This window comes from Equus caballus, chromosome 27 (assembly GCF_041296265.1).
Source record: "Equus caballus isolate H_3958 breed thoroughbred chromosome 27, TB-T2T, whole genome shotgun sequence".
Taxonomy (NCBI): domain Eukaryota; kingdom Metazoa; phylum Chordata; class Mammalia; order Perissodactyla; family Equidae; genus Equus; species Equus caballus.
In genome coordinates this window covers 34,056,519-34,117,466 of record NC_091710.1, presented here as the reverse complement: position 1 = coordinate 34,117,466, position 60,948 = coordinate 34,056,519, and the positions used below count along the sequence as shown (strand labels likewise).

The following is a 60,948-nucleotide window of genomic DNA, read 5'->3' as shown; positions in this document are numbered from 1 at the left end:
TTTCTCCACTGGGCCATAGGATTTTATCACTTTCCATGTGTGCCAGTATGTGAACAGTTTGGGGGTACTGATTTATAGGGGTGTAGAAAACCACAGTTCTCTTGATCTAGCTTAGTTATTGGAACAACAAACAGACTCTGAACCGTTTAATAGCACTGGAATTTGTTTAATTTTTTCAGAAATCACAACAAAGAACTTTCTGTAATGGCTCACTAAGAATAGCCATTCTAAGGTTATGTTCCTAAAATAGGGCCTTCTATTAATGTAATTAGAAAAATCTAGTGATATATTACAACAATCATGACAAGTTGTTCAACTTTGGAGAATTTTAATCTTCAAAATGGCATACAACATATGAATACATGAAATTCCAAAATGCAGAGCACTGTGTATTTGTTTTACATCATGATTTATGGGAAATAGATATTTTAGATAAAATCCCAATTCTAGGCAGTGTGAGGATCATCCATCTAAGGTTGACATTAGGCACGCTTAATGCCGAATATTTCAATAGCTCAGCTTGTCAGTTATTTCACATAATTGGTGCTTAATTAATAGAGATGTAGATGAGACAGCTATAGCTGAGGCCCAGAGATGAGGATACCTGCCCACAGGGGCGGGTCAGTAGATTGGGCAATATCTGATAATGAGGAAATCCAAAGAAGTACCAGAAGACAGGCAACTGCCATCAGGGAGGACCAGTAGAAAACAAAAAAACATCAGTTTTTGAAATAGACTCAAGATGCCAGGAAAAAATTCAAAGTAAAAATTTGGGACATCGATCAGTGAACCAAGGAGAGACCAATGAAGAGGAGAGGTATGGTTAAATTTGGGTAGAAGGTGGAAGCCTTGCTGAAACTGAGCAAGTGCAGTGTCTTAGTCATCTCGAGCTTTTATAACAAACTATCACAGACTGGGTGGCTTAAACACAGACATTTGTTTCTCATAGTTCTGGAGGCTGGGAAGTCCAAGATCAAGGTGCCAGCAGATCCAGTGTCTGGTGAGAACTCACTTCCTGATTTGCAGACAGCAATCCTCTCATTGTATTCTCACATGTGGAGAGCGTGGAGAGAGGTCTCGTGTCTCCTCTTCTTCTTATAAGGTCACTAATCCCATCATGAGGGCCCTTCGTGACTGAATCTCACCCTGATTACCTCCCAAATACCATCCCACTGGGGGTTAGGATTTCAACATACGAATTTTGGGGGTACACAAACATTCAGTCCATAACAGGCAGTGACTCATTATCCCTGGTTATAAGGTAACCGTGGATAAACTGAAATGCTGGGTTGATGCTGAGCCAATAAGTTATTGTCTTTAAATGGAATTGGGAATCATAACTCAAATGAGCTCACAACATAATAACCTATTTGGAGTTATGTAGAAGAGCATTTAGTGCATTTCGAAGCCCTTCTGAAGCACTGGGCAGTAAGTGAAAGATGTGATACTGGATGGTGTTGGTGATGGAGAAAGCATTGAGACAGGCCACTCCAAGTCAGGGTCTCCAGCTTAATCCACTCCTGGAGGGCAAAGAGAAAAAGTTGATAAGTGTTAGATTGTGTGGGTCCATAGAAATATCATCTGAAACAAGATTCAGACCCTCAGCCTGAAGGGTCATGTTGACCAAGTCAATCTATCATTCTAGGTTCTTCTGGTTCTTAATCCAAAGTTCTTTTCCCCACCTAGGACATTTCTATGCTCAGAGAAAATAGAAAAGCTCCCCTCCCCAAACTTAGCCATTTGGTTAGTTATATCAGACTAAAATAAACATCAAAGACAACCTATGCTCAATGAAATCTAGAACATAAAGATTGGTAAAGAAGACTGCAGGAAGTGTCTCAACCAGGCATATGCAGACAGCCAGCCATGACTGACAGCATTCTTCTCTTGTTAACCTGAAAAGCCTCAAAACGAGTTTACTTGGGAATAGCCAAAAGAATTGCATTTCGGGATGAGCATGCTATGGCATACCACAGGCAAATTCCAACAAACAAAGAAGGGGAACTGCTTTTATAGAAAAAAGGGAGATTAGGGAAGGGCTGTGCTAAATGAAAGTCCATGGGGGAAAGCAATAGTTCAGGGCAGCAATGGTGTCCCACCGGCTAGGCTATTGCTGAGCGGGGAGAGACATCTTCCTTCGGTAGTAAAGGGGTTGTACTTCCTGTCCAACATGCAGGTGTCCCTCTCTTCCTGTTTGGTGCAATTGACCAGATATGACAGGAGTAAGAGCTCCCCCTACAGGCCACCTTGACTCCAATTTAGTTACGGTTTCTTTTATTAATTTCCACACTCTCAACCCTGGCATGGAGCCCTTCAAAATTTAGAGCCCCGGGGAAATGGAAATTTTCTAGTTCTGGAACCACTTCCCCTAGTATCATTGTGAGCCCAGTAAATGCATCTCCCTTGGCAAAAGAGTCAGGGCCAATCACAACCAGGAAGGGAAATCTAGTTGGCTCAAATGCACTTAAGATAAATCTCTTCTGGTTATTTACAGAATGACTAACACTAAGGGATGTTTACAGGTTGTTAGAAAACTATAGCCAGTCTGCTCCTTCTTACGACAGATTGCAACTCACAAAAACCTCCCAAGGAAGCCAAACGTGTTGTCATGCCATATTGAACACAATTTCCTTGTATTTCCTAATAATGCTGCTTTGCAGAAGAAATTAAGTTATACAATTTTTTTTCTCAGCTGAGTGACAGTAAGCTTGACTATGACATAAAACCTGGCTTCTGGAGAATGTATGCAAATAAATAGTAAATCCTCTTGCAAAACCAAATGCTGGAATATTATTACATACTTTAATGGCTTTTATTCCTAACATCAGATCTCATAAGAGCCAGTGACTAGAGGGAAAACCTACAAAGAAAAAGAGAGTATAACAAAACAACAGCATCGACAACAAAAATGTTATTTGTAGCATCATTTTGTGCTGTCATAGAACATTTACTTAAAAAATAATACCAGGATGGCAGAAACAGTTTTGCAAGTCATAAGGAACATCTTGTTATAAACATTGTACCCACTGTAGAATGAAAGAAATTGAAGGCACAGAAAAATCAATTCAAAGGTCAAATTGTCAATGCGATGTCTGTGAAATTCACATATTTGCATTGATGCAAATATCTGAAAACACCAGTATCTGCTGACCTGGAGTTTAGAAATGACCCATGATGGGTGTTTAAGAAATGAGGATACCAGGAAAATTATTTGCAATCATAAAGATATTCCCATTTTGACAAAGGAAAGAAAAAGAAAAATATGCCAGGGTCTTCTATAAACAAGGTGCTCTGTATAAATAAAGCATTATGTTAATTTTACAAGTGTAATGGATTATTGATAACAAGTTATTCATTCCTTCATCAAATAAATAATTTTGAGTACCTACAGTGGGCCAGGCAATGTTAGGAACTGGGGATATATTAGTGAACAAATAACAAATAACGCCTGCTCTCACGGAGCTTACATCCTAGTGGGGGTGGAATGCAGAGACAATGAACAATAATAATTAAGTTTCCATGGTGTATTGGAAGGTAAAACATGTTATGGAAGAAGAGAAAAAAGAGCAGCTTGGAAGGTGTTGGCAGTGGGAGGAGGTGGGCAAGGGAGGGGAGAGTTCAAGTTGCATTTTAAGTGCTTGGTCAGAAGAGGCACCATAGAGCTGGCGCAGAGCTAAGACTTGAAGGTGGGCGTGAGCCATGTGAACACCTTGGGGAGAATGTTCCTAGCAAAGGCAGCAGCAAGTGCAGAGAGCAGAAAAAGAGAAGACCTGAGAGGCAAGGGAGTGTAGTATCCTGGAGTGCCCTGAGGCTGTAGTAAGAACTCTGGTTTTTCCTCCAGGAGCAATTGGGAGCCTCTGGAGGAGTTTGAGCAAAGGAGGGACCTGATCTGACTTCTATTTTATTTTATTTTATTTTATTTTTTTAAAGATTGGCACCTGAGCTAACAACTGTTGCCAATCATTTTTTTTTTTTTCTGCTTTTTTACTCCCCGGATCCCCCCAGTATATAGTTGTATATTTTAGTCATGGGTCCTTCTAGTTGTAGCATGTGGGACGTCACCTCACCATGGCCTGATGAGCAGTGCCATGTCTGTGCCCAGAATCTGAGCCGGTGAAACCCTGGGCCACTGAAACAGAGCGTGCGAACTTAACCACTCGGCCACAGGGCCGGCCCTTGACTTCTATTTTAGAAGGATCACTCCTGTGGCTGTGTAGCATGTAGACGGCAAGGACAAAACCCAGGTGACCAACTAGTGCCTCAGGCCAGAGAGAAAGCAGCAGGGTGTGGAGAGTGTTCACATTCTGGAAGTCTCATGTATGACATACTCTCTGGCTGCTTCTAACACTAATAAACTGAGACCAGACAGAGTGAATCACTTCTGTATAGCTATTCAAATAAACTCATCTTCAAAGGTAAGTATAAACCCCCAAAATTTACAACATAATGTTAGTAAGAATTTGCTCTTGGGCTGGCCCGGTGGTGTAATGCTTAATTTTGGCACACTCCACTTCAGCAGCCCAGGTTTGCGGGTTGGGATCCTGGGTGCAGACCTACACTGCTCGTCAGCCATGCTGAGGCGGTGACCCACATACAAAATAGAGGAGGACTGGCACAGATGTTAGCTCGGGGCCAATGTTCCTCACAAAAAGACAAAAAGAATTTGCTCTTCAGAAAAATGGACACTATTCTGCTAAAGCAGCCTTCCTAATGAAGATCATTTTTATTTAGGAAATTATTCAAAATACTTTTTCTTTTTGTATTCATGCCTCAGAATTAGTTATTATGTATCTAGTATAATATTAAGACGTGGTCTTTACCTAAAAAATTATTTGGAATAATCTAGGCTTCAAAGTTTATTTTTTGTCAGTTTGACTACCTATATTGATCACATTAACCATATATTTGTGAAATTTCTTCCCATTTTCTACTGTTTAAAAGCCACAATAGATAGAAGGAGGAAAATCCATTTTTATTATTCACTTAAAGAGCAAAATGACTGTGATAGGAATGTTTTACCTTAAAATATTAACTCAACGACAACTCCAGAGCCTCAAGAACACTAAAATTAAAATTAAAAATGGTGGTTATCATTTTCTTTTATAACATTTTTGCCTCTGGCCTACCCAATCTAGTTTAAAAGCCTTAAAAAGATGGCAGTAGGATGATTCTTACTTATTTTTTCAACCTAAATGTCTCTTTTCTACTCCCTAAATTAAAACAGAATCTATGACATTGCTAAGCAGCTAAACTTTTGAATTCATTGACTTTCCAGATAGCAAGCGGGTTTAGCAACTGAGAAAAGAGAAGATGCTGGATATTAAAATCAAGGATCACAAAAAAATCTCAGTACTAAATACTGAGTGTCATTAATACAAAGGCTCACAGTGCCAGGAAAGCTATTAAAGTCTAAATGATTTTATTCAGCTAAGATACAGTTCTTACAGAGCCTGTTTACTAATGGTATGTATGTGTGTGTGTATACAACGGGTGTTCCAATGAGTAAATATGAGAGTGAATGTGTACCAGCTAAGGGTACGTTAACTGCTGAAAGAAGAAAACTCGTGAATCTTAGTGGCCTATCAGAAGACAAACTTATTTTTACTAATATGCAGTCCAGTTGGGTTGGGGCATTACTGAGCCTTTGTCATTCAAAATCTTTCTTGGTTTTATTTTTCACTGTTTGAGGTCTAGAAGCAGTCAGCTTTTCCAACCCCTCAAGGCCTTGAAAATTTCTAGACTATTCCATGTCATTTGTGCTTGCAAATTGTCCAGTTCTTGCTCGAGCCCCACTCTTTCTTCTGCTGTCAAGTGATCACAGCCTGTAACAGCCAGCATTCCCTGCTAGCTTTGTTTTCCAGCCTCTTTGCTTCAGCTGGCGGCTGGTAGACTACCTTCTAGGTTGTCCCAGGCCACCGTTTAAAAGTTTTGATCCTGCTCAGCATGGCTCTCCAGGCCACCAGCCTCTGTTCTACGCCTCGTCATCTCCCACTCCCTGAACACTAAATGGAGCTTTCAGGTCTTTGTAAAAGCTGTGCTCCGTTTCAGTGTTCCAATTTCTGTATTAATTACAGAAGGATAACTACCACAGAACATAACCCCCCAAATCTGGGTGGCTTACTGGAAGTCTATTTCTTGCTCACATGAAATTCACAAGAGGATTTAGTGGGGGAGTTAGAGTTCAGATTTAGGCGAGAATTAGGGTTTGCTTCGAAAAGAAGTAAAGGAGATTTTGAATCCTACTCCCTGTGTCGGATTTCTGAAAAGAGCCTGCTTTTATCTTAAGTGCATGATTTCTTTCTTGTGATTTGTATTTTATCCAAAAACCTCATGCTCTTAGAAGTTGAATAAAATGCCAGACCTCATAAAAATAACTTTGAAATACAAGCTTTTGCTCTACCAGCTTCCTCTCGTTCTTCTAAACCATTTGGATAATGAGATTGCCCACAGATACGGGGAGGAATCAGTGATCATGAAGCGAATAATGAACAGTCTAGCAAGATGAACTCATCCACGCTGATCGGAAGCAAGATGGAGGCTGCGCTCGTCAGAGGTTATCAAGGCTTAGTAGCTGAGAGGCTGGGCGTTGGGGTAAAATAGAGCCGCATTCAAATTTCAGCTCAGCTGTTTACTAGCTCTTCATCATGGTTGCATTTCTTAGTGGCCTCCCTGCAAAGCAGAGCGGGAGAGGGTCATAAATTTCAGGACCTCACTCTGGTGTTTAAAGAAAGAAGGGCAGACAACACTCTTAAGAAACCATGATCCGGGTGCTGGGTAGACTTATTGCTACCAAGGTATCATTCATTCTAAGCTTTCTCAGCAGACAAAGCTAGGATACAGATGTATGTATAGACGTTCAAACAGACACATGTCTGTGCAGGCATGTGTACGTGTGTGTGCACATACACATGTTGCACATAGTTTCAATGTTTTCACTTACATGCACACCTGGATTCATTTTAGCAGGATTTCTGTTTTGATTTGGAAGGGCTTTTGCATGCTATTATAACAAATATTCAGATAGCAAGGAATTAGGAGGTATCTGGTACACAGCAAGCATCAGATATTTTTTCTTACTTATTATAAACATGGATGGTGTAGATGAGCTCTTTGCTCATTAGGCAAATAATCAGAAGGATGCGATTGACGAAAAGAAAAGTTACAAGTCATAGTCACAGGATGGAATCTGGGATATGCTTCTGTATTCCTGCAGCAGAAGTTACGGTGTATGTGAAAATAACAAAGTATAGATATATGTTCAATATGCGTAAACCTTTGAGATTGTCCTTTTGTTTTAAAACAAGTTGAGATTTCTTTCTTCCTTTTTTTTTTTAGGAAGATTAGCCCTGGGCTAACTGCTGCCAATCGTCCTCTTTTCACTGAGGAAGACTAGCCCTGAGCTAACATCCACGCCCATCTTCCTCTACTTTATAGGTGCCCATCTTCCTCTACTTTATACGTGGGACGCCTACCACAGCATGGTGTGCCAAGTGGTGCCATGTCTGCACCCGGGATCCGAACTGGTGAACCCCAGGCCGCCAAAGCAGAACATGCGCACTTAACTGCTGCGCCACCGGGCTGGCCCCAAGTTGAGATTTCTGTTTGAAGGGCAAAATGACATCTAACTTGCTGAAGGGCCTCTCACTCCTGGAAGGAACATGAGTCTGGCATAGGCAGATCTCCCCAAGGATTATTCCTAGATGGGGTATGGCCATACCTTTGCTAGATTTCTCGGAATAAGAAGTTAGCCACTACAAGGCAAAATATTATTTTAATATATAATTTATTAAAGTAACATTTATTATTATCTTGAAGAAGATTAAGGTAAAGCGATGACTGCTTTCACACTCTCAGAGGTAATTTCTCAAACTTATGCTATTGACGAACCCTTAACAAATTCACAGATGCTAATTCTTCTGATCTATTCATAAATCAGTTTGATGGGTTTTTACTGTATAGTGAGCAAAATAACGTACCTATAATGGGCAGTAAAATTAATCATTAACCTAGGGATGATGAAAAATTAACTTGGAATGAGGTGACAGATATCATGTGGGCCATTATACTTTGTTAGAGACAAGACTTGCTGATAGTTCTATAATGCTACCCTACTCTACTTCTTAATTTGATTGAAAAGTACCACAAGCTTTATGGCCAGAGTCATTATTATCACTTTTTGTAGATAATTATGTTTCTGTATCTTAACAAAATAATTTGTATCATCAAGTGTTGGTATTTGAGTCTCATGGGCACAACTAACTGTATTTGGTAGTTGCCTTGCGGCCAGAGAGAGTTAATGAGTCACTCTAGTGTCCAACTTATTATAGAGAATGTTGGTATTACCTCTGTGTGACATGGAATTAAGTAATTTTAGAGGTAGGTAAAGATTACCTAGAGATGCTTTAACATCACTCCGTAATTTTACAGATAGTTTTACAAATGAAGGATTTTAAGCTCAGAAAGGTGAAGGAACCAGTTCAGAATCACAATTTATGAAAGAGCTAGATCCAGAAGCCAGACATTGGACACTGGTCCCCCAGTGACTCATGCGTAGTGGGCCCTCCTTAAAACGTAATGAGTGAATGAAGTGTACATGATCAGATCTATGTATCAGGTACTCTGAGTAAGGCCTGCCTAGGACGCCATCAACTGGAGAAAGAATTCAGCATTCAGAACCCCAAGAGACTGCAGATAGTAATTTTAAGGAGAAAAGGAAAAGAATAATAACTTGCATTTGACACCTTTATCTTTACTTTCTCTAAGATTTGTTGCTTTTGTAGCCATTGCCACCCTAAGCATAATATTAGAAATGCGTTTTTATAGGCAGAGATCTTATTTTTTAAATAGCTTCATTTTGTAACTATGTTATTAAACCATAGTGCTTTATCTCTAAAAAAAAAATCGATTAAAATTATGTTTTGATCCTTTCTTGTGTTTTTGTTTTCTTTGCTGGTTGGTTGGATGTTAGATAATGATTTATTTATTCTGGTTTGTGGTTTAATATCAGTGTTGCATAGGATATGGCGAGTTTGCTAATGATGCTAATTAAGTTTACACATTTAGTTTTTTTTATCGCTGATCCCCCACCTTGGTGTTGAACTGCTCATTATGCCCTGGAGCCTGGAAATACGCTCCTTTTTATACATCAAGTGCATCCACTTAGCATTCAGAATTAGCGTGGGTTTAGCTCCCTTCAGATATTTTATGTTCAACTGTACAAAAAGCATGACTAAAATAACCAGGATTCAGAAGGAGTTTTTATAGAGCAGAAATAATGAGCCTGATTCTCTGACTCACAGGTCACAGATGGAGCCCACTGTTAGGTTCACTGGAGAGCAAGAAAGGCAGAAAACAACTTATTCTTGCCTCCTGATGGAGAACAGGTAACCACCTTGTTATTTCTATCCCCAGAGTCTACTGCACCCCTGACAACTGAGCTGCCCCCCAAATCCCTTTGCTCAGACTTCCCAGCCTAACCAATGTTCAGAGAGTCTTTCGAGATGCAGCAAAGAGGCCTGCATAATCTGCAGAAGCCAGTGCCCTGGCACAGCTACCAGGCAAGGCTCCCTCCCTTCATTCACTCTTCCCCTCCTGCAGGTAGGAGGGGCTTCTCCGAGCTCATGGACACTGGCAGGGTCTTTGCGATGATTAGGTCCGACAAAAGAGCAAGTGAGTTTTCCTTCGTTTTGACTGCTAATTATTGTTAATCTCATTCAGGGAAGGGATTGAGTTTTTAAATCATAGAAGGTGACTATGAAGAAGCTAAGACCAAAAGACAGACTTTCCCAAGGTCTATAACCAGCTAGTGGCAGGACTTGCATTTATTTCTCTTTCTACCACACCACCTTTCATTTCTCTGTCTCTGTAGTGTCTAGTACATACTAGTTGCTGAATAAATTGTTATGGATTTAATTTGATTCAGTTAAGTTAACCATCATATTAGTTGACCTAGTATTGTGGATACACTTAGATATACTTACTTCTCTTTATGTCAGTTATTTCCTACAAAGATTTCTGCATAAAAAGCAATGAAATGTTCTGAAACATTTTTTTTGGGTAATTTCCTAGAAATTTTAGTTATAAACTTCAAAAAATATTTTTTATAGGAAAGAGTAGAATGTCAGGGATCTGAATCATAGACATTGCTTATAGTTTTCCAACAGGCACCAGGACCAGTTTTTAATCCAGCTCAGTGAAGTAAAAGTAGACAGTGCTACACTACAAATTCAAAAGTGTTATGATGTAGCAAAATCATGTTCCAACCTTAGAATATTAAAATGAGTAGGAAATATCAAGTCAGGTCAGTTGCAGGATTTTGGAAAACATGTTATTGAAGAAAACAAGTAGTTTTTGAAAAGAGGCTATAGAATCTCTTATGACATCATTTGTCCCACTTCAAATAATCTTACATAAATAATGAATTTGAAATGTGATTTGGAATTTGGAAAAGAGATGTGACTGGGAATCAGAGACCTGGCTTCTAACGTTGACCCTCACTAACCTGCTCTGTGACCTTGGGAGAAGCAACTGTCCTCTCCTGGCCTGGAAAATGAGGTGAAGTTTGGACAAAGTGTTCTCTGGCTTCTGCTTTCACACTCCAGGATTTTCTACTGTAAGTGATTTTCTACACACATTCAAAAAGGCAAAGATTATTATCGAATAATAATTGGTTCTATCAAAAACCAAGATTTTAGAAAATTAAGTCCCATTTTTTTCGGTTTGTGGTCTTTAGTGTTACGTCCTTTTAAAAATTGAATATTAGCTTTTAAAATTATAAAGACAGAAGAAACGAAAAAACAAAGCTTGGGTGACATCAGTGAAAATGACAGAGTAAGGATCTCTGAAAACTCTCTCCTCCATGAATACAATGGGAGAACTGGCAAAAATGGTTAGAATCAACTTTTTTCAGACTCTGGAAATTAGACAAAGGCTTGTAGCAATCCAGGTGGCTTTTCTTCAAGAAAAATGTCTGGATATTGGTAAAAAACAGTGAGCTTTGTGGCAGTTTAACATGTTCTGTTGCTATTTCCTCTTTTTTGGCTTTGTAGTAGCCTTGAGAACCAATGGCCTCAATCACAGTGAAAACCAGCAGCCTGGCAGGCATGAGAGGGAACAGAACAAGGGTGGACTGTATCCAAAGCCTCATTTCCAGATGATTGTCATTATTTGATCTGTCTTGTGGTTCTCTGGAAGGCCCCACTTACAAGGCTTCTTTATTTCACCTGACTCAGAGCCCACCCAATGCAAAAGCTTTTTCTCCTGGGGTTTTTGTTGAAAACAATTAGAGGCAATTGTTTGACTTCATGGCTGTCTGAGGTATTGGATAACAGTTGAGACAAATAATAGGCTAATTAAAAAGTTTAAAAGGAAAAACTGAGGAATGAGATGTCCACAAAGGCTTTGAAAAGTTCTGACATATAACTGAGGATCTACAATGCCTGTGCATATTTAAGGCTGTGCACATGCTCAAGAAAGACCTATGGCTGACTTTGAGGCTCTGCACAAATAGGAAGTAAATGTTAAAGCAGATTTGTCAACTGTGGCTGAGTGTTGAGATGTAAGATAAGCTCAAAGTGATCCACACATAAACACATCATAATCAAACTATTGTAAGACAAAGACAAAGAGAGAATCTTGAAAGCAGCACATGAAAAGCAACCTGTCATGTGCAAGTGATCTTTAATGAGAGTAATTCTGATTTCTCATCTGAAACCAGGAAGGTCTGAAGGCAGTGTGATGACATATTCAAAAGAAAATATTGTCAACCAAGTATTCTATATCCAGAAGAACTATTTTTAAAAAATGAAGAATAAATTAAGACATTCCCAGCCAAGTAAAAACTAGGAGACTTGTTGCTAGCATGGCTACCCTACAAGAAATACTGAAGGAAGTCTTTCAGACTAAAATTAAAAGTCTCTTGACAGTAACTTGAATACACATGAAGAAATAGAGAGCACTAGTAAAATTAACTACATAGGTAATGTAAATATAAAAGGAAATAAAATAGGTAAATATAAAGGTAAAATATTTAAAAAATAGGTAAATATAAAAGACTATATATATATATATATATATATATACAAAAGTTGGTAATGGAGGAAAAGAGGAACAAAAAGACATAATACACAGAAAACAAACATCAAAATGGCAGATGCAAAATCCTACCTGGCAACCTCTTTAGTTCCTGGATAAAAACTAAGGAATTTTTATTATCATTTCAACTCTCAGCAACACATTTCACCTCCATACAGTGAGGTCACACAGAGGAGACAATCTAAGGACTGTGATTAGGTCAATAACGAGAGACAGCAAATTGCTAGTCTGCTTTAAAATATATTCACCACAAGGATTCATATTTAGATTGTTTAATAGATATCTAATAAATAAACTGAGGGGTTGTTCATAGCCACTAACCTCCCTCTATTTTTCTTTAAACATCATATGTCTTTTCCAAGAACTGCTTACAATATTTTCCTTAGATTAACCTCTATGTTTAACTGGCTTCAATGTTTAAAGTCTTGTTATTTACTACAATTCCCCCATTCTTTAACTTTTTCTCTGGTTTTTCTCTCAGTCTGTTCAGGTATATCTCTGAGTGCTTTTTTAAAGAACTGGCATGTAGATGGTAAGCTTTCTTGTGGCCATATGTGTCAGAGAATGTTAGGACTAGGGTAAGGTAAACCAGGCACACAGGCACAAAATTTAAGAAGGGCAGACTCTCAGGCCCCCAGAAGGGAGCATCTCCTTACGAAAGAGATTCCCAGGACTTCTCCTAGTCCAGACCCTGTGTCTTATATTGCCTTCCCTCGTGAGGTTAATTTACCGCTTTTGGATTACAAGTTTTCTTCTCAGAACTCTATTGCTTTGTTGCATTTACTGTTAATATAGACGACATAGGGGGCCAATCTAACTTTTCACTTTATTTCTAATCTTTCTTTTTCTTCCTGGACATTAGTAGCATTTTAAATTTTATTCCTGAACCTAAAACCCACCATGCTATTTCCACCTATGGCTCTGTCTTCATGTATTTTACCCAGTAATCAGTATTTAGTATCCATTTAAATATGTTCATGTAGGCATTTATCTAGCTTAAGAAAGTTTGATTATTCCTTTTTATGATTACATCTGTTTTGACCTTCTGTTATCTCTTTGGATTTCTTATTATTCATAGACTGTATCTCCTGGATCCAATATATCATTTTTCATCTCTTCAGTTTGTTCCAATTCTACTAGTCTAGCTAAGAGGACAAAAAAAATTATATTTACTAACAATGGACATTTCAAGTTTGGAGATCCAGCAACTTAGAGAGAGGCAGTGGGAAGCACTGGGGAAAATCTCAGCAGTGAGCTCATTTTCTGTACCACTTCTTCTACATATTTTATGTGGCCACTTATGCCAATATTAAGCCCCAATTATTCTTACATGGCTCTCTGAAGTGCCTCCCTTCCTATCCCATAGGTTTTCTAGTGCCATGGAAGTTTTAGGCGACATTTGGGTCATCTCCACTGTTCACATGGCAGCCCCATGGATCAAAAGCATTGACTCACAGAACAAAGAGTGCCTCCAAGTGGTTTATCTCCTAACATTCCCCTAGGACTGCCCTGGGTTCCTACTCTCACCCTCTGTGTTAGAGGATACGAGTGGATGCTTCCAGCATGTCTTAATTTAATTCCTAGGCACACTGCTCTTTTCCAGAGGGGAAGACATAGGTCAGTCGACTTGGCTGACCTCTCTCGAGCAAGAATGAATTCTGCAGCAGGTGGCCCTGGGAATTGAACTATAATGTTGATTCTTTCCTGGGTCTTTAGCCTCCACCCTGCAGATTTTGGAATTACCAGCCTCCTTAATGAGCCAACTCCTTGAAATAAATCTCTTTCTATATATATTCTCTCTCTCTCTATATATATATACACATACACTTCCTATTGATTCTGCTTCTCTGAAGAACCCTGATTAATGCAGAGGGGAAATAAGGGTACTCAGAGTGGATCATTTATATGTTTTATTCAAAGAGTAAGGATAAGAGACATGATCTGATTTACATTTTTAAAAGGTCATCTGGCTTCGGTGGACAGATCGGACTCAAGACATATTTTGGCAATGGGTTGGATGTACAGAATGAGGGAGACTCCAAGCTTTCTGGCTTGTGCACTTGGATGGATAATACTGCCATTTACAGATACACGGAGACCAGAGGAAAAAGGGTGGGGGCACTGGGAATCCCTTCAGTTTGGGACATGTTAATTTGGAGATGCTCATGAGAGCATCAAGAAGATAGTTGGATATACAGGTCTGGAGCTACGAGGTAAAGTGTGGACTTGAAATATATGCAAATCTACTCAGCACTTGCTAAATCCAGTTTTATATGCTGCTCTGCACTTGAAATCAGTGATGAAAAATGTGTAGAGAGTTTGCAGATGGTTTTCAAACAGAAGTGAGGGATTCAAAATAAAATCTACAAGAAAGATTGTATCAGTGGCTTCCAAACGTTCACACATCACAGCCCAGTGAAATGAAGATAACAAACACACATTTGGGAGATTGGTATGAGCTCGCCAACTTTCATTAACTAAAGATATTTTTTTTAAAAGAACCACCTGCTATCATCATAATGTCATAAAAGAAATAGTCCACTTCCTCTCTCCCTAAAACCCCAAGAAATATATATTCTTATATTGAGTCATTCTTTTAAAAGGGAATAAATTTAGCTTTATGAAAACAACCACAACAATATCCTTATTTTTATTATTTTTCTGTAAATCTATGAAAACTTTATCTCACAACAATTCTATGGATAAATGTTTGACAAGCAGTGGGATACAGGACTTGGGATATTTCAGCTTTGTGAGAAAAGAAAGGTGAAGGTTGATGTACTTTTAAGCTCTTCATATAACCTACATGCAGCTTCTGCAACCCATCCCCCATGTCTTTCTGTCCTGGTCCCTCTCCTGCCATCGGGCTCTGCCGCAAAGCTCGTCATGCCCTGGGAGCAACTCCAGCTCAGGACACGAAGTTCCTTCCTCACTTCTCTGAAGGCCAGTTGGAGCTATGGGAAAGCTCAGCCTCCCTTTCCTACGTAATTGAGACCTAGGGGTGTTACAGCAAAGCGGAAACTGTGGCCAAACTCAATGGGTCTGTTTCTCAGTGAGTGCAGAGTTGAAAAGCACAACCAAGGCTGAAGTGGGTGAAGAAAATGGCTTATTGCTTGCACAGCAATGGAGAACACGAGGGATAGCTCCCAAAGCAGTGCCCCCTGCCCCCTTAGTGCCAGTGGAGACTTGTACTCCAGAGTGCAGAGGACGTGTTACATCTTTAACAACTGGGCCTAATCAGGGTGCATGCGCAGGCCATTACATAATGAGTTCAAGGCACCATTGCATAACGAGTTTTCAACATAACATGCCATTACATAACAGGGTCAAGGTCTCATTACATAACAGGTTCAATGCAGCATGCCATTCATGACATTACAGGTCTGTGGCAACTTTTGGACATTTAGAGCTGGAGCAATTTTCAGAGGGCCTGCTGCAACCATGTAAGTTTCACTGTAGGATGGCAACATCTGCAAAAACAAGGACATCAACTTCTGAAAAACAGCACATTTGGTTTCCTTCTTGTCTGGAAAACATTTTACAGTCTGTGTTTAGCGATGGAACAGATTTTCGGTAACCCTTTCCTTGCCTGGTTTCTGATCACAGATTCCCCCACGACCATCTGACCAACCTTTCTGGGTTTTGTTCACCTTCTCTGGGAGATATTCATCTACCCTAGGGTGTGGAATGGAAATCAAATCAGTCAACTCACTTGATCAACCAACATTTTCTGGTGACTCCTCTGGGCCTGGTACAGTGCTAGGCACTGGGAATTTAGAGGTATGAGAAATGGTCTCTTTCATTCAAGGAGCTCAAAGGAGAGAGGGATATGGCTGGCTAGGGCCAAGCCTCCTGTAGCCTAATGAGAAAACACAGAATTGCCTTATCTAGTAGTAGGTAGAGCCTGGAGTGCCAGGCTAGTATTTAAAAGGCAAGTTCATGGACTTCCTACCAAGTTCATGATCGATGATTTCCTTTTCCCACCCAAGACTCCTATTTCAGCATCTCTGTGTGGACTGAGTGAGGAGGCAGTTGGGAGGTGAAGCCTTCCCACTGATGGCCTATATCTATATCTGTTATATAGCCTCATCACCAGTTTGAAGAAAAACAAAAAAGAAAGCAACTGAAATCCTAATTATCATTCTTTCCTCTCCTTGATCTGGAACCAGCTGTTTATCGCCTGGTGCGGTTCATTTGGTGTTGCTAGGGTTAGCAAGAGTAACCTGCACTTTAGCAGGAAGTGAGAACAATGGGATAAAGGTCAGCTTTCCCCGCCACCATGGAGCCTGCTTCTAGCCCAGAGCAACTGGACCCTGTCCTGAATGCACGTGGCATTTGGGAAGGGACTGAAGTAGAAAACCGATTGCCATAACCAAGTCCCTCTGTTGGCCAGCACCAAATGAAACTGAAACACAGATGAGTTCAGAGAAAGTTTGGGTAGAGGAGAACATGGTTCACGCTGGCTGGTTGTGAACAGAGGCCCAGGCTTAAGTGCTGGTGGTGACTCTGGCCCCTTCCTGAGCATTGTCCCAGCTGCTATGCTGTCACAGCCATTCTCTGGAATCCCAAAGGTCCCTCCTTATTCATTCCAGGGGAAGGCTCCTTGGGAGGGGAGTCCCAGCAGTGATAGCCTTTCTTCTCTAAGGACTAGCACCACATCTAGGCTTACAGCAGGCAGCTCATGCAGAACTGGTGGGAGCTGATCACCACACTGGAACCCAAGACATGCTGGTAGGCTACTGAGAAGCCTCCATTACAGCGGAGGGGCTGTCACAATCAGATGGTGAGCTGGTCAGTCACAAACAGAGCCCTGGCTTTGGAAAGAGGCCTGAGCCCTTTGCTGGCACAACAGGCAAAAGGTTGGTCACAGTGATGTCATCTAAACTGCAACAAATTAAGGAACTGAAGAGGTTCGAGGCTAAAGAGAGTGGGTTCCTCTTTCCTGAGGGCACAGCTGCGAAGATCTCATGCACAGTGAGCTAGAGCTAAGGAACACTGGACCCACAGCTGTCCCCTGGAAGTGGGTGGCCAGTGATAGTGTGAGCTGAGCACCTTACCCTCAGGTCCCCACAAAAGCCAAGGATTGAGGAGGCAGTGGCAGTAATGTGCCTTCTCTGGTACAAGGTGGACCGTTGAGTGCTGGCATGGCTCCTCCTTCGTGCGAGAGGAGAGACTGAACCTGTGGCTCTGAGCCCTCCGACCCGAAGGGTTTCTCACCCCTGGGAGACAATAGGGGACCATTGTCTATATCACTTCAGATGCAACTTTTTGATAATGAGTGAGGCACCTGGGAGCAGCACCTGCTACTAAGTTGTACCTTTATTCCAAATATCCTTTGCACTTTTGCTGACCCTCAAACCTGGACTGCAGTTTTGAGGTCTAGCTGAACACTTGGGGAAATGGCTATATAAAGCAGGAAACCATTCAGTGTGGTATGTGCTGTGTTAGATGTCCACACCTGCTTTCATGGAAGCACATACCAATGACCCCTCACCCAGTCTGAAGTAGGCCATACATGACCTTGTGCTGAATCATGAAGAAGGAAGAGAGGTTATTCAAGAGAAGGCTGGTGGGGGTGAGCGTATAGGATGGAGGCATTCCAGGGAGAAGGGACTGTTGTGAGCAAGGATGTGGTGTTCTGGGACCCAATGGTGGAGTTGCACAGTCTTTGTTTTCAAAGTTGTTAAATGCACCCCAAGACTGTCAGGCAGAGTTTCCAGAGAGAATTGTCTATTAATGCATTCAGTCATTCAACAGACATTTACTGAATCCCCACATTGTATGAGCCAAAAGGCATTAAAAGATTAATAAGGCTTGTTGTCTGTCCTCAAAGAACTCACAGTTTTAGCAAATATTATCTATAAAGAGACAGGTGCTATGATAGAGGTTAGAACAAAATGTTACAGGAACATGAAGGATGGAGTGATTACTTTTGATTAAGCAGGTCAGGAAGTCTTCATGGGGAAGAGATTTTGAAATCATTAAATAGAACGGCAAAGGGCCATTTGTATTGCCAAGATGTTCAAATATGTCTGTACTTATTTTAGTTTGTCCTATTTGTGAAAATGCTTCAACTGTTGAGATGCTTATAAATTAGATGTTAATTAATGAAGTGAAAATGATGCAAGGAACAGATCAAGATTTATTTTAGAATGGCACGGCAGAATTGGGCTCCTTTCTAAAGTCAAGTTATGCACATTTATATAAGAGAATTGAAAATGTTATTTAAATATGTTAAATATATTCTAACAGATAGTGACTATTTATAATGCCAACTAATTTTCTAAGATAACATATATTTAACATCATGCATTTCTAGTCCTAGTTTGAAATAATTTTCTCTTCAATATTAACGTTTTTCTTCTCTTGTGCATAAATATAGTGTATTTGCTCTAGCACAGCTTCTCAAACTTGATGGACCCTACTCTGCTTTCATTTTCTATCTTTTTAAACAAGTATTGAGTCATAACATACACACCTGCACAAATCTTAAGTGTATCATTCAATCAATTTTTACATATGTATATATTCATGTAATTACCATTTAGATTAAAATATAAAACATTTCTAGAATCTTCGAAGGCTCCTTCATGCCCTCTCCCAATTAATACTCAACCCTGCAGAGCTGACTACTGTTCTGATTCTATCACTGCAGATTAGTTTTGTCCATTCTTGATCTTTATATAAATGGACTCATGCAGGACATACTCTTCTGGGTCTGGCTGCTTTTGCTCAATGTTATGTCTCTAAGATTGAACCATGTCACATGTAGTTTTCATTGATGTGTTGCTATATTCCACTTCTATTTCTGAATATACCAAAACTTATTTATCTCTTTCTGTTGATGACATATTTCCTGTTGAGCTATTATGAGTAAGTCTTATAGAGGTCTTTTGGTGGACCTATATACTTATTTCTCCAGGGTAAACAGGAGTGGAATTCCTGGGTCACAGGATAGGTATATGTGGAACTTTAGTAGACATGGCTAAATAAATTTTCAAACTGCGACAATTTAAAGTCATATCAGGGGCTGGCCCCGTGGCCGAGTGGTTAAGTTTGCACACTCCGCTTCTGCGGCCCAGGGTTTCTCTGGTTCAGATCCTGGGTGTGGACATGACACTGCTCATCAGGCCATGCTGAGGAGGCGTCCCACATGCCACAACTGGAAGGACCCACAACTGAAATATACAGCTATGTACTGGGGGGATTTGGGGAGAAAAAGCAGGGAAAAAAAAAAAGATTGGCAGCAGTTGTTAGCTCAGGTGCCAATCTTAAAAAATAAAAAATAAAAAAAATAAAGTCATATAGGCAGGGCATGAGAGACTTGGTATTCTCAACCTTTTAAATTTTAGCCATTCTAGAGAGCGTATAATATATCTTATTGTGGTTTTAATTTTCCTTTCCTTGATGACTGTGTTGAGAACCTTTTTATATGCTTATTGGCCATTTGGATATCCTCTTGTGAAATGCCTATTTAAATCTTTTGCCCATTTTTTAAAAGTTGAGTTCTCCTTTTCTTATTAAACTGTAGGATTTCTATTCTAAACATAAGTCCTTTGACAGATATATGTATTGTGAATATCTTCTCCCAGTCTTCAGAGGGCCTGTTTACTCTTTTAATGGTGTCCTTTTGGTGAAAAGAAGTTCTTGACTTTAATGAAGTCCAGATTGATCAATCTTTTCTCTTGTGGTTAGTGCATTCTGTATCCTTTTAAAGAAATATTTGCCTCCTTAAGAGAAAAATTCTAATGAAATGAAAACAAAAAATTTTAACATTTCTCAAAGAACCCTCAAACTCCCATGACTACACATTTAGATTCCTACTTTGAGAGCTATGCTCCAGTATATTGTTATAGAATCTTCTGGATAGACAGATAGATCCCCCCAAAACAACATCAAAATACCAACATGGGAGGATTTCATTTTTAAATAAAATGGGCAGAGAGTTTTAACTTTAGAGGAGCAGTTACTCAGAAATATTTTATTGTAAATAATATAACGTAGGGGCTGGCCCTGTGGCACAGGGTTAAGTTCACACACTCTACTTCAGCGACTGGGGGTTCACTGGTTCCGATCCTGGGTGTGGGCCTAGCACTGCTTATCGGGCCATGCTGTGGTAGGCATCCCCATATAAAATAGAGGAAGATGGGCATGGATGTTAGCTCAGGGCTGATCTTCCTCTAGCAAAAAAGAGGAGGATTGGCAGTGGATGTTAGCTCAGGGCTAATCTTCCTCAAAAAATAAATAAATAAATAAAATGTATACAATATAAGTGTATATTAAATAAACATTTTTGTTCTACGGTGTTTCAAAGATTCAATAATATGAAAGAGTTCTGAAAAAAGAGTGTGAGATGAGAAAATCAATTCACTTGAAAGCATTGGAGCAAAACTCTGATCCTTCCTCCCCTTCTATGCCCAATTTGGAACACCAATCCCTCCCTTTAACCTACTTCTTATCGTCATCCCACCACACACACACACACACACACCCACCCACACACCCACAGAAGTCCCGAGGGAAGAACACAACTGAAATATTTATAGTTTCTAAACTTGCTGTAACTTGACAGTCCACAAACATAACAGATGGTCTATGATGACTAAACTAATGTTGAATTTGTCTTTAACGGTTAATTACACATTCATTTATTAAAATCTAAAATACATGGAGAGCCATTATTTCCAGCAGTGGTATACTCATATTTTCATATTCGAATTAGTCATTTTATCATACAATTTTATAGATAGATAACAGATTTCAAATAACTGGGCACACTAAAACACAATTACCATTTGATATTGAACATAACTTTTCCTGTTGTCACGTCTCTGAAAAGCTTATAAACATCAGGATGATGGGAGGTAGTGTGCCTTTATTCAGTAGCACTCAAAAATTCAAAGTCCTCTTTCTATATGGATTCTCTGTATAAATGGGAGTTTATTCTAATTATACACAAAACATTTCTCTCTCCAGCAAAGTCCCAATTAGAAATAAATAGAAACACCAAGTTTATATGCCTTACAAGAGTCAGAGCAAATCACTGAAATGGGGTTGACGCTCTATTTAAAAACTGGGCAGAGAGACCTTCCTTCAACTTCCAGACTAAGATAATTGACAATAGTAAGACTGTCTTTTTGAGTGTGGTCCTTTCTCAATTTGCCGTGATTATTTTGGGAAGAAACCTCAGCGCAAGAACAGTAAGTGTCTTTATTTTTCTTTGTGTATTCATTCCTTTCTTTCAGTGCTTCATTTATGGAAATTTTTCATTTTGTGTGAATAATAAATGCAGCAGAGGGTTATGAACGCTTTGATAGAAGGGGCTATGGGAAGCAGTGGACCTCGAGTGAAGAAGGCCAGTCCCCTTGGGATAAGGAGGGATTTCGGAACAGTTTATAGAGTCATGAAACAACTCTCGAAAGATGAATAGGTTCTTCACTTCTTCTGGTTCGTTTTTCCTCTATTTTCTTTCACTGTTCTCTTCACTGTTATTCTGTTTTCTATAAATCTTTTAGTGAATGTCTTATCACTAGTCCAACTGGTAGAGGTGTGTTTTGTTTTAGGAGGCAAAATTATGCTCAGAGGCTGAGACTGTCTTTGCCAATACTTTATTTAACACAGGTTCACTGTGGGAATTATAACAATTTCACAAGTCAATAGCATACAGAATAATGTCTCTTAATAAGCCAACAAAGAAATTACATAACATACTCCAAACCAATGACAGAGTAATCACATTATTGTTCCAGGCAAGGGGAGATGAAAGGAATAAAGTCCAAATTTGTTTTGAGGCATACCTTTTTATGAGTAGGTACTAGGGAGAGGAAGCTTAGCCATCGGAGCTGAGCTGCCAGTGCAAAACAGAAGACCCCTGTTGCTAGAGCATGTTGCTAGGGAACCATGGCAACTGTTGATAGGCAAGATAGGCTGCTCCGAAGGTTGTCACTCCAAGGACCCTCAGATGTCCCTTCTCTTCTTGAGACTGCTGCCTGCTTTAATAGCACTGTTGACCAAAGAGTTGCCTTGGCCATGGCAGGAACAAGTGTCTCCAGATCTTTGGAGAGCTATTTAGGTCAGTAAAGTGTTGTCCTGCCCAGAGGGAAAGCTCTTGGTAAGTCCTCGCAAACTCTTGGTATTTAAAGGTTAAATGTCCCTTAGCCATAGTTGCTTCTTCACATGTTCTTACCATCAGCCCCCAGCGATGCCCATCACCAGCTAAGTTACTGAGTGCTTATCAACAGCCACAGAAGTAAAAGGGTGACATCTTGACACAGCTAACTTCACTCTTAGGTCAAAACATTGTCCTTTTGGCCGCAAACACGTAGACCAAAACAACTTCACTTAAGGCATCAACAAGTGGATTTGAAATCATAATAAACCAACACACGACAAAGTGGAAGACAGTAATCTGGAGGATTCCTTTAGTCTCAGTCCTGCCGAATCCATGTCTGCCCCTGGGCTCAATATCGATAGAACACTCACCAACAAAGGACGTAAGAGACCGTGTAGGGCTGACAATGACAAAATCTCAGATCAGAGAGATGCCATGTATTTGCAGGAAAGTTCTGGAAGTCTGACTTGGATGGCAAAGAAACAGAGAATCAGTCATCTTTGGTTTAGCTTTGAAATCCTAATGAAGGTTGGGTTTTCAGTTATCCATTCTGTGTTGGACTATTCCTGCCTGCTCTTAAGGACATCTCATTCTGTTTTACTTGGAGCAGGACTGAAGTTCAAATAGCAAGGAGCCTAATAATGCCATTTTTTTCAAACAATTAGATACCCCCAGGTGTTTTAGTTCAATAATTAGGATGGATGAGAAATGAGTCCTGGTGAATTTCCTCGGGTCCAGATCACAAGGATACTCTGGTTTCCAGGGAGGACTGGATCTCCACCGTCTTTCTTCCTGTCAGACTTTTTCTGAAACTCTACATCTGATTGTTGAATAACATCCTCAGCAGAACAATTCTGATAACTAATTTATGTCTATGTACAAAAGGAAAATGAAGAAACCTGGGGAGAACAATCTGAGCTGAAGACGTTATGTATTATTCAACAAAAGCCCTCTTCATTATTGCTAGCATAGTTTGCTGGACTTGTCAATCCTGCCAAGTTATTTTTATTTTTAATTCTTTCCCAAAGGGTTATGCTTATTTCTTTTTCACATTGTAACAGACACATTTCCTGCTTCATGCTTATTTCTCAGTAGGTTTAAATGTGGAAGACATTTTTATTAAATGGGAAAGAATTTAGAATTTTTTAAAGTTTAAGTCTCTCGATCTGTGGGAAGGAGGGAGAAAGGGAGTTGAAGAGGGAGAAAATGTGTGTCTGTTATCTTGAGAGATGCAGAGATTGAGTACAGGGTGAAAGGAGACATCTTCAAGAAAATTACAGTCGTCATAGGCCTTTCTCCAGTGGGTACTGAAAAGGTTTAGGTCTTCTTATGGCCTAGGATTGCCTAGATTTGGGATAGTAAGCTATTAGCAACAGTACTCTCTGATCGCTTCCCTGTGTGAGGACATATAGGCTCATGTGGAAACTTTATAGTCTTATTACAATTACTTTCTTCAAAATGTATCTTTACCAACTATATTTCTATTGTCTTAGCTTCTGGTTTTGTCTTTTAAGAGCCTCACATTAAAATTCCAATACTCTTGACATTGTTGCCAGCAAATATCGTGATGTTTCAACAGATAATTACAGTCAAGATTCAAGCACCCAGGACGGATAGAATAGAAAAGGCTCACCATTAACTGAGCTTATTCTTATTTTGATATGCAACTCCTGACATTTGTTCTGAGTCCCAAGGTCTCTAACGATGTTACAGAAGACACAAGGAAAGTCACCTTTACTTGCACGTTGGTGCAGTCAAAAGCCACTTATTCAATTAAAAGGTCAAAAAGTTCCCTTCTTTGAAAAATCTTTTGCGTTATTTGAACTGTTTCTCGATCAGAGCTGATGTTCTTGCCTCGTCTGGTCACTGTTCTGTTTCTTCTGGTAGTTTTACTTCCACAGCTCGCTCTTCTAAGTTTGGTGCTGCTCTTTCATGATACTGATTTTTCTGAAAGATCAGGAGATTTTAGTTCTTCTTCCATATTTATATCTGTTTCAAGATGAAGAGAGTGGAGGCAAGTGAACGGAAAAGACTCGTCCCTGGGTGGATGGTCATTGGTGCTGACCAGTACGTAGAGGGTTCATCAAAGTCTCTACTTTTAACATTTGTTAATATTGTTCTAATATTTTCATTGTATTTTATGACCAGTTTGCCATCTGTCTTGGGGTAGGTGGAACTTGCCATTCTAAATAAGAGAAAAATAGTCTACTTGCTGATGAGGCTGGTTTTGGTGATATGGGTTTCAGTGAATGTTGCAAAAGCAGCGAGATTAAAAGAATGAAGTCTCATTGCTGGCACAAAGCAGGGCTCTCTCTCTCTGAAATCAAAATACTCTCTTACTTCTTTTTCACCACTTTTTTCTAGCAAGGAGTCTCCCTGCCTAATCCTTTTCCAGTGGCCACTATGTGTTCCCTCCAAAGATTTACAAGCCTTGAGAGATCCTAGAATAATAGCTGTAAAACAAATGTCATTGCTGGTTCAAAGTGCTATTTTGGATGAGCGAGTGGAATGTTGCAGTAGACCACTCCAGGTTTTACTGAGGATCCTGGTCTTATGTTAGGATTACTTCCTGCAATATCTCATCGAAATACACTGTACATTATCTAGGGCACACAACATCCAGAGGCCACCCAGATCAGTTACATCCGAATCCGGGACGGAAATAGGAAGGGGCTTGGGGCCCAGTCATTTTTATGAACAGCCCACAGTTGAGAAATGCTCACTGTTTCATCTTTCTCTTTGTAATTAATATAAACCAAAGTTCTGCTGCTAATGATCTTCAAACTGAAATCCTGTGTCTAGATTTAGAGCAGTGATCTTAAACTTTATCAGACTTTCTGGGGGTGCCCCTTGCTAAAGTGCGTCTCCGTGGACCACACCCACAGAGACATTGATTCAGCATCACTGGGTTGGGGCAGGGCTCTCCTCTGGTGAAAAGAGTCCTCCACATAGGCTTTTGAAGACCGAATTTTGGGAACTGTTGACCTAGTGATTCCTTCCCTGTCTCTGTCAGTCAAACGCCAATTTGGTTGATACTTCAAATAGGGAAAATGCACTCCATATTTAATATAGGGCTCCAAAGGGGGCGTCTACAAGGGACCAAATGATAAAAGGCCAAGGTAAAGAGTTTAGATTTTATTCCCAGTGTGAAAGGGATGTTTTTTATAGGTCTATAGGTAAGAAAGTGATGGGATCTGATTCAAGCCTCTTCTAAGGCCCTGTACCTAGTTTTGTTTTTGTAATTTTGTATTCTTTTTGCTAAAGAAGACCCCTAAATCCTGGATCTGCCTGGTGATATGGTACATACAGGGCCTAGCAGAGCGCCTGGCACACACAGGGTCCACAGCAAATGGAGGTGCTCCCTTGTCATCCGTCTCTTCTTGAAAGTCATTATCTCACCTTATCCACTTATATTTCCCAATCTCTAGCTCAGTGACTGTCACCAAAGGACATTCTTAAATATTTGTTGAATGACTGATAGAAAGCAGAGCAGGAAGAAAAGAGAATTGATTCATTGGTGTTTTCCTTCTCATCCAACTAAGAGTATCAAGTGACTGATTTTTTGTTTATTTTAACTCTAGCAAATGCAAAAAATCTTCTGATGGATGGCAGAGCTTTCTTGACATCCACAACTGTGCTTTTTAATGGGCAGAATAGGAAGTGATAGATGTGAATTTGATAGGGGAATCTATTATTTCTGATTTTGTCAAAATGCTGGCAGGAAACAATGTATTAATAAATGCAGGGGCCGGCCCGGTGACCAAGTGGTTAAGTTCATGCGCTCCGCTTCGGCAGTCCAGGGTTTTGCCAGTTCGAATCCTGGGTGTGGACATGGCACTGCTCATCAGGCCGTGTTGAGGCAGTGTCCCACATGCCGCAACTAGAAGGACCAACAACTAAAAACATACAACTATGTACCGGGGGGCTTTGGGGAGAAAAAGAAAAAATAAAATCTTTAAAAATAAATAAAAATAAATAAATAAATAAATGCAGTCTGTTGATCAATATGAGGCTAATAGGCTCCCAACCTTTTAAGAAAACCTTCGTATCTTTTCAAAGAAATTACCTGTAAGAAATAGGAGGACTTCTATTGCTTGTTTGACTCTGTATAGCATCCAAAAATAAACAAGTTTTAGACATTTTGCAAACATCAATCAACATTCCTGGATCTCAATTATCACCCTAAATAAGAACTTTAAAAATTAGCTTGTCGAGCCAGCCCTGATGGCTTAGTGGTTAAAGTTTGGCGTGCTCTGCTTCAGTGGGTCAGTAGCCACGCTGTGGTGGCAGCTCACATAGTAGGACTAGAAGGACCTAAAACGAGAATATACAACTATGTACTGGGGCTTTGGGGAGAAAAAAAAGAGGGAAAGATTGGCAACAGATGTTGAGTCAGGGTGAATCTTTCCCAGGAAAAAAAAAAAAAAACAAGAAAAAATAATCACCCTGTCTTCGCAATTTATTTATCCAGAAATGTCATGACCACAATCTCACCAGAAATATAAATTTGGTTGAAGAAAATTTTTTTAAGGCTTTCTTTAACCTTGACTTCTGGGAAGCCTACTTTTTCCTAACTTTCTGATGATTTCTTCTTAATTTCCTTTATGGACTCCTATTATTCTTTTTCTCCCTTTAAACTCTGACATTTTCTGGGCCTATGTCCAAGTTTTCTTTTCTTTTTTTATGTCCTCCCTGGAAAATTTCACCCCCTTCTCTAGCTTCATCTGCCTCCAGTGTCTCCTGGTCTCTCCCTCGCACCCCAAGCCCTCTCTTGATCTCACGAGTCTTCTAGTCGAGTGCTCCTGGAAGTCTGGGACACAGATTGCAGAGGTTCATGAATCATGGTCGAGAGGTACCTGGCTTAAGATGGTGGAGAAGAAGTGCTGCGTTCTGGTCACGGGGCCCCTGATGAAGCCGATGGCATAGGAAAAGTCTGCAAAGCAAAAGAGGTGCATAAACAAACTGTCTAATGGTGAAACAGTGTAAAGATGGATAATATGTTCTGATTAGTTTTGCCATTGAAAATGATAAAATTAAAATGAATTAATTATTTCTATTTTCACGAATTCAGTTGACTACCCCCATTAATCTGAGTTAGAGTGGTATTTACTTAGAGTCTTTCCCTTCAAAATAAATTTCTTACAATTATGTTTTAAGATATAGTTAAAACGTTGTACCTTAAAGGCTTGTGAAAAATAACTAAGTTGAAGACGTTGTGTTCCATCGTTAGAATGATGTACAAACTTCAAATTATAACTCTTCCATTCCAAAAGCTCTATTAGAATGGTATCCAAAAAGAATTTTATCTGATTAAATTCAGGTCACTGAAAAAATTTCAATAAAGAATATTCTCTATAGCAAATGGTACTTTTATTTGATTATTAATTCAGTTGGTTTTCATCCATTTTGAATGTTGGTTCTAGCATCCTCAGATATATTTAGATATTAACAACCTTGACAACGTAAGGAAATAGCAAATTTTAGGTGGATTTATAATTAGTTATAAAGGATCATGTCCTCTGTCTCCCTATAAGGTTTGTCACCATCCCATCCTTACAGTTTCAATCTTCTCCAATTCCTTCCATTATTATTACCCCAATACCCATGAGACAAGGAAAAATATCACAATTCACTTGTCTTCACCAGAAGATGAAGTTTTCTGGCATGGTTAGCCACTTATCTTTGTTATGTTCTCGATCTCCCTATGGATCTCCCTTCAGTGTAACAGAAGTTTGGTACCAACGGGACATCATAATGCTTCAGAACGTAAACTCTGCAATCTTAAAGTCTAGATTCAAATTCAACTCCCTCTTATTAGTTGAGTGACCTTGGATAAGTTATTTAACTTATCTGAGCCATTGTTTCTTCACCTTAAAAATGAGAATGACCATGACCATGTGCTGTTGTGAGAATTCAATGAAATAACATGAAAAGCATCAAGCACAAGACCCAATACATGTAAATCTGAAATAAATGGTAGCCTTTTTTTTTTTTACGATTGGCCCTGAACTAACATCTCTTGCCAATCTTCCTCTTTTTTTCTTTTCTCCACAAAGCCCCAGTAGATAGTTGTATCTCCTCGTTGTGGGTCATTCTAGTTCTTCCATGTGGGATGCCACCACAGCATGGCTTGATGAGCAGTGCGTAGGTCTGTGTCCAGGATTGGAACTGCCAAACCCTGGGCTGCCAAAGTGCAGCATGTGAACTTGACCACTCAGCCACGAGGCCAGCCCCAGTGGTATCCATTTTGATTATTGCTTTTATTTTTGTACAAGGGAATCAGTGATCATTAACACTGGTAATTGTGCCAACAACTGTACCACATACCCTCTCCCCAGCTTGCAACTTTAGAGGTGGTCCAGGTAATTCAAACTGTCCCTTGCAAGTTCTGCCCACTTCAAAGTTAGCCTAGGCCAGTGTGGATCATAATGAATTCATTCATTCTATAGATATTATTGTCAAGTGCCTACTGTATTCCAGGTATTGGGAGAGGGGCGGAGGATGCAGGAGTCAGCAAGCAGATGGTTCTGAGACTTGACTGAAGACCTTTGCTTCCAACCATGATGGAGTAACTGGTACCAAACTACTGCTAGTACGGCCAACAACTGGAAAGCTAGTCAAAATACATAAACTGTTTTCAGACATTGGACGATAGGCAGTGCAGAACCGTGATGGCTGAGAGAAGGGAGACCAAGTGCACAATGACTGCCCAGCTTGCTGGCTGGAGGTCTTTTCACGATTGTGATGTAGGGAAGGAATATCCAGGTAGGCCATGGCCATTTGGTTGAGCTGAAGAGACAGAGACCAGAGTTCAAGGAAGCTGAGGCAGCTGGAATTTGCAGGCAGAGCACAGAAGAAGAGGGAATTACACCGAGAAAGGGCTCCAGAAATTAGCAAATGGATCCCCTCTGAGACTTCAGCTGAACATGAAGCTGCACGTGCATAGGGTGAGACTCTAGAAAGCTGGGCCAATCCCAGCTATCAGGGAAGGAGCAACAAGTAGGGAGCTAAGAGCTGAACAATATCAGAGCTACGCAGGGCGGAGAGACAGTGGATTTCCAACCAGCCAGAGTAGACATACCTTGTTGAGTATCTGAGCATTCAGAAGAGACCTCAGAAAGGCCACTTCTTAGGACAAGTTGTCCCTAGTTAAGATTACTCTAGATCCACCCTAATAAAGCTCAAACACAAGCTTCAAAAAGATAAAGTTGGTCCACAAGTAAATTATCTGACTGACAATAGAATACTCAATACTCTTCAAAGGAATAATTCATTATGTCTAGTATCCAATAAACTATTTGAAGAAGCAGGAAAATATGATCTATATCCCACAGAAAAATCAATTAATAGAAATAGATCCAGAATTAGTAAAGAAGGACTTTAAAAGAGCTATTATAAATCTGTTTAAGGATTTAAAGAAAAACATAAACCTACTGAGAAGACAAATGAAAATTATATAAAAGAGCCAATGGAACTTGCAGGGCTGAAAAACACATATCTGAAACAAAAAATTCCTCCGATAGATTTAACAGCAGGTTAGAAGAAAACATCAGCAAACGTGAAAACAGTGCAATAGACAATGAAACACAGGGAAAAGGTTGAAAAAAATGAACAGGCATCAGTGACCTCTGGGACAATATCAGGCAGCCTAACATACGTCTATATGGGTCCCAGAAAGGAAGAAGCACAAACAAATCAGAAGGAAATAATGGCTCCAAAATTTACAGATGCGTGAAAAATATCAACCTACAGATGCAAGATACTCAGAGAACCCCAAACCAGATAGATAGAAAGAAAATCACACCAAGATACACTCTAATCAAACTTCTGAAAACCAGTAAAGAGAAACGCCTAAAATCCACCAGAGGGGGGAAAAGTGACCTATTCTATCTACAGGATAATAAAGATTGTAATTATCACTATAATTATCACTCTTTAGAAACAATGCAAATCAAAAGGCAGGAGAATAATATATTTTTAATGCTGAAAAAAACAGAAAAACCTCTCAATTCAGAATTCTATATTCAGTAAAAAAAAATCTTTGAATAACGAAGACAAAGTATTTTTCCAAGACAAGCAAACAAAAGGCAAGAGAACATATTGCCAGCAGAGCTGCACTACAAGCAATGCAGTGAAGGAAAATCATTCCAGGAAAGGACTGAAATCAACTTAAAGGAATTGTGAGTGCCAAAAATTTAAATGTGTGGGTTAATATGAAAGATTCTCTTTTTCATTTTAAAAAGATAGGATTTTAAAAATGAAAGAAAACATTATTTAAAAAGGTAGTTGTTTAAAATAAAATAATAACAATGTGGTTTATAATAGATGTAGAACAAAAATGTATGACAATAATTATATAAAGGATAAGAGTAAGAAAATGGAATTAAACCCTTGTAAGATTCTTACATTACATATGAAGTAATAGAATATTATTTGAAAATGGACTGTGACGTTAAAGGTGCATATTATGAATTCTAGAGCAGCCTCTAAAGATTATATAAAGAGGTATAACCAAATAAGGCAACAACTGAATAAATCAATAGACAAAATTGAACACTGAAAAGCACTTAATTCAAAAGAAGTCAGAAAAGGGGGAGAAAAGAGGCCAAGAAGAGATGGAGCCAACAGAAAACAAAATACTCAGTTGGTAGTATCAAATCAAATTATTACATTACATTATAATAATTACATTAAATGTAAAGTGGACATTTCCATGTTAAAAGGCATAGATTGCCAGACTGGCTGACAAAGGAGAACCAACTCTGTGCTGTCCACAAGAAACTCACTTTAAATATAAAGACTCAGATAGGTTATAAATAACCAGCTGGAAAGAGAGAGACCATGCAAATACTAGTCATAGGAAAGCTGGAGCGACTATATTAATACCAAACAAAGTGGGCTGTGGGACAAAGAATATTTCCAGGATCAAAGAGCGATATTTCATAATGTTAAAGGGTCAATTCATCAAAAAGACGTAACAATCCTAAATGTAGGTGACCTAGTGACAGTGCTTCTGAATACACAGACCCTAATTGTCTACCAGAATCACCAGTGGAGCATCTTAAAAGCTACTCAGGCCCAGTTCATTCCTCATGTCCGCTGTTTTAGATTCTCTGAGCCTAGAGCCTGGGCACGTGTTGTTCTTAAAAGCTCCACCATGTCTGATGTGCAGTATGGCTGGTACCACAGGGCCACTCTGCTCCGGGCTCTGTGCTCAGCATTTTATAGACAGTAACTTCACCAGTTCTCACACTTAACATGAAGAGTGTGACTAAGAGGAAACATACTCAGAGGGGTTATGCAGGCTGTTCAAGGTCACACGGCCAGGAAAGAGCCAGGGTTCAAGGCCAGGTCTGTCTGACTCCCAACGCCCGTGCCCTCTCACATCAACACTGCTTCCCGTGGAGAGACCATCTTTCCATCCACATGAGGGCGGGTAACTAAGCCCAATACTCTCAGGCTTGAAGGCAAAAGAGGCACAATTTAAATGGAACTGACTTTTAAGTTCTCATGCATCCCCAAAATGAAGTATCTATTTAAATTCCACAAGTGTGTATACAAAACACACAGAGAAGTTACCTAAAGTTTCCATAGTCCAACAGGCACGGTACAGAACTCCATTGTCACCCATAAATTAAAAATGAATTGAGGTGAGTTTCCGAAACCGTTTTAAATGAACACAAAGACACCATCTCCAAATCCAGTTGGTTTTGCCCATGGTTCTGAAAGGTCATTGTTACACATAATTTTCTGAGATATGTTTTTCTATCATGGAACTGTCTTTCTAGAAATCATAAAGCAGCTGAGGATCTGCTCAGCCAAATATATATGTTTCTAACCAAAAATATATATGAGGGTTCTACCGAATTATCTCCTGGCACATCTGACTCACAAATCCTTTAGAGGTATTCAAGTGAGACTCAGAATCTGATGGCCTGATGGTGACACTCTAACAGGAACTGAGTTCTTTCTTTAGGACACGATAATTTTATATAGTTTCAGTAAACTGTGACTGCATAGGTTGTGTAATGTGAAAAAGATCATTTGAGAAAGGTAGACGACAAGCGCCTGTGGTTTTATTACAGAACAAAAGCAAAAGAGGAATCAAGTCTAGCTTGGGATCAATGCTGAAGAACGATTTTGAGTGAAGAAGAAAAGTTGGTGTTGCAGAAATGGTTCATTGGCTCTCAGCATCTGTAGGCTGCTCGCCAGAACTACCCTCCTCTCTCCTCTGTGCTCTGTAATTAAACAGGAGGAGGATGCCCACGCAAAGAGCAGCCTGCAAAATACTTTATAACTCGGGCCATTAGCCAAAGTCAAAATAGCGCTTGGGAATGGGTGCAAGCCACCCATGAAAACCTTCCAGTTCAACCAAACCAAGAAAGGGCTATTCTTGTCTCTTCCGAACATCAGCTACTGAACAGAGGATAAAATATGAAGAGGCAAAGATGTGCAGGCTCATTTCATAGAACCCTCTGGAAAAGCCAGCATGCTAACCAAACTGAAGACCCCTTTCTTCAGAAAGATTGGAAGAGATTGCCAATAGCCCTTCTCAAAGAATAATGTCTACAAATGGAATATGTATTTAAGAATAGGAAAAGGAAATTAAATTAGATTAAATTGACAAAAAAATACACCTGAAGATAAAGTAACCTTATACATGACATTTTTAGGAGTCAAAATATGAACAACACTGTGGAGGGAAAGTATATTTTTGGCTATCAGAATAAGCAAAATATCTAAAAAGTAAAAAATATCCACTAGTGGCTTAGTAACCTTTTTTATTTCAGGGTTTTGTTATAAACCACTTAAAATTATATCCATGTGGCTTTTCCTGCTAAATACTACTTTAAGAAATTTTCTCCCAAAAGAGAAAGATCTGAAGGAATTTGCAAAGTGGCCATTAACAGTTATCAAAAAGTCATTCATTGTAGAAAAGTCTCTGATCACAGGAGACATCAAAACCCAGAAGGATTGATTAGGAGAGACTGCTTCTCAGGCAGAAGAGAAAAATCGAGCAAAGAGGCAAAGATGTTCTGCCTGTTCTCTAGGTGTCCAACCCCAGGTTCCTGGGTGGTGATGCATTTGTCACTGCTAACATCTCCATCTGTGATGAGCTCCTATTTTGACTGCTGTGACAAGACATTCTCTTGATTTTCTTCTCCTCTGCCCACAAGCAACGTTTCAATCTCTGCCATAGGTTCTTCCACTTTGGCCCAATGGGAAAGCTCTTCCCTTTTATTTACCCCTCTTATGAAACTGACTGGGAAACACACAGTCTTCTCTTGGGTCCATGCTCTAAACTCCAGTCTTAAAAAGTCAAATTCTATGAATATGTGTATCTTCTGCAATTTTCCTATGTAACAGCAGCACCTAGAAAACTTTACATATATACAGTGCCCAAAAATATTCTTAATGAATCTAAAGTGGTGGAATTATCGTTTTGACCTCAACATGCTTTGAACATTTTTATCCCAATGGCTGAGTCATCAAGATGGCTAAAATGATTGCTCTTTTGTATTTCCTTTTAGGGTAGAATTCAACTACTTACTCTGGTAAATGAATGGAGTGTAGAAGTGATTGGCAGGTGTGACAGAATTCACCATGGCAATGCTTCTTGAGGAAAATTGGTGGCTGAGCAAATTGTCGGTTAGCATTAAAAGCATAATAACCTCCAGGCTGTCCTTTCAGGTTAAGTTACACAGAGTTTCAGAGGAGGAATAATGAATCAAATATTTTATTAGTTCAGGAAGGCTCACTCACAAAATATGTATTTATCACTTCAATTTGTTCTTTGGCTGCCACACAGTTTAGTAGCATCAAATTTTTCTCTGTCTGTGGCATCTGGGTCAAGATCTCTGACCAAATATGACCTTGGTCAGTGCTCAAGTCAGCCAACACACACCAGGTCAGACCGTGGAAGGGTCACAGGCTCTCTTCAAAGATTCTCCCCAACAAGACCAGCGACATAATTCAAGGGGCTCAGAGCAAAATAAAGATGTGGGACCATTTGTTGAAAAATTATGAAGAATTTCAAGACAACAACAGCAGAGAATTAAAGCAGGCCATAGCCTTTCCATGAAACTGCACAGGGTACATGCCCATGAAGGCAGCTGGGCTCCCCCATCTCCTGGCCCCCTCCTTTCTGCATTGAAGCTGCTGTTTCTTCTCTCCTGCTCATTTGGAAGAGGGTGAAAGTAGGGAGAATCTTCCCCAAGTAGTCGAGTCTTACGGAGTCCTCATATCTTCTAAATTAGAGAAAAGAAAAAGCCTTATTCCACTGCAGATTTGGTTATAAAAGCAAATTCTGTTTCTTCTTCTTCTTTTTTTTTTTTGGTGAGGAAGATTGGCCTTGAGCTAACATCTGTTGTCAATCTTCTTCTTCTTTTTTTTTTCTCCCTAAAACCCCAGTACATAGCTGTATATCCTAGTTGCAGGTCCTTCTAGTTCTTCTATGTGGGATGCCTCCTCAGCATGGCTTGATGAGTGGTGTGTAGGTCTGAGCCCAGGATCGGAACTGGTGAAGCAGAGTGCGTGAACTTAACCACTTGGCCACAGGGCCAACCTCAGCAAATTCCATTTCTGAGAACTGGCATACAAAATTATTAGCCTAAAAGAGTCAGAAAACAGTTTAATGAAAGGAGGCCTGTCCTGGCAGGGATGAGACTGAATAGCCTTTTGGGTTTATTCCATTTTTTAAATTTCTAGAAATCTGTGAAAATATGTAAGTATATCATATAGCTATCATATACCAAATCCGGGCTCTGATTGTTTTAATAAAAGGAGAAACATGTCTTTTGTTTATACCAAGCCATTGTCTTTTTCCTTCAAGCATATTAACATTAATAAGAAAAAAATGAAAAGTTCATTTAAAAAACTATACGAGAATCTGTCTCGTCTCATCCTAATTGTGGTATGGGCACAAGAAAAGCAGCCGTGGATGAGGGAGCTGTTTCTCTGATGAAGTGTCACTCAGTATTGCCCTACATGTGCCCGGCAGATTGTTAGTGTTCACGATAAAAGGACTCGATACTCGAATAAGACTGGGAACCGTGCACTAGAGACCTACATGAAAGTCTCCTAGATGCCCTGCAGTTAGAAAAGGAAACAAAAACACAAAGAAAATCTATAACCTGTTTACTCTTTGTAAAACCCAGTTTTGCCCAAATAGATTTAATCACAGAGTTCTTTCTTTATGTAACAACTATTGAAATCGTGGTGTTGAGAACTGGTGTTGAGAGAGGACACTTGGGGAAATGCGGATTTAATGAATCCATGAGTTCAGAGGAGGGAATTCGTATCATTGAGCATCTTCTAGATTCTAGGCACTGTTTATGCAACTGACGTGCCTTAACTCAATTAACAGAACAACCAGCCCCCAGAGGTGGTTATCATGATCTTGATTTTACATACAAGGTGAATACACTAATTCTGATGGACACACAACTTAAAGTGGTGCTGGCTTCTGAGCCAGTGTCTGACTCTAGAACCCATAGCCCCTTCGTCTACAGCATCCAAAACTTACTACCAGTGAAAGCAAACAACATCAAATATTTTTAACACCTTGTCAATGCATGCCTTCAGTTCTTTCATAAGATACGTAGTATTTTCTTGATAAATTTTTCACAAATGAAACAGCAAATTGGCTTTCTCACGTGGCCTGCCATTTGTTATGAATCCCAAGAGACACATCTTTCTCTGCGCAGCAAAGCTAGGCTGAACAATTGTACCAGGTTACTAAGATACAGAATGCAGAATACCTCTGTGGAGAATCAGAACGGAGGAGCTGGTCAGAGCACTGCTAAATTGAAACTAGCACCGAGAATGTTGTGAATCTCATAGGTTCATTTCAGAGATAAATGTGTTGGGATCTTAGCCTTTAAAAGGAATTTACAGACTTTTATTAATCAATTACCAGAGGCGGCTGGATCAAAATCAAAGTGGAATCTTAGGAACTTCCGATCAGATCCAGATTTACTCTCTCCTTAAAGCCGAAACTGAAATTTGCTGTTGGGCATTTTTCCATTCCATCTGAAATAATTCAATGTGTCATGCTTGCTAGTTTTTGCAAATTTTCAGGAAACATTTCATCTTTAATTGGTGAATCATTGCACATATTAATTTCAAAGGAAGTATTCCAGAAATAAAACCAATCTGGAACTGAGAGTGCATAGAGTAGACACTTGTGGAAGCAGACATAGAGAAAGACAAACATATGGTAAGTCAGGGCAGACTAAAGAGGATGCTTGGACCTGAGATTACAGTGAGAGAAGACTCATGTAGACAAAGCTCGAGCCGTGTTAGCACTTGAGGGATAAATCGGAATTAAGTAAAGACCCCTGGTGGATTGGACGTAGGGGAATCTACTTGAAAACACTCACCCATAGCTAGTAAGCAGTAGACCCAGGATGACAAGAGTAACCACTTCTCCTAGCAGCTGGAGTGCCTAGTCACTGTATCAGAACGCAGCGTGCCTTCTCCAGCATGGGTGTTAGGGTAAAAGTCGCAGTCACCCATGCAATGCCACGAAAGAGCCACAATACCATGGGGACATCACAGAGAAGCTCATTCTGGAACACACAGGAGAAGAACCCCTGAAAACTCTCAGAAAGGGCTGAGGGGCTTCTTGAGGGTGGCTCATTTCTACTATTCAATTTGAGACTAAACCGGAAGTGCAGCTCAGTGTGATAAGGGGCAGGCTGATGAGGTCCGTTGGAAAATGAAACACTATACAATGATCTAGTTTGGGTTGTATTGATTATACTGGCTACTGTTTGTGCCTATCCAGGCCCCTACCTCTCCTGTAACAAAAATCCTGTCCACCTGACCGTGTGTGTGGACCCATGACCCACAGTTGGCCAATCCTAGTGTGTGATGCCCACACGTCACTGTCACCAGTACAGATATGAGCACATAACCAAGACCAAACCAATTAGAACATATCCTTGAACTTGTTTAAGTCTGCATTCAAATAAATAGTAACAAAACATTTATAACATAATTGGGGAAATTAAATGCTGACTGAATATTTAATGTTATTAGGGAATTGCAATGAATATTTTAGGTGTGATGAACCATATTGTTCTTATCCTTTGGATGTACACACAGAAATATTTGTGGGTGAAATGATTTGAAATCTGATATTTGAATCAAAATCATCAGAATAATTCAAGGGGATGTGAGCAGATGAAACAAAATTGTCCGTGTTAAAGCAGGATGCTTGGCACATTGGGGGTTGTTACTCTATTTTCTCTACTTCTGGGAAGGTTCAGATTTTTTTCATAATTATAAAAGAAAAGAAAGAAATTCCTGAGACTTTATTCACTGAAGCTGGAGGAAAGAAGTTCTGTCTCCTCTTAGATCGCTATGCTCAGGACTGGTCGGCAGCCATTTCTCCATGATTGGAGAAGGCTTATCTGTAGTAAAAGATGAGACCACGCTGCGGAGGGAAACAGTGACAATCGGTGGAGAATGAGAGAGAGGGTCCTGACTCATACGGTGATTTTGCAGGATTTTATTTATTCACCTGGAGAGCTGATCACAAATGAATCTGATCACCTGTGATCCTTTTGCTTAAAAGGTACATTTGAGAGGCCAGCCTGGTGGCGTAATGGTTAAGTTCAGACGTTCCACTTCGGTGGCCCAGGGTTCACAGGCTCAGATGCCAGGTGCAGACCTAGCACGGCTCATCAAGCCATGCTGAGGTGGGGTCCCACATTAAAAATAGAGGAAGACTGGCATGGATATTAACTCAGTAACAATCTTCCTCAAGCAAAAAGAGGAAGATTGCAACAGATGTTAGCTCAGGACCAATGTTCCTCACACACACACACACACACAAAGTACATTTGTTTTATGTCAAGAAATGTACATATCTATGCATAGAATACAACACCGGAGGATATATACACATATATATATCATTTAATATATATGATATTAGTCCATCTACACTTTATTTTAGAACTTGGTAAGAAGTAAGTATACAACTTTTTGTCCCCAAATAATTATCCCAGCATTATTTATTGAATAATTCACAATTTTCCCACCAACTTTATATGCCACTTTAATCAAATCCCGAATACTTAGGTCTATACAATCCATTATGTTCTTTCGATCTGTATGTTTTGGCATGTGTCACACTGTTAATTGTTGTGCTGTATATAGTATGATATAAAATCTGAAAGTTCAAGTTCCCTTTTGTAAAAGTTATTCTCACTTTTCAGTATTTTAAGTGCCTTTCTGCTGTTTTATTCCTTCAGGTAGAATTTAGAATAATCTTGTAAAATTTTTAAAGACTATATTGAGATTTAGATTGTAGTTACATTATATTTATATATTTTTGGGGGGATTTTAAGAGCCTTGAATACTTTAATAGGCTTTCTAAAAGTTGCCTCGTTTATATATTCTAAAAGGCCTAGATAAGAGAATTCAAAATGCATTGTACTTCTGATTTTCTTTTTGAAAAAACTGTCGTGACCTTTTAAAATTCGGAGTTCTTCATTTGATGTTCCCACTAGATTTGTTTTGTACAAGGTTCTCCTTTATTTCCAACAGCATGGATAATGCAGATTTGTTCTGCCAATATAACTTTATTTGAATAGTCTTTATCTCTATTTATTTCGAATGTGTGATTGAGTTTCTGACAAATTTTATGAAAGCCACGTCCTGTATTCATTTGGATCCCAGCTGTACCGCAAGAGAGAAGGCAAAGAGCACATGTTTGGGAATTGGGCTCCCCCTGCTGGCAGGTTTAGCACTTTGTAATGCATCTTATTCTCAGTTTTGCAATCCAATTCTGTTTTATCACATACTGAATCTAAGAGACTGAAGCGTCTGCTAACTCCTCTGCTAGATGGTCTGCGTGGATAAGATTTATTGATGTGAAATTTAAAAGACCATATAATTAATTCTAAAGTGTACAAAGTACAAGTGTACTATCGTTTGAAGACGGTGGTGTGCTGGTAAATGTTTACCAGTCAGCTCTCCGGAAAGCACTGATTTGTGGTATTTGCTAATTTATGTGGTGTAAATACTTCCACCATGGCTCATTTCCAGTTACCAGCGTGAAGCGACTGAACGTGGAGCGGGGAGGAGATGCTCGTAATTGGCTTCGACAAGCCGGCTCCAGTCCACCCCTGGCTGAGGATGTGGGAAGGCTTCAGCTGGATTTTATATTGTGCACAGAATATAAGAGAGGGAAAAGCGCATAGGCGAAAAACGTCAAGCACTTTAAAGTTAGACAGATCCAAATTTAAATCCTGCTTCTCTGCTTTCTGAGCACTGTGTTCGTTGAATTTAAATGTTCTTGTCTCTAAAATGAGTTGGTAATACCTGTCTTGCAAAAATTAAATAGGATAATGTATATAAATCACCTCAAGAGAAGATATATTTCTAATAAAAGGCAAGTTAACTATTTACATACACACAGAGGAGGACGGACCGTCTGAACTAGAGTAAGAGATAATCAGACACAAAGATGCTTACCACGTCCTGAAATTGGAGCTGTGACACTGAACAGATACTCATGTTCTCTGTACCCAGCCCTAAAGGACCGGTGACCCGCAAGTGGGTCCTTTTGCCCAGATCCGCTGCCGCCAATAGAACAAGACTAGGTCGGAATAGCACAGCAGAAACATTATTCATCCGTCAAGGAACAGAGGAGGCGGAGCTCATGCTCTAAAACACCTCCTCCCCTCAACGGAAGGTGAGCAGGATTCTTATGAGACGTGAAGGGGGAGGGCTCTCCGCGTCATCGCTCGGGGCAGGGGCATTTGGGGAATGCGCAGATCTTTCTTTCTGGCACACGGCACGTTTTGCATATGTTTCCTCTGGTCCACGGCACCCCATCACCATCTTAGTTTGGACCGGTTGTGCAGTTTGGCCATCTGGTAACGTTCCCTCTTGGTTCCTATAAACACAGCTTAAAACAAAGCGTTTGACGTGGAAAATGTTTTCGGGACTTCTCTGGGTGGCGTGATCTCAGAGCGTTTCTAGTGTAGGAAGAGTCTGCTCAGTTGGCTGTGAGGAAGTCATTCTGATTATAATTAGAGATACACCCTGGAGGAGTGTGGAGCAGTAATAGCAGATAAATAATATTATATTTTGGTTTTGGTTTCCTGCGTAAGAGGCAAGACAAGGCCATTGATTGTCTAATGGTGGAGAACAGAGAGTTTTGGGATGCCTGGTCCTGGAGCAATGGCAGAAGGAGCAAGACGCACCTGCCTCCTTGTTGTCTCCTGTCGCTGGGCCGGATTTATTTCTAGTCCTTTCTTTCAGTAGGGGTAGTCTTTTGCAAGCTCTCCGTTTCTGTAGGCCTCTTGGTTCCAACTCACGACCTTGCGAAGACCCAAGACTTCATTCATCTCCAGTCTCTGTTCTGATGTTGAAAGAGATGCCCTAGGGAGCCGAGGACAAGCAGACCGCTAGATTATAGAGACGAAGGGCCCGGCAGCCGCTCCACGGCCCAGCCTCTCCGGGATTTCCTCAGAGGGCTCCAGGGAGTTCCGTCGGGAACTGAGAAAGGCTCGCCAAGCTCAGTCACCTGCCTGGTCCTCTGTAATTTAATTTCTCCACAACATTAAACTCACAGGATATCAAAATATCTTTTTCCCCCTCTGATAACTGCGTTCTGGGAGCCAGGAATGGGTTTCCCAGATCCTTTTCCCTTGGAGCATTTCTAGCTGGAGATGCATGTAGAATACCAACACGTTTTTTTAAAGCTTTGTCTTTTTAATAAAAAATAAACTGTCGGTGACAAGCAGTTTTCTGAATCCCAAAATAAAGGAAAGGGGAGAGGAGAGAGGTCAAGAGTCAGCCAGAGGAAAGGCGTGAACAAGGCCCAGATTACCCCAGGGCAGATACCAGCACAGTCGGCCCCAGCTGAAGCAGGAAGGAAGGCAGTCAGACTTCAGAAAAGACTTCCCGGGAGTCAGAGATGCTTGACTGACAAGGGGAGCAGGAGAGGGCAGCTCACTGCAGAACCCTAGAGACCCCTGAAATGAAGCAATACGTTGGGGAGCTGCATGGAGCTGTCTGCCACCTGACAGCTGCCTTTGGAAAATCTGCCCCCAGAAGGTAGCTCTCAGGAGCATGCGCACAGGGATCCATTTTTGGTCTCAAATCTGAGGGGCCCATAGGCCGAGCCAAACACTGACATGTGCCTTTATTTCAAAGCTGTCAGAAGAGAGAGAAACGTACTTAGTGCATCCAATTTTAGCTCTTTGTAATTGGGGTTCCAACCAAGTAGAAGGTAGGTTGTTATTTTTTAAAAGAGAATTTTTTCATTTAAAAAATAGTTTCTTTAAAAGCTTTTAGAGGAAAGGTTTCAGAAAATGTCAGAGAGGCCTCTTGAAGGAAAAAAATTAGTTCGTATATTTGTATATTCCTCTTATTCTTTGTTTTAATTGGAAGCTGAGCTTGGTAGATTTTTAAAAAGCATTTAGCAAAATTTTGCCTTGGGGCTTTGAGCAGCTATTTTTCTGGCTTATTTTGTTTGAAAAGTTTGTTGTTTTTGTTTAGAAACTGAGGCTAGAGGACTTTAAACAAAATTTAGTTTCCAAAAAGGCCCTCCTTTTTTTCGTTTTTCCTACTTCAGGTCCAGAAATGTGGTGGACTATTTCTATAAAGACGCATTTTTTACTTTTGGACTTTAATTAGTTTGTTTTTAATTGGAAACTGCGGCTGGGGGATTTCCACATGAGTTTTTTAAAGCCATGTCTAAATTTTACAGCAGAGTCTTCCTTGCTATTTTTATTCTTTTCTTTTCTTTCTTTCCTTTTTTTTTTTTTTTTTTGGTGAGGAAGATAGACCCTGAGCTAATGTCTGTTGCCAATCTTCCTCTTTTCGCTTGAGGAAGATTGTCCCTGAGCCAACATCTTACTAATCTCCCTCTGTTTTATATTTGGGAGACCACCACAGATTGGCTTGATGAGCAGTATATAGGTCTGCTCCTAGGATCCAAACCCATGAAATCTGGGTCCACGAAGCGGAGCTCACGAACTTAACCACTACACCACTGGGTGGGCCCCTAATTCTTTTTTATATTAGATTTTAGTTTTCCTAGCTTTTGTCTGTTACTTTGTTTTATGTTGGAAACAGTGGCAAGGGAGCTTGAAACATTATTACATGTTGAAAACCCTTTAAAAGCCACTTAAAAATTGTACAACCAGCCTTTAGGCTGCATATTTCTGCTGTTTTTGTTTTACTTTAAAGCAGAAGCTTTTAAGTGCATGTTGTATGTTTATACCATATGGTATTTCAGTGTGAGTTGTGTTTAAATTCATTCAGTCTCTATTTTATTCAACACATATTTACTGAGCTCCTCCTCTGTGCCAGGTTCTCCTCTGGGCTTTGGGGCACAGCAGTGAACAAAATCACGTCGCTGGCCTCATGATGCTTAGACTCAAGTGCTTGGTAGGACACTCTGGGAGTCGGGGCAGGGTTTGTGGGTGGGCAGGAGATGGCAGATGAAGGGTTTGAGAGTCAGCGTTCAGGTGGAGCTGGAATTGGGGGCGGGGTGTAGTTGTAGAGTTGGGGTAAGGGGCTTTCACCAAGAAGAGTGGGCTACAAATGGGAGACAGAGGCAGAAAGGAGGGAGGCTGGGTTTGGATAATTGGACTGGGGACTAATAGGATCAGGGTTTTACTGGACATCATCCAGTGAATGATGGGTAGAATGCACCCCCATTTTTACAGGTAGGATGTCCCCTTCATGCTGACTAGACAATAAACATGTAGAAATGCAGCACCCTCCCCCCCCATACACACACACGTATAGGAGGGTGGGGTAAATTCATTCATTGTTTCTTTTGACAAATATTTACTGAGCTCCTACTCTGTGCTGGGTACTTATCCAGGCTTTGAGATATGGCAGTGAGCAAAGCAGACAAATCCTTGGCCTCATGATGCTTTAATTCAAGTGGGTGTATATCTAAATAAATACTTTAAAAATAATGCATAACTGAGCTAGAATCAGGTCTGGAAATTAAGACCAAATAATACTGATGCTTTCAGGGATGTGGGATGTGAGGCTCAGCAGTGTAGGGAGTTGAGTTTGATGCTTGAGTGGGGGTAGGAGATGAGACTCTGGGTCCATGCAAGGAGAGTTATAACTGAGATCCCTTTGAAAAGCCTTGACACTTAGATTGGACCAGAAAAAAATCCACGCGTTGGCACAGAGAGACAACAAGGAAACTTATCTGCCTCAGTGTGGGGATCTGTAGGGAAAAAAATTCAGCCCTAAGTATCAAAAGCCACAGACCAGAACCTCACCTGAATTTAGGATGTGAAACTGGAACAGCCAAGTCATCTGGGAAAAAAGTTTAGAACCATTAGCAGGAGCAAATGTAACACTGCACTAAACTGATGTTCCCACAACCCTTGTGACAGAAGATTCTCACAGAAAACCAAGCCCTGACAAAAATAAGCTCGTTATAAAAAATGTCAACTTGCAAGAGGAAACAATGAGTGAGAGTCAACAGAAACAACAGAGGGTGAGTTTACAATTCTGAGAAGTCAGTTTAATGGAATAACAATCTGAAAGAGAATATAAAGAAAGCCTGTTTAAAATAAAGGTATGAAAAGAGAACCAAAACTTTTAGACCCTGTGATAAAAGGGCAGGAAGCTTTGCAAAACAATCAAATAGAAATTCCAGAAATAAAGAACACAGACATTTAAGGTTAAAAAAAACCCTGGGGGGCCAACTTAGTGGTGTAGTGGTTAAGTTTGGTGCTCTCTGCTTCGGCAGCCTGGGTTCACAGGTTCAGATTCCGGGTGCAAACCTGCACCACTCACCAAGCCATGCTGTGGTGGTGACTCATATACTAAAATAGAGGAAAATTGGCACAGATGTTAGCTCAGGGCCAATTTTCCTCACTAAAACAAACAAGCAAAACAAACCTGTGGAAAGTTAGATTAGACATAATCAATGAAAAAATTAGTGAACTAGAAGATAAATGTGGGGGAAATTATCTATAAAATAGATGGAAATATTAAAGAGAGGTTAAGAGATATGGCAATTAGAATGAAAAATTACAGATACATATAAAATGAGTTTTAGGGAGGAATGATAGAGAGATAAAATGCTCACTACAAATGATAAAAGGAGCTGTTCATCATGAAGATACATTTCTAAACTTGTGTGAACATAATGATAAAGAAAATATTGTCATAATTACCAAAAAGAATTGTAAAAAGACAGTAATTTTTGGAGTCTTAACCTTCCATAGCATGTGCTATTTGATAGATTAAGCAGAATCAAAATTATAAGGTTGTACAGTAGTCCTCTCTTATCTACCAGGGATATGTTCCAGGACCCCCAGTGGATCCCAGAAACCACAGATAGTACCAAGCCCTATAAATAATATGTTTTTTCCTATATATACATACCTATGATAAAGCTTAATTTATAAATTAGGCACAATAACAGACTAACAATAATAACTACTAATGAAGTTGACCTTGAGGCCATTAGTAAGTAAAATAAGGGTTACTTGAACACAAGCACGGCCGTACTACAACAGTCAATCTGTTGGCTACTAAGTGACTGACAGGCAGTTAGTCTATACAGTGTAGATATGCCAGACAAAGCGATGGTGTACGTCCCAAATGGGACAGGGTGGGACAGAGTGAGATTTCCTCACGCTACTCAGAAGGGTGCACAATTTAAGACTTATGAATTGTTTATTTCTGGAATTTTCTATCTAATATTTTCAGACCACAGTTGACCGTGGGTAACTGAAACCATGGAACGCAAAACTGTGAATAAGGGTGGACTACTGTGGAATACATAAAAAACAAAAGACGGGCTGGATTTATTGAGTGTGTACAGAGCTGAGCCCTAGAGAATAAATATTCTTTTTAAGTACTCTTGAAACATTTACAAAAATTGACCATATGTTTGGCCAAAAGGCAAATTGCAAAATATCCAAAGAAAAATAACAAAAACATCATGGTGTCTTAATGCAAGGCTTCAAAATTAAAAATAAAGAAAGTGATAACTCCACCAAACAATAAAATGCCAAAGCGATTTAGACATTTTAAAAGCATGTATCTAGGTAATTCACAGATCAAAGCAAATTTTGTATGAAAAATGAGAAAATATTTAGATTGTATGACAATAAAAACATCACATATAAAAACGAATATGATGCAGCTAAACCAGTACTTAGAAGGAAATTTAAAGCTTTACATGCATGTTTTAGGTCATTTTTGGCCAAACATAAAGAGAGATTATCCTCTTCTTTACAGACTCAAGTTAATTAATAGGTTCTTTTAAAAAGACTCTCTATTATAAAGCATTTCAAAGATGTGAAAGTAGAAAGGATGCTATAATGAACCTGCATGCACCTACGATCCAGCTTCCATAGTTACCACTCATAGCAGGTCCTGCTTCGTCTATATCCCCACTGCCCCCTCGCACATACCACTGGATTATTCTGAAGCAAATTACTGGCATCATATCATTTAATCAACAAGTATTTCATTATGCATATCTAAAGATAAATACTCTTTAGAAAAAGAAGAAAAGTATAACCACAATATCACAATCACACCTAAAATCTTTTTTTTTTTTTTTGAGGAGGAGGATTAGCCCTGAGCTAACATCTGCTGCCAATCCTCCTCTTTTTGCTGAGGAAGACTGGCCCTGAGCTAACATCCCTGCCCATCTTCCTCTAGTTTATATGTGGGACACCTACCATAGCATAGCTTGTCAAGCGGTGCCTGGCCGCACCCAGGATCCGAACCAATGAACCTCGGGCCACTGAAGGGGAATGTGCGCGAGCACTTAACCTCTGTGCCTCCAGGCTGGCCCCCTAAAATCTTTTTAGTAAGGATTTCCTAAAGTAATCAAACATTTAGGCAATTGTCCCATAACTGATCAGATTGTGACACCACACTCTGGGTGGCTCCCCACCATACCCCTGCAGATGGCTACTTTTCTCTGCTGCATTTTATGTCTTTTTTTTTTTTTTTAAGATTGGCACCTGAGCTAAAATCTGTTGCCAATGTTTTTCCTCCTTTTTCTTTTCCCCAAAGCCCTCCAGGACATAGCTGTATATCCTAGTTGTAGGTCCTTCTGATTGTGCTGTGTGGGATGCTGCCTCAGCATGGCTTGATGAGCAGTGCTAGGTCTGTGCCCAGGATCTGAACCGGCAAAACCCTGGGCTGCTGAAGCAGAGCATGCAAACTTAACCGCTCAGCCATGGGCCGGTCCCTGCATCTTGTGTCTTTAGGATTGGCTTGTTCAGGAAGGGAAGGAATGGGAGAGAAACTTTCTTATTCTCTTTTTAATGTCTGCAAGTAAGCATATTCTTGTGACAAAGGTAATAATACAAAAACTCTAGAGCTGTGCTCCAATCTGAACAGCTTTTTTGAATCTCGTAGAATAGGACAAGGTATGTGAAATTTATAAAAAGAAAGAACTCTACAAAAATGATATAGAAAACATTTATGTCTCAATAAATTGAGGGGGAGAAATGGAAGTCACTAGCCATATGTGTCTATTTAATTTTAAATTTAAGTTAACTACAATTAAATAAACTTTAAGCTTCAGTGCCTGAGTTGACCAGCCACATTTCAAGTGCTCAATAGCCACATGTGGCTAGTGGCTATTGAATTGGGTGGTATACATTGTAGAATATTTGCATGACCATAGGAGGCTGTGTAGAATAGCTCTTTTTGACTTTCCTACTCTAATTATAATTTATATTAAATTATCTCCTGGAAGTAAAATGGCCATAGCCTTGCTTTAACATGATCTTCAGTGAGAATTTACCAAATTCGTACATTCACAAATGAAAAAAAATGTCTCATGGAAAATGTGCTGCACAAAGTTGTCTAAATTCCCTTAACACAATGAGAAAATGATGAAGAATCAAAAATTAATAAATTAAGTGATTATATCCAAAGTAAGAAAGAAAGAACTATGGAGTAAATGCAAAGAGAAAAATGAAGCAAATGATGAAGTCAAGAAAAAAATCAATAGAAAAGATAACCACCAACTTTTGTTCTTTAAAAAGATTAATAAAATACACAAACTTTAGCAAGATCAGTCAAAAAGAAAAGAAAGAAAGAGAAGGCATTCAGCTAAAGAATATTTTGTAATGAAAAAAGTGGCATAATTGTCAATACAGTAGCAGGTTTTACAAAAGCGTAAAAAAATACCATGAACAACTTTATGGGAAATAAATTTGAAAATGTAGACAAAATGGGTTATTTCCTAGAAAGACATGACTTACAAAAATAGTTCTTGAAAAAATAGAAAGCATCAGCTTAGACAATTTAATAGGTGAGTTCTTTTTAAAATTTTTAATGGAAAATATAATCTCAGTATTTTATAAATTGTGGCACTGAGTAGAAAAAAGAGGGAGTGTCTCTCTTCATGCATCTTAAGAGGCTGAAATAACCTTAATAACCAAACTGGTGTAGGGGAAGCAGAACCAGACCTCTACCCTATAGTCTTTCTGGCTGATCTAAGAATTAAATTGATGTGAGACAGAATAACAGGAGAAAATCAAACAAAGTTTAATAACTTGTGTACATGAGAGAAACCCAGGAAAACTGAGTATCTCGCCAAAATGGCAGAAGCCACCCTTTTAAATACCATCTTCAGCTAAAGACAAAGGAGGATGCTGGGCATAGTGGTTTGGGACTTCAAAGGGGAAGAAGGCAATCTACATGGAGATGGAAAAGCAAATGTTTGCTGGGCCATCTGTAGACAATGAGACCCAAGAGAGAACTTTAATAAAAATAGGCTTGCTAGTCCCTTCCTGTCTGCTAAACCTAGTTTATATTATACTATAGTTCTCTTAACAGTATTAGCTCCTTCCTGGAACAGGCCTTCTATCTTAAATTCTTTTAGGCAGTTAGGGGGAAGGTCACAGTTTCTTTCAGAGTCTTTTGTTCTTAAAAACAATCAAGACAAAGAGATACATTTTGGGGTGGCAATTTCTGATCTCCCACACTAGACAAAAACAATAAAGAAGGGAAAATTATTGGACGATCTCACTTTTGAACAGAGATGAAATAAAATATGTCACCTAAATCCAATATGGCATTTTAAAAAACTCATCAGGAACCAGTAGAAGTTTTCTCAGGAAAGCAAGATAATACATCTTTAGAAAATAGAAAATTCATCACATTAATGAATACGGAGAAAATTAATAGAATCGGGAAAATCATTATACTAAACTTCAACAGCCATTCATGATACAACCTTCAGCAAACCACGAATAGAAGAATCTTCCTTAACTTGTTAAAGCATATCTGTGAAAAACCTACAACAACTTGCTGAAATTTTAAAAGTACTTCCTCTAAGGTTAGAGGTCAGACAAGTTGCCCATCTCCATTTTTAGTCAACATTGTACTTTAGCTTGTTAACACAATAAGACATTAAAAAATAAAATAAAAGGGATAAGGATTGAATAGAAAGAAGCAAAATTATCATCAAACATCTATGTTTGGCTACTTAGAAATTCCAAGTGACTATATTGAGACTGTCAGAATTTATGAGTTCACCAATGATGCTAGAAACAAAACAAATACACAAAAACCAACAGCATTTTAAAACACCAGCAGCATGCAATGACAAACCATAACTCAAAACAGAGATAGTATTTATAGTTAGGAACAAAACTAAAATGTATAGAAGAATAAAGCCAACAAAGTATGTCCAGATGATTTTTTTTAAAGAAAATTATAAATACTTATTAAATGGCACAAAATAAAACCTAAATGAATGGTATTGAAGACTTATTATCATATAGACCACAATTCTCCTTATGTTAAGTTAGCAACACTCCATAATTTCAGTGAAATTTCCATCGGAATCTGAACAGGATTATTTTTATTTGTTTATTTTATAGAATTTGATGAGGTGATCCAAAAATTCACATGGAAGAGTGAAAGACTAAGAATAAGCAAGACTTTGAAGAAAAATAAGAAGAACAAGAAATTCATTGAGCCAGGCCTGATGGCATAGTGGTTAAAGTTTGGTGCTCTCCACTTCAGTGGCTGGGGTTCAGTTCCCCATTGCAGAACCACACCATTCATCTGTCAGTACCGTTGCAGAACCACACCATTCATCTGTCAGTAGCCATGCTGTGGTGATGGCTCACATAGAAGAACTAAAAGGACTTACAACTAGAATATACAACTATGGACTGGGGCTTTGGGCAGGAGAAAAAAATGAGGAAGATTGGCAACAGATGTTACCTTAGGGTGAATCTTTCCTAGCAAAACAGAAAAGAAAAGAAAGAAAGAAATTCACAACACAACACAAAGATCTGGATTAACTATAAAGCTTTGGTTTATTAAAACCATGTGATGTTGTCATGGGAATAAATGTGTACCCAGAAAAGAGGGCAGAGGAACAGAACTCTAATGCCCCCTCTGTAAATGTCTATAATGACAGAGAGGACATTATATAAATTAATTGGGAAAGGATACAGCATTGAATAAATGGTGCTAGCCAGACAGAGAAAATTAAATTAGATTCCTACTGTATCCTGGCCACAAAAACAAATTCAAGATGGATTGAAAACTTGTAGGTGAAAAGCAGAACTGATGCTTTTAGAAGAAAACATAGGAGAACAACATGTTTACCACATTGCAGGGGTGGAAGAATTTCTTAAGACCTCCAAAGTACAAACCATAAAAGAAAAGATTTAAATTTAAGCCTTCTGATGAGAAAAGATGCTCAAAAGTGAAAAGCCAGGGCATGTGCTTGGAGAAGCTGTATGCGACCTAATAACCAACATCAGATTATATAGGTTGCCAGTCACCTCCTCACATATCTTTGTCAGAATGTCATCTTTTCAATGAGCTCCTAACTGGCCATCATGTTTAAAACTGCAACCTTCCCACCTTGACATGCTCTATCTCCTTTCCTTGCAGTATTGTTCTCTGCAGGAATTAACACCTTCCAATCTGCTGTACAGTTTACAACCTTACTTTATTTCTTGTTTGATTCTCCTTGCAAGAACGTGAGCACTATGAGGGTAAGGATTTTTTTCTGTGTGATTTACTGCTACATTCCTGGCACCCAGAATAATTTCAGGCCCATAGTATGTGTTCAACAGATATTTGTTGAATGAAGGAATGTATCTGTATTTGTATTCATCATTTTTTAAAAAAAGTCCTCCTAATAAATAGAAAAATTCAAATAACTCGATATGAGTGGGCAAAGTATTTGAGGAGTAGTTCACAGAGAAAGAAACCCAAATGGTCAATAAACATGAAATAGTCAATCCCACTAGAAATCAGCACTTAAACTAGTAATTAAAGCCATAAGATTCACCAAAAGTAATATATAAGTTAATGTGAAGTGTTGCTGATGAGGCTGGGCAACAAGAACTCTTATCATCCGATAGAAGTGTAAATTGGTACAACTGTAGAGAAGAGTTTGGCAATAAGTTGAAGTAAGCTGAAGATGTGCACACTTAGCATTTCAGTAAGTCCCCTCTAAATGTAGAAAGAGGATATGCACAAATACAATTTATGTAAGTTTGTAAAGGTAAACAGTAGTGTGAGCAATCCTCACGGTAGCTTGGCCCCTGATTTAATACCATCAGCCATTGGCACCTGCCCTCCTTATCAAGTCCTCCTCTTGGCTTTACTAACCTTATGGTAACAAGACCGCATATTTTACATGGTTCAATTTTGGGGTCTCTATTTATATTGCTTCTTGTTATATACATATATGATAAACATAAATAAAAAAGAAGAATACAAGGAAATGATGTGCTCCAACTTCAGGAGAATGGTTATCTCTGGGAGGAAGGGAAAGGAAAGACCTGGGTGGTGCTCTGACTATATCAGCAATGTTTATTTCTTGTAAGAAGGCAAAGAGATTGCCGAAGCAAATCCAGCAAAATATAAACATTTCCTTAATTTTCATGGTCGGTATAAAGTCTGTTCCATTATTTTTCTGCTTTAAAATAGCTCATAATTAATAACTAAGAACAAAAAGAAGGAAAAGGAATGAAAGATAGGCCAGCACTGGTCTTAGAATGAGAAGTAAATACAAAGCGCATCTCTGCTGCTTTCTCGATACAACCTTGGGAAAATGGCATCATTGTCCTGGGCATCTTTTCTCCTCTATAAAACAGGCTGACGATCCTTGGTCAACATCAGTGTTTTTCAAACTTCAGTCATTCTGTTCTGCTTCAGGATTTTTGCCAATATTCCCTTATTGCCTGTGCTATTTGCTGTCTCAATGCAGAGCCTAAAGCTATCTTCCATCCTTCTTGTGATCCACTACTCTTCTTTGGAAAGCATGGCTCTATTGTAGTGCAACTTGTGGACGAAACGAGGCTCCATATGTGAAAACAATCATGTGTGCACATATTAAGCATTCAATAAATATAGTAGATGTGTGTTGGATCTTAATCTACGTATTTTGTGTTATAAGTTACTTCCCATAATTTAAAAGTATTTATCCAATCCTTCTAATTTTACATTTTAAAAATCTGTGATGATATTAACCTAGGAAACCATGCTTTTGGGTTTTCTTCCTTATTTTTTTCTCTGCGCTTAGATACAGTAAATATTTCTCCTACAGTCTTATTTATAGCATTGATTTTGTAATGATAAATTTGTTATTCAATTATAAGAAAATGAACGTAACTTGAGAGGTCCTAAGTTGTAGCTTTCGGTGAATAATGAATGATTCTCAGGTGTTCCCAGGTGAGAGGGATCAAAGCCCCACGCATCTCTCCCTACACCCTCCCTTGCTTCTTTCTGGTCCCTACATCTGAGGCTTAGTGATGATTTTTCTGGAGCAAAGGCTTTGAGTGAGGTGAGAAATAAGGAAGCAGTGTCACAGATGATGACTCCAGCTGTAAGTCGAACCACCTTCTCATGAGCATGGATTGCAAAAACCAATCTGTTATATGGAGGCCATTTCAGCCACACCCACATGAGTAAACGCACTTGGGTCTCACACCAGCACCAGCAGGGCAGCGGGGAGCCTTGCTTCCAGGACGGCTGCACAGAGCTCTTGTTGTTTAATGAGGTCCTTTGCTCATGGACTTTCTCAAATAGGCTCCAAGCAAGAGCCGTTTTGGGCTAACATTTTCACTCTGATCCCAGTTTTCAGTGAAGCGACCAGGATACAGATAACTTAACATCCCAAGCACAGCCTGCATTTTGAAGAACAACAAGAAATGTAATCTAAACTCATCTGCTTCTCTCAGGGAAGCCCTTCCTTAAAGGTCTGGCAGGGAAGGGATCTGAGATCTGGAGAACATCTCAAGGTAAATCCTCCATGTTGTCCCTGTTCATCAACAGAATGCATAAGTCAAGAGCTAGCGCCACGTATCGGGGTGGCTCGATCAAAAATATTTTAAGAGTTTACTCTGTACAAGATACCAAACTAGGAGCTTTGGGGCAGGTATGGAAGACCCAGCTACAGCCCCTGATTTCAGAGTTTACACTGTATTAGAGAGAAAGGCATGTGAGGACAAAGTACCAGCATGCACAAGAGATAATGAGAAATTCGTTTCAACGCTTTAAGGGAGATCACAGAACACCTACATACACGATTCACCTCTGAGTAAATGGTAATGATAGTCACTGGATAGTGGCCTAGTTAGTATTCTCCCCACTCACCGTTGGAGTGTTTCCTTGTCTTAGGCATCCTGTGAAGTGCTTTTCAAATGTAACTCCCACACTCCCGAGTCCTTCAGCTTTCTGTGGGTCCCTTTCCTTTAATATTGAGACAGAATGCCCTGAGCCTCCATCCCTCATAATGTACACAATCCGACACATTCCACAATATCTTGGCGACTTTCTAGTGTGTTCGAATGAGGGAGTGAGAGTGGGGTGGTTAGTGTTGCATTCTCCTGCCTCCTCTGCCCAGATTCCTTCTCCCTGATGCTCAGTGCCCCCTCTCAGCTGACCACTGGCATGTTGGTCCTCTTTCTGCCTGCTTTATCCCACTCATGAAACTCTTCCCTTCTTCCTCATTCTCTAAAACACCACTCACACTCATGCGTTATAGCAACAAACGATTCTGAAAGTAAGAGGAAGAAAAGTAAAGGGCATTAAGTACAGAACAGAGTAGAAAACAAGCTAAGATTGAATAGTTTACATCTAACACTTTCTCTTCTTCTTTCCAAAGACCTCTTCCACCTATTCCTCCTTTTCTCCAAATTTCAGGCTCCTCGACCTTACATCCTCTTTCCTCGACTGACTATAAATATCTGGATTTCAAATATTCTACTAAGCCGAGACAATCAGCTCTCTTAGAATTCAGTCCTTTTCCGTGATCTATACTTGTGGGGGAGAAGGATGAGAAAAGTAGCTTTGCCTTTCAGACCCAGAAGACATATCAAGATATTTTCTAAACAAAAGAGCAGTTCTTTCCTTAGGAAATATTCTTCTGTCTTGGCCAGTGACTCAAGTGGAAGCAATCTAAAAATAACACTCTTGCTCTCCCACACTTCACATGCATCCACATATACACCTGGAGGAGGTGATTATTACCCCCACTTTGTAGATGAAGAAACAGGTCTTAAGGAGATTACTGTCCATAATTCACCCAGTTTGTAAGTGATGGTTAGAATCCATACCTATATCTCCTGTCTCTAGAGCCTTATCCACTTGACTACCTTATTTATACATCTATGGTGCAGAAAGCAAGGGCTACAGGCATTCAAGGAAAGTTGAGATACTGGCAGAAAGAAGAGGAAGGGAAATTTCAATTTCAGTTGGAAGAAGAGACACATAAGTGAGAACTGATCCAAACATGAGACTGTAAAGATCTCACTAAGGGATGGCAATGGGTAAAGAGCTTTGGCCATTCGGTGGGGAGCAAAGAGAGAACTAAAATTGGCTTCATGTTTTCCAGTCTGGTGACAAGCATCATTCATTCATCCAACTAACAGGTCAGGCGCTGTCTATGTCAGCCATTGGACAAAAGGTTGGGAACAGTAGCAGGAGTAGAAAAGGGATGAGAAGATGAGGCGTCTACAGGTAGGCGTGAGGAGGCTGCAGTGAGGAGAGCTTCCCCTTGAAATGTCCAGCAGGCAGCAGCAAATACCAAACTCATTTGCCTAAAAGCTGGAGGCACTCAGTGAACACCAGGTGGCAGCATGGACTCGGAAGTTAGAGTGAAGCAGGGCCAACTAATATCTGGTAAGTCTTCTATTTTGCATCTGAAACAGATTAAAACAAAATACCATCATTCTTAGGAGAGTACTTTAAAAAAACTCATAAGTAATATCAACTCATTAAATGCTTGCTTTAACATTTATAAACAATCTTTCCCTTTTGGAGGGGGGTTGTTTCAGTCGAAGGATATGAGTATTAATATTGCTTAGTTTTTGCATAATATAATTTATCAAAATACCCAGCAAAAATATGCTTATGATTAGGGTAACAGTCTTCCAGCTGGACAGTACTCTCAATATTAAATCGTACGTTACCATGTTCACGGTTTATAAGCTAACAGTTACCTATATTGGCAGGGATGAAAATACTGTGGCTGTGAGAATCCTGAGGTTATAATACTGCTAAATGAGGTGGATGTTTTGTTACATAATTAGCGCATTATATTCCTGTGTGTTTCGTGGAGATCTGTTCCTATATTTAGCATAATCCTTCTACCCATTGTTTTCTAGCCCATCCCAGCCCCACCTTCCCTGAAATTAAGCACACTTAATAACCTCTTTGCTCTTGGGTTGTTTCATCTTTTATAGTTAGTTCTCTACCTTCTCACTTCATGTACTCACAAGTCTCCTTACAACACAACAGTGTGCTATTATTAGGGAGGGAACCAGTGTGAGAGCTCAGCAGCCAGCCAGCCTGATGAAGGGAGGCCCGCGCCGAACAGAAACAGTACCTTTATTCCTGCAAGCTAAGTCTTCTATAGCCGCTTTATAAAGATGCAGTTTCTAAGCAATGCCAGGCTCACACTGCGGCTATGATGGTTTGTAAGTCCACGATTTGTATTTTGCTGTGTAGGGTTATTCTTAATTGTTTAGTCAATGGTAAATCGTTCATTCCAGCTGTGAATTTAGTTCTTCTGTAATTCTCTAAACTAATCCATTTGTTGTCCTTGTATAATTCTAAATTATTAAGATTATTCAGGTATTGATCCACAGTTTACCCAGTAAAGTAAAAAAAAAATTAGAAGCTTGTGTTGTAAACAATCCACCCATCAAAACAAGTGTCTATTTCTGGGATTTGGTGGAATTTAATAAGGCAGAAAAAGAAGAGCCAGCTATACACATGGGAAAACTGGCTCAGAAAAGAGGAGGAGGTAGAGGGACAAAAATCCAGAGAAAAACATCAGACCCGCACAGAGGGATATTTACAAAACAACTCTCAGTATCATGAGAGACAAAGAAAATCTGAGGAACTGGTCCAGCTTAAAGGGACATGGTATCTGGATGTAATGTACAAACCTGGATCAGATCCTGCACCAGGATGTGAAGGAAATTATTGGGATAGTGGACAAAATTAAAATATGGGCCATATATATTGTATCAATGCTACATTTCCTGAATGTGATTCTTGTACAGTGGTCATGTAAGAGAATATCCTTGTTCTTAGAAACAGAGGCAGAAGCATTTAAGAGGAAAGGGGCTTAATGTCTGCAACTTATCATCAGATAGCTCAGAAAACACAGAGAAAGAGGTGAAAAATCAAATATGGTAAAATGTTAATACATGTTGAGTTTAGGTGAAGTTTAAAGATTTATGGAAGTTCTTTGTACTATTCTTACAACTTTTCCATACATTTGCAATTATTTTAAATTTAAAAGTAATCATGATAATCATAATAATTCAGTGAAAGGTGACCTAAAACTTCACACCAATTACATTTTTCTGCTTCAGATTAGACTAGCACAGTGGGCCAGTTTTGTCTAACCATCTATGGTAGCTATAGAAATAAATATGCCAGGGTCTGTGTCTAAAGTTTCCATTAAATATCTTTGCTTTAATTATTCACACATTTATTTGTTATCTAATATGCTATTAAGGATTCTTTTTTTACCGAAAAGTTATCAGGAAACTATAAAGACTTTCTTTCTGAATCATTGACAGTAAGTTACCAACCTGATACCCCATAAGGGCAGAAAACTTTAACATGCATTTCTTACAAACAAGGACAGTTTCCCACACAACTACAATACAGCCACCAAAATCAGAAAATTAACCTTGATGTATAATTACCATCTGATCCCCAGATCTCCACCTTGCTAATTGTTCCAATAACGTCCTTTACAGCAAGTGGATCCAGTTCAGAGCCACATAATGGATTTAGCTTTCAGTCTTTTCATTCTCCTTCCCTCCAGAACTGTTGCTCAGACTTTCATGACCTTGGCACTTTTAAAGACTCTAAGTAAGTTATTTTGTAAAATGTCCCTCAGTTTAGGGTCATCTGTTGTTTTCTCAGGATCAGACTCAGGTTATGCATCTTTGGCAGGAGCATCACAGACATGATGCTGTGGTCTTCTCATTTCACACGATGGGTGGCACGTTATTTCCATTGGTCCTGTTCTGGTGATGCTCACTTTGATCCCTGGCTATGGACTGCCAGCCTTCTCCAATGTAAAGTTACTCCTCTTCTCTTTGTAATCAAATTTTGCGCAGAGGGATTTCTCATCAAACTTGTAATTTATTTACTCATTTATTTATATCAGTATGGACTGATGGTTTTCTATTTTATTCAATAGGTTATAATCTCCTAGTATTATTGTTTACTCTAAAGCACAAATTGTGTCAGACTCGGCCAGTGGGAGCCCCTTCAACCTGGCCCTGTGTTTCTTGGACATGTCCCCATCATTCTTTGAGCACTTTCTTAGTTTCTGATGCAAGAAAGGTTTTCCTGTCCCACCTTGTACTTTCTCTGCCCCAGGCCCGGAATCGGTCAGTCCTCCAAGGAAGCTGGTTCCTTTTTGTGAAGAGTGGTGTTGAGAAAACCAGATCGGAGGGCTAGGCGTGCTGCTCACTGTTTATGGATCGTCACTGTGCTCAGACCTCCTCACTGGACAGTCAGGCAAAATATATATGTCTGTGTGTACATTTAAATCTGTTTATATTTCCTTTCTACCTCTCTATGTTGAAAAACCATATGTTCATACTACCAATTCCAACTCAACACCGCTAGGTTCATTTCGTGAGTAAGAAATCTGTCTCCCATTATTCTTTGTACATCTGCTTATTTGATCAATTCTCCAGTATGTGAATGATCTCTGATTGCTGTCACCGCCCACTGTCCCATGTAAATGCTTTTCCCACCACACCTCGGCTCCAACACCCCAAGGTTTGGCTGCCACCTCTGCCTCCTCCATGGAACCCCTGCTGGTGCTCTTAGGGCTTTCATTCTCCAGGCTGCCTCTGCTCTCTGCAGAGACACCCTCTTCACCCAGTCTAGGCTCCGACCCCACACACCAGGCCACTCATTTCTAAGGAGGTCCTTCCTACCCTATTCAGGTTCTAACATCCTCGTTGAGGACACACCCGCAGAGAGATGGCCTCTTCACTCTGCCCAAGGGTTAGAGCTCATTCTTCTTGGAATCACAAATGATTGTGAGCATTCCTTATAAAATCAAGTGAAAATAAGTAGGGAAAGAAAATTTACACGGAGTAAACTGCAACTGAAAACAAAGCAATGTGTTTATAAGCTTAAATAAAGCAAGCTTGAAACAAATTATTTAGTTATCAAATAATAGCCCATTAAGCTTTAAATTCTCTGAACTCAAATCGTGTGACATCTGCCTGAGGAGTGGAGACTTAGAGAGCATGGGATCCGGAGGGTGAAATAGCAGAATCTGCTCTTCCTCTCTTCACAAGACGATGGAATGATTTATGAGCTTCCCAGATGATATCAAGAATTCAGGCAAGGTGCCTCACAGCCTGCTCCTTTTTAATGAAGTCAGGCGTTGATTTTGTTTTTATCATTAAACAGCAATCAGATGCACTGGATCTTTTTTTCTACTGAATGACACATTTCAGTAAATACTGAATGGCCCGGCATTTATTTGAACAGTTAGATATCCAAGATCGCCTGGTGTGGTAGTGACGGGAGCCATATTTGTCTCTGCTCTGTCCCCTGACTTTTGAGTGGGCGTGGATGATGCCATTTGCAAGGTTCCTTTCTGAGCTCCACTCTTGGCTCTTGATCTCTATCTGAACTTCCGGCTTTTCAACAGAGGCAGCATGATGCGCAGGAAAGGAGGGTGGGCTCTGCAGCTAGATGCAGTGTGAAATCTGTTTAGGTAAAGCTTAATTTCCTCATCTAGAGAACAGCATCAAAAGTTACACCTATTCTGCTAAATTTCTGTGAAGATTTGGGGTAGTTCAAATGCGATGGGGGAAATAATTTGACAATTATGTCTGTGCTTTTTTAACTTCTGAATTTCCTAATACGTGGCCTTGGTCCTCCGACCCTCAGGGTACCCATCCGCCCGAAGGCAGGAGATTACCACTTCTATAAAAAGAATACAAAACAAAACTAACAGCAACAACAAAATGACCGATAATGTTCAGTTTCTGTCATTTAAACTATGGTTTAGTTTAGTTTAAGTGAAACAAAACATTTAGAGCTTTAAAAAACATTAGAAATATGGTTTAAATAAAGCAAAACAAAAACCTTTCAGGCAATGCTTTGTCACAAGAAAGGATTAGCTGAATTCACTTATCTTTTTCTTTAGCTTGGAGTTTGAGCTTAGGGGCAGACAGAACAGAAGAGGAGAGAAAGCTGCCCTTTTCCAGCCCTGAGACGATTATATAAAGGACTTAGGGAGAGAGTGAGAGAGAGAGAGAGAGAGGAGAGCGAGATGGGGAGACGGAAGTGCCCTGATTCCTCCCTCTGAAATCTATTATAGAAGTTGAGCGCATGGACTCGTCTTGTTGCTTGTTTGGGACTCAGGGAGGAGGACACCTCATACGTAGCCACATCCCAGACGAGGAACAGTCCATCCAAGTAAATTTGAAGATGCAATGTAGTCAAGTAGAGAAATGGCTTGAAGTGTAGCTTCCCAGGCTACTCTCCTTCCCGTGAGATAAGGACTCTGTGTTGAGGGCCGGTGGACCTGCCATGGGGCTGCTAGGATATGGGAAAGTGACCCACAACAGAGGCTAAGGGCAGACTCTCTGGCCAGGTGACCACGTGGAGGATGAAACAGAGACTCAGAAGTCAGCAGGAGATGGGAGATGAGGAGAAACAGAGCCAGCCTGTGAGAGTTGACTTGTGCTGCCCAGAAGCGTTACCCGAAAGAAAGACCCATGCGTTCATCAGCCCAAAATAGCAGGTTTGGAAGTAGTTGACTAAGCAACATCACTCTAGAGACCAGCAGATGTTGCCAGAACATGCTCCAAATTCAACACAAGACCAGAGTACCCTTTTCCCCCCGAACTCAAGAGGTTATGTGGCCACCCCTTACCACCTTCTACACCAACTACGCCATCTTAGGGAGAAGGCAGAGAGAGAGGGAGTGATCTGAGAGACAGAACATTTTTATCCAAATGAGAAATTTTTTATCCAATGGGATTGTTTTATTTTTTAGGTTGGACTAAGTGTAAACTACACTAGAGGTTTGTTTTGTTTCGTCCCCCTCCCAGAGTCGGGGAAGGGGGAAGTCTATAAAAAGTCTTATCTGGTCACAGACAAAAGCCGATGCCATGCATACCTTACTAAGTCACATGATACTTTTAGACTCAACCCAGTCTCAATGACTTCCATTAAAGTAAGCAGCCAAGAAACTGAAAACAGGGCCTGAACACAGCCAAGTCATGTTCCAAGAGTGGTTATTAACTTCCCATCTGTCACTAGCTCCTGCTGCCAGCAGTGAAGAGTGTGCTGCCCATGGCCCAGGATGGGAGGCTAGGGGAGAGCAATGGGCTCCATTTCCTTCTTTGTTGATCGTACCCAATCAATAAGCTTCTTTTCCATTTTTTTGAGGGTGTGATGTTAAGAGTGCTGAATATCATGAAAACAAGAGAAAGTGTTAGGGAAGTTTTGCACAAGCTAATCGAAGACGACTTTCTGCACCTCTGCCCATGCTGGGCCAACAGTATCAGCCATTTCATTTCCATAACTTTCAGAAAATGATAACAGGGACATGCCTATATGTCATATCTGAGTAGAAAACTTACCTTGTAAATAGAGTCCTGTGCCCAACTGAATTCTTAGAACTTGGACCAAAGGAAGAAAAAACAAAACAAAACCAAACAGGAGAGGAGAGTTCTGAGCCTAGATGTTTACTTTGTACCACCTGGAACAGTATCGTACAACCTCAGTGACTCAGCCTGTGAAGTTACTTTGCCAAAACAATGCCTTTAACCGTACTTGGAACATTATTTGTGTTTAATTTTAAATGAAACTGATTAGAAGGGTATATGTTTTATTTACCAACGAGGCCAAATTGCTCACTAGTGTGAGCTGTGTTTCTGCCCCAGCTTTGCAGGTGCCGAAGTCTACATAAAAAAACCTCTAATTCTGAAGGGAAAATAGGAATTTTCCTTCTCAAAGAGGAAATAGGAATTTTCCTTCTGGCAGGTCCCTTTTTGGTTAATTTGATAAGTATTAGGAAGAAAAAGGTTGGCCATGTTATCAGGAAGAAAGTATTATTAGAGATGGCATTATATCCTGAAAACATTTAATACCCTGCGTTCCGGTCTCCAACACGCCATCTGGAGCAGCTACTTAGGGAAAATTACAGAAAATTGATAGGAATATAAAAAATTGCCTCACTTAATTTATTAACAAAGAAAACTCTCTTGATGAAAAAT

General features: G+C 39.7%; 1 long non-coding RNA gene across 1 annotated transcript; it reads right to left on the bottom strand.

The window, feature by feature from the left end:
- Positions 1-255: 255 nt before the first annotated feature.
- Positions 256-39,910, bottom strand: LOC138921036 (uncharacterized). The gene is made up of 3 exons (XR_011433198.1): positions 39,692-39,910; positions 27,061-27,137; positions 256-1,520 (listed from the first exon to the last, which is right to left on the bottom strand). It is a non-coding gene; the product is annotated as an uncharacterized lncRNA (long non-coding RNA).
- Positions 39,911-60,948: the final 21,038 nt, after the last annotated feature.